Source organism: Oculina patagonica, chromosome 12, assembly GCF_052425735.1.
Source record: "Oculina patagonica isolate OP01 chromosome 12, crgOcupat, whole genome shotgun sequence".
NCBI lineage: Eukaryota > Metazoa > Cnidaria > Anthozoa > Scleractinia > Oculinidae > Oculina > Oculina patagonica.
In genome coordinates, this window is record NC_135769.1 from 9,260,179 (window position 1) to 9,332,267 (window position 72,089).

Sequence of the window (72,089 nt, forward strand, 5' to 3'; positions counted from 1 at the left end):
GCATCTCTTTTTTATACTGTTAGGTGATGATACAGCAATGCACATCTCTCTGTTGTACTGTTTGGTGATGATACAACAATGTACATCTCTTTGTTGTACTGTTGAGTGATGATACAGCAGTGCAAATCTCTTTCTTGTACTGTTGGGTGATGATACAGCAATGCACATCTCTTTGTTGTACTTTTGGGGATGATACAGCAATGTATATCTCTTTATTGTACTGTTGGGTGATGATACAGCAATGCAAATCTCATTGTTGTACTGTTGGGAGAGGATACAGCAATGCACATATCTTTGTTGTACTGTTGGGTGATGATACAGCAATGCACATATCTTTGTTGTACTGTTGGGTGATGATACAGCAATGCACATATCTTTGTTGTACTGTTGGGTGATGATACAGCAATGCACATATCTTTGTTGTACTGTTGGGTGATGATACATTAATGCGCATATCTTTGTTGTACTGTTGGGTGATGATACAGCAATGCACATCTCTTTGTTGTACTTTTGGGGATGATACAGCAATGTATATCTCTTTATTGTACTGTTGGGTGATGATACAGCAGTGCGCACATCTTTGTTGTACTGTTTGGGGATGATATAGCAATGCAAATCTCATTGTTGTACTGTTGGGAGAGGATACAGCAAGGCGCATCTCTTTGTTGTACTGTTGGGTGATGATACATTAATGCGCATATCTTTGTTGTACTGTTGGGTGATGAAACAGAAATGCGCATCTCTTTGTTGTACTGGTGGGTGATGATACAGCAATGCGCATCTCTTTGTTGTAAAGTGGGGTGATGATAAATCAATGCGCATCTCCTTGTTGTACTGTTGGGTGATAAGACATCAATGCATATCTCTTTGTTGTACTGTTGGGTGATGAGACATCAATGCGCATCTCGTTGTTGTACTGTTGGGTGATGATACATCAATGCGCATCTCTTTGTTGTACTGTTGGGTGATGATACAGCAATGCACATATCTTTGTTGTACTGTTGGGTGATGATACAGCAATGCACATATCTTTGTTGTACTGTTGGGTGATGATACATTAATGCGCATATCTTTGTTGTACTGTTGGGTGATGATACAGCAATGCACATCTCTTTGTTGTACTTTTGGGGATGATACAGCAATGTATATCTCTTTATTGTACTGTTGGGTGATGATACAGCAGTGCGCACATCTTTGTTGTACTGTTTGGGGATGATATAGCAATGCAAATCTCATTGTTGTACTGTTGGGAGAGGATACAGCAAGGCGCATCTCTTTGTTGTACTGTTGGGTGATGATACATTAATGCGCATATCTTTGTTGTACTGTTGGGTGATGAAACAGAAATGCGCATCTCTTTGTTGTACTGGTGGGTGATGATACAGCAATGCGCATCTCTTTGTTGTAAAGTGGGGTGATGATAAATCAATGCGCATCTCCTTGTTGTACTGTTGGGTGATAAGACATCAATGCATATCTCTTTGTTGTACTGTTGGGTGATGAGACATCAATGCGCATCTCGTTGTTGTACTGTTGGGTGATGATACATCAATGCGCATCTCTTTGTTGTACTGTTGGGTGATGAGACATCAATTCGCATCTCTTTGTTGTAATTTGGTGATGAGACATCAATGCGCATGTCATTGGTGTACTGTTGGGTGATGATACGGCAATGCTCGGCTCTTTGTTGTACTGTTTGGTGATAATACAGAAATGCGCATCTCTTTGTTTTACTTTGGTGATGAGACATCAATGCGCATCTCTTTGTTGTACTTTGGTAATGAGACATCAATGCGCATGTCATTGGTGTACTGTTGGGTGATGATACGGCAATGCTCGGCTCTTTGTTGTACTGTTTGGTGATAATACAGCAATGCACATCTCTTTGATGTACTGTTTGGTGATGATACAGTAATGCGCATCTCTCTGTTGTACTGTTGGATGTGTTTCATCTATTGCAATTTTTATTGATGCCCATTTTTATTGATTTTTTTGTTATTTCACTGCAATTAAATCACCTTTATTTTTTCGTTTCTTAGACTTTGGGATATTATGTTCTGTACTGTTTGGTTATCTGCTATTTGAGGAGCTACGTCGCGGTCGACAGATGTTACAAAAATTGGCCATTTTTTTTTTTTTTCAAGTTTGTTATTTGTTCTCATTTGTAATCATCCTTGCTTGTTTTTGTTTCTTTTCTCGTCCTTGTAAAAGTAGTGTCTTTTTGTTATTTATTGTTATTGTTTTGTTTGTAAAGTTTTCGTCGAATCAAAATTAATTTCATAAGTCACAAAAATATATCATGCATAGCTCTTTTAAGGTCATTCAACCGAAATAGAACCTGCACTGAGATTTTTGCCTATTTTTTTTTAATTTTGCCTAGTGAATCTTTATCTTATAGGAACTTAAATTTTGAAATAAAACCTGGTGGACCCTTGCTCGTTTAGGAGAAAAAGCACATTGTTTATACCCAATAAAGGTAAAAGGGAAGCTTCGAGCCAAGTCCCCCATACTGCCGGACCGTTTTCCAGTTTCGATAGCATTAAGCGCCAAGAAATATTTCTACCTCCCCCTCCCTGTTCATCGCAGGGTACCCCCGGGCATTATTTTGCCCATACCCATTTATACACCTGGGAGGAGAGAGGTACTACGAAAGTAAATTGTCTTGCCCAAGAGCACAACCCAGTGACCGCGGGGGAATTCGCTACGGCAGTATATTTACCTTTATCAACTTTCAGTTAATAATCAACTAAGTGTTACCCACTCTACTACAGGTTACCCTGATTGCCATTATCGTAATTGTTACCATTTTTCAATTCCTTCTAAAAAAAGCTGTCAAATTCAATGCTCTTCGTTTTGATTGTGCACTGCACTAATACGAATCAGAGTTGTTCCTCGGCGGCGAATGATATCAAAAGAAATCGAACTAAAACATGTATATTTGGCATATCTCAATTTCAAGATCTAGAAGAATGCGTAATGAATTTTCCACTATTTTATTTTAGTCAAAAAGAAACAAGTATGAAGCAAATATTTACACCAAAGCACAATTTAATGCGATATTATTAAAAGCTTCCTATTTCAAACACAGTGCATGGATGTTTGAGCTAATCTACCAATCCAAATCTCTTCTTTTTCAATCGTCGCCAGCTGTGGTCGATTCCATGTGGTAATTGTTATTAATTCAAAAGCTTCGTGGAGGTTAAAAGTTTTGATCTCTTCCGTTCTGAGCTAGGGGTGTCCATTGTTCTTATCAGCAATGTACGGCCACACAGTTCTCTGTGAATCTAAATTTGGCTGAAAAACACGAAAAAAAAGTCAAATAATTATTTTTTATTCTTAAAACATGACCGTCCAGTTCTAGCATTCTTCATCTACCTCCTGTATATTATAATAAGCATGTAATCATCCCATGATTGTGTCTTTTCATGGAAAAAATATTTGTACGTTTATGTTTTCGTGATGTTTATAAATAAATCTACTCCAAATTCTTTGAAGCGCAAATTTGTCGCCAAGTTATGTATGTGCGAAAAGTGTGTTTTTACATTTTGTTTTGTAAAATAACGATGGTTAAAGCTGCATATTTTGTGTTTGTAGATCATATCTTTTCTGTGGTGTGTTGGATCAGAATAATTTGAAATAGATGGAAAAATTCACAATTGTTTTGCTTAGTGTGAACTGTAGTCGCACGCAAACCCAAAATTTTATTTTTCTCTTGAAGACTTTGAATGATTTACTTGTGTAAAATTGTTCTTCTTTAGAACACGAAAACTAAAACGATAAAACGATTACTTGCGCTATTATTGCTAGAATTTACAAACATTTTATCACTGTGTTTTAATGTGTCTTCGGTAATAAATGAGTATTCTTGTAATTACTTTTCGCGTTCTCAAGTTTCTATTTCACCAGGCTCCGTATCAATAAAATATAGTTCAGGCGTTTGTTGGAGTAAAAAAAGGATGGCGTACACGAGAGACAAGTCTTTACATCGATCAGGGCTCAAACTTCTCCTTTTGGCGCCGGAATAATATATAAACAACCATATTTTTGTTACTTGCGCGTGTTATCCACAATATATAACCAATAACCTGTGTAAATACTCAAACGTTTTCTAGTTGCAACTTGGTGATTCTAAGTTACATTACGAGTGATGCAGAGCTCAAAATAAAGATTCATAGGTCCTTGATGGGCTCAGCGTTCTTGCGTTGTGCCATTACAGAGTGTCTGTTGATCTGGTTGCGCTAATTCTGTGAATGCTACTTCCTTTTCCTCTACAGAGCCGATTGCTTAAATTTTTAAAATCTCAGCGACGAGAAGGGCCAGTAAAATATAAAAACCCTCCATGCTTGGCTTAGTCAAAAGAAACTATAAGACAATTATTGGTTAAATACATCCATGCCTAGATAAGTCGCACTGTTTCAAGCTCTTTTCTTTTTCAAAGAATTCAATAGAAATGTCTTGCAGCGAAGAAGCGTGTTTGCTGATAAACGCAAAGGAAGAAAATACAAATGCAGCGGCAAGAGGACGGTATATTTACCCCATCAGTGAGAAAAATCAACGGGAAATTGCAGGCAGTGAAATATTAAAGATGTTCGTACGATATCAACTGCCCGCATCTAGGGTTAAATGGCAGGTACCGCCGAGTATTAAGACACACTCTGCTCACACACCATATGAGGCAAAATTCAACGTGTTGAAACGAATTGGAAAACATTCCCTCCCACAGAAACTGAACTGAAAATAAAGGGATTGAATTGTTAGACGCTTCGCTAGTTGCCGGTAGCTCTCGACCGGAGAGCTTTTCCGGCGAGGGTAGTGAAAAAAAAAACGGTCGGAGCACGAGGGATTTTCGTTTCGGTTGTCGTTTGAAGGCGTGAGCGTTCGAGGTAAGCATAGGTTTAACAATCAGTCATTTTCAGAGCAAAAACTTTATTAGTTTTTAATTGTAATGGCGAAGAGGAAGTGATTATTTGTTCTGTTTGCTGGGGCGTAGTTTGTTAATCCTTTCACGGAAATAGTATTTCATCTGATGCAGCTTAACAAATAAGTGGCTGCTTGCCCAAATTATACCTTATTTACTGACTGAAAAAATCTTTGAGGGAACTGTCTGCATTTCTAATAAGTAAACTATGTATATACCGCATGAAACACAAAACTAGAAAGAAAATGCGTTTATTGAAAGTAAAGAGTACATGATTGATTTTTGCATAAGCTGAAGTGAAACTCGTGCAAGGAAATGTGAATAAAACTTATCGTTTTCAAAAGACGTGAAATAAGCAGGTGTTACATGAAAAGATTTTAATAAGGAAACTACGAGAGTGAGGCTAAATCGCCAACAAAATCTGTACCGTTGTCTTGTTTTCCGTGCTGTTGAAATTAATTGAATTTCGTATTTGATTTTTTTTCTTAGGCAGACATTTATTACCTTTGCTGGTTCGTTTCTTTGAGCTAAAAACACGTGGTAGCCAGCTTAGAATGATTGAAAGCCTCTCGCTGCGGGACAGTTTATTTTTGCCTTCTTCTTAAGAATTGCGAAGTTGAAATGAAATGAAATCCGTAGGGGACTTCTTGTCTTATGCCTTATGTTCGAAATAAAATTCTCTTTAGGGAAAAGTACGCTATTGAATATACGCGTCCTTGTTTGTCGATAGCAAAACATTTTTATTAAAGTTACTGACAAGATGCTTGTAATCATTGTTAAACAGCGATAATTGTTTAGTGCAAATTTTGTTTTGTCGATACCGTGAAACTCTCCGCCTATTTCTTTAAGGGTGTTATCTTAAAAATATATTGCCACAGCAAAATACTAAACTTCGATTAAAAATATTTATTGAAATCGGAAGTCTGCCAAGGAAAATTAAATGAAATTATTCCTTTTACCTGTGTTTTGAAATAATGTAGCACCGAATTTTTATGAACGGGTGTGGCGCCAAGAAGCTTTTTTCTTTCAACAAGCAAAACATCAGAACCAGGCATATTCGATTCGACAAAATTTTGTCGATCACTGACTACTTTAGATTGGTCTCATTTAAAATGACTTTAAAATTGAAAACAAAATCATTTTATTACTTAGAGAGAAAGTCATTCGCGACAAATAAAGAAAATAATGAAATAACTGGTGAGTCTTTCACCAAATCCGTGATTTTTGAGAGTAGAGAAGATCTACGCACATGCAAAACACTATGTTAAAGCAATAGTAAGCACCTATTGATATTAAGATGCAAGCAGTTTTAATAACTGTCATAATTTTAGGATGGAGTTTAATTTCAACAAGATGTGCTTTGTAATATAAAAATCTAGGCAGGAGAATTGAACAAGGATACACAAGGATAGGTTTCCTTCAAAGGCAGAAAGTGTTAAACCGAGTGAAAATCTCCTTGTTAAAAGTTAAACCGGACGTAAAACTTACCATACCATGTTAATTTAGATTCGTTTGCTTAGATTTTGTCAAGAATGATTGTAGCAGGTTGACGCGACCTGTTTTATGCCATTTTTATTTAACTGTGTTACTACATTACAAATTCTATTCAATCTGTCAGTAATTTGTCTAGTCGTGATGAACGTTATTTAACTCCTTCATAATCCGCCTGTTTCGAAAAAAAGTAAAATTCTGAAATTTGTCTCAGACTTGAAGTTCTGGAATTGGATGTAGCTAACCCCAGCGTAAAACGTTTGTCGAACCCTTGAAGAATAGTAAGATTCTTATTTCGAGTTAAATCATGAATTTATGTCATCTTTTAATATTTCTTATAAAGGAAATCATCAAACGTCTAAGGAAATATTATTCTTTGGGACTCATTATTTGATAGTTACCTACAGTCGCCCGAGGGGAAAAACCTGAAGTTTCGTGTAGGATCTAACATCGTTTAATTTGAAAGTGTTTAGCTGGTAGGGGAACATTATAAAACCTTTTCAAATGAAGGAGAACGTTTAAAAAAGCTTTTGAGCAAATCGGTCACAATGTCTTCACCGCTTTGTGCGATGATTTGAACGTTTTCTATCAGAAGTGGTAACTTGATTTGTCAGCTTTACATCTTCGGTAGAAGAAAGCTTGTGCAACCTTGGTGTCTAGTCCATCTGAAGCTTTCAGAAGCAGTTCTATAGGAGAAATAAAACATAACATACATCAAATTTTGTTCCTTATAAGTTCATTTTAAACATATTTACTATTACAAGTAGGAGAAAAGCTTTCAAGTTGGTTTTGCGTTTTTCACGACTATATATCTGTAATTCACATAAATTTAAAAAAAAAAACGACAAAAAATTGAATTCCTAAGCTTTTATTTTCGCCTTTAAATTTTCGCTTCAATTCCATTTAATTTGCCGGAACTAGAGATTTTTCATTTTGTGTCAATGCTATAAGAGTTTTCCTTTAAATGTGAATTTGTTTATGTCGGAAGTTTTCAACAGGTATTGATAAATACACCACCAGCATAACTTGCTACATTTAATCACAAAGTTCACAATTTAAAATGATGATTAAAGTCGTTTCCAGTTACCATAAAATTTAGATACGCTATTTTAAGAGAATGGGTTAAGTACATTGCTAAAAAAAATCCAAAAAAAAAGTACTTGGTGAAAAGGGGTTAATGTAACCCACTGTGAGAAACCAAGAATAGTGAAGACTAAAAACATTGAGATCTGTTCTAAAGCCAAGACATGAGGTGCTTAAAACGAAAATGGGTTAAGTCAAAATTGGGAGGAAGTAGATTTGATTTGATTCAGTTTCCATCCGCATAATGGTATTTTCTATGGATCTCTTCGAAGAATTCTTAAATTATCTGTTGAAATTCTGAACTTTGAATTCTTCTATTCGAGTTGCTTGAATGGGATTTGTACCCTGCTACCATAAAACCGTTTGCACAGCACAGAGAAAGAATGCCGTATCTATACGATGAGAAATAGTAAACACAAAAACGAAAAGATATGTAATTTAAATAACCTACATGTAAGTTTCGTTTTGTAATAGCGGAACTAACGGTTGGTTGTTTGGGTTCGTATCAAAGGAAAATATCACGGTCGTGTTTACTCAGGGACTGGTGTCTCTCGGCATCGTCTGTCTAGAACACCACGGGAAATAATAGTTGTCAGTTTTTCAGCAATAGCTACAAAATTAGAGTTTTGCTGTCTGCTTTACCAGTATCGGTCAAGCATGAGAGCGACGACTTATAAATAGGAACTCAGTTCACTGATTTTTTATGTGTTTTTGTTTGTTGAAAGTAGCAAATTGTCCGGTAGAAATGTGGATTTCAGAGGCTCTAAATGTACCCGATTATCTCTGATCCTTTGAACGTGAAATTAATGTTCTTAGTCAAATGTGCTCGGGTTATTCCTCGATGCCTTTCGTTCCAATTATGTTTTGTATATTAAGTAGCTTAAGGGTTAATTTCAGGGGAGTACGTGTCTGTGTTATAAGGAAAGTCAAAACTTTCCCGCCTTTCACAAGAACTCCTGCGTTGATCATGATTAAACATCTACTAAGACTTCGATAAAATCTTAAAAAGACGCCCAAAAATGATACTTCCTTTTTTCCAAATAGTCAGCAACAGAACTATGTTTTCTTAAATTTGTGTATGTTCGCTGTTATGCTTTTAAGTATCGGGCGATTGCTACATCATGGTGATTATAAGCTTCTACAGCTCTCAGTTTTCTCATTTCTCAAAAGCGATTCATTTTCCGCTCTAAATATGAATGAAGAGGAAGATGTCTAAAATATTTCAAGGAGTACATTTTCTATATGTCAAACTATGTTGGAGTAACGTCTAATTTGTCTGAGAGATGCTTACACGAACTTAACATTGCATTGACAGCAGCAATTCCAGCAGGTTTTATTATTTGTAGAATCCTTATTTGTCAGAATTTGGTTAAATTCTACTGGGTGTTGCCGCGTCCATTTTGGAGTGAAGGAAAAACGATCGCTTGCAAAGGTATACAGACTGAAAAGTGACACTGAAAAACCATTAAACAGCAGAACTTTTTAGAGGTGAAATCATTTGGAAATTGTGATTTTATTAGTTATTTTTACACTACGCCCAAGTTGTCTACTGACTCTAAAAGGCTAAAGCAAATCGGAATCACAATTGTACCCATCAGAATTAAAACGTTTACAAACGATGGCTGTAAGAATTTGTCTTCTTTCACACGGAGAAAGGATGAAAATCTTAAGCACTTATTCAATAATGTAAAGACGAACAGCTGTACACATCCCTTGCACCAGTACTTGAGCAAATCTCAGTTTTGCTTTTATATGTAGATGTTTTGCTATACCTCTTTCTTTAAAACTTAGCCTAAAGTCCTCTTTGCCCACTGACTTAAAGCAGAGAAGCCTCAATACGAGACAAATAATTTTATTTTAAAAAAAAGGAAAAACGAACTCAATATTTTATCGCGAGTTGCGTCATTCAATGAACAAAGTACGTAAAAACAAATTTGTGATACAATCGAGAGCCGGAAACTGCGAAATATTACTGCAATTGACCTTCACAGATAAGCAACGTCGAGGCTTAACTTAAGAATTTTCAAATAAAAATTAATTTAGAGGTGTATTTAGGGAAAATAAAATAGAAGAACCCGTTGGTATCTTTACCGGCTTCAAAAGAAAACAGTTGGGGCGCCATGTTTGTCACGAAAACGCATCTGGAGGCACAAACAGAGCGAGAAACGTCTTTCGATCATTTCTTTACTTAGTGATCTTTCATTTTCGCCTCCGGGGACAAAATGAAAGGAATTTTTTTCTTACATGACTGTAGGACAAGAATTAAAAAAGGTCTTTACCATTCCGTGATCCGAAGACAAAAGGTTTACGGTATGCCGGGGCAACCGGTTCAAAACACAACGGGGCGTCACTCGCGAAAAAAGAAACAACTCACAAAACAAGCAACAGCCTACTCCAAAATGGTAAAATTTTATACCTGTATACATACCAAAAACGAGAAACCTGAAATGAAACATGATAGCTATCTTTAAATGACGCAGTAAAAAAAAATATAAAAAGAAAACTTGATACAATGACATCGCCACCTACATTCATATTTAAATTTTGAAGTGAAAATGGCGTCCTGAGATTTACTTCAATAAACAGATTATTGCCGTTTTAACCTTTAATATCGCTTTTCAGTTAGGGAAAGACTCGGCGGAGGCTTCTTTCTTCTTATGCAATTACTCTGGTGGTGTTCCTCAGCTTTTGTCCGCAGCAAACACTTTTCAACACAGTCCATTTCAAACCTGATCCTTTAATTAGAGTTTATTTTCTTCACTCTCCTTAATGGCTCTGCACTAGCCAAAATAGATCAAATGTTTTAGTATGTACAACGACTTACAGAGCTTCAAGAATGAAAAAAAAAATGACTTTTAAGGTTGAAGCACACTAGCTCAAGCTTATAACGATTTCGTGCAACTCATCCTTCAATTATCCTTCGACTTGACAATTGGCAAGAGAAAAAAATGAACAATTTCCATGAAACCAAACTATATTTTTGGCTCAGCAAGGGTTGCATGAACTAGAACCAGGGTTTGCTTTTAGTACCTCTTGTGACAATGCTACAGTAGAGTATAACAACGGTTGCATGACACTTTGCCCACCGGTGTGTTCAGTGCCTGTGGTAGAACATGGTGGTAGACATAATTATAACATCATGTTAAACTAAGGATTCCTTTACAGTGTGTTAGAAATATAAATATATCAGTGTTTCCGGCAATCTTTCAGTAAGCAAGTTCAAACTTTTTCAACCTAGTAGTTGGTAACGAAATCCAAACCACAAGTCATGGCCTGCTCGAGGGTAAACTGTGTCTAATTTGCTTTGGTAGAGTTTTGACTGTCTATAAATTCAGGATGTTTTGGCTGTGTGTGCAACTTTCATTTTGCTAGTGCCATCTAAGAGTACCGCTCAGCCGCCGGATTTATTATAATGTTAAGCATTGCACTGACCAAAACTTTCGGCTATAAAAGGTCTGAGGAAAGACTGATTTTCTATTTGGGTGAAGAAATGATGTGTGTAACAATAGACATTACACTTGTCCCATTCGTTTGAATGTAGGATTGACCTCCCTTTTCCGAATGTCAAAGGCAAACCATTTATGTCAGAGCCCTTTTTACAGTTTGTGGACTGTAAAGAAAATTTGCAGCGATGTTTTGTGGTAGCAAAGTTTGCCAATCTGGAACATGAACTGCTTGAGTGGTCAACAACACTCTTATCAAAGGAACTGAATGCAAAAATCAGTGTTCTTTGCTGAGCTTTTGTTTACTTGGTAATGTTGAAACCTATAATTATCCACTTGAAACGATCGTAAACGATTATATATCTTTAAAATGTCTTGCTCGTTCTATTCTGATATGAGATGAAAAATCCTTTTATACGAACTTCTCGCCAAGTTGTAAAAGATGATGGTTTCGAAGAAGAAATGGCTGCATGTTGAAATGGTCTACCACTGTAGACAAGTCGACGTAATTTCTCGCTTCTTGTTGCTAAATTGACTACAGACTATCTTTCTATTATTCGTAAAGTAAAGAAAAATGGCGACTTTCTTATGGAAGGTATCCTACAGCCATGCAATTACAACATTTATTGACTCGACTGGCGTTCATCAAATACCCCATATTTATGCCAGCTGAACTGACTCGGTTTTGCTTCGGGTTTGCAATGCTTGTATCATTTAATACGACTCTAAGGGAGTTCTTCCGGTGTGTTATGAACCTGTTCCACTTGGGAGACATAAAATTCTAGAGTTTTCACAATTCTCTTCCATATTGAAACCAGATGATGACTACGAGGTCCCTGATCACACGAAACCACCAGCAGGCTCAAATACAGCTTGATAAAATCAATGCCTGACAAAAGTAACCACATGGAACTATATTTTTACAAAACTTAAACTAACTTAACCGATTAGCCAACATTTTAAAAACTGTTTCTTCCTTCTACTAGTCAAGCAAAACATATTTTTAAGGTTTTGTCACGGTCGATGTGTTAAACCACAAGCTACATATGCTCTAGATGCATCCGAATGATTTCAAATAACTGATGTATCATGAAGCATGTCAAGTTTTAATCTGTTGCTGAAATAACGAAACTTTACCTTCATTTTCCAGTGGTTATTATTAAATTGGTTCCAGCTTTTGCTAATAAAACCATCTCTCACTTCTTTTTCTATTTCCTGAGCCGTACACAAGACCACGTCGCGTGATGCACACCTTATTACCTATACCTCAGTAGCGACCGTGCCACCATGACCGTTATGCGAATTTTTCGCTCGAGGGACACAACCTAAGTCATGATCGATACAGTTGTTTTCTATGATTAAACCTTTTTTTACAGAGTCTAACAGGGATCCCACAAGTTTACACCAGTTGGAAGCAAACCAGTTCTGAATTTAGTCTTATAAAGCTCAAGTCCCAGCGTGACGCGGTGTACGGCCAGCAGCGCTGGACCACATCACGCCATGTTTAGGTTGCCCTGTTTGCATCACACGAGCTTTCACGGCGTTTGAACCCCAAAAGATAAAACCTTTTTTACCTATTTCCTCTCCTTTATTGAAATATTCGTTGAAAAGGATGTCTTTGACTAGTTGAGGTTTTTTTCTTTGACCAACGACCCTTACAAGCCGGTAATACGGTTCATTGGCGTTTCCGAGTGCATTGAGCGGTATTACCGCTCAATAAGATACTGAACTATTTTAAGCCCTCCTTTAAAAAGCCTATTGTTTCGCTGAGTTTTGTCTTCGTTGAAAAAGAACTTGTAAAACCGATTGATTCCCTTTGTAGATAGATATCGCCCTAGCAATTTTGCAGTGCTTGTGGTCTTTGTCCGGAGCCGCTCTCGGCCTAGCTACATGAAAATTTTCGAATTCATTAGTTACCTTCGAAACAGCCTCTAGGCAAAAATCATGGAGATTAAAAACACTATAATAAAGAAAACCCTTTGTAGATGCCGGCTTTTCAACTGATACAAACATCCCAGCCAGAAGCCATGAGATGCGGCCACACAGGTAATTGGCTAAAAGAAACGGAGCTGTTTTGTTGGTTTTATTTTGATGTCTTCGAGAACTAAACAAATAGCCTAATCATGGCCATTTCAATCTCAATTTTCAACAGGATGGGAGTACTTGGCATCTTAAGAGTGACAAGGATTAATTAATTATATATGCCGATTGACATAGGACGAGAGAAACTTCCCCTCACGGCTCGCAAAAACCACCGTAGTTTTTGCCTTTTTGAACGGATAAGTGCTGTGTTTTAACAGTTCCCGTCTCGAGGTGACTTAAGAAGATGAGAATTTCGGTCAAATGGTGTCTGTTGCTATCTCCGTGTCTCCGTCTTATACAGAACCTAACAACAGTTTTCTTTACGTAATCAACGTTCTTCCAAGAATTTAATTACAAAAATAAATAAAACACACAATTTCCACGCTTTCCAGTGTATAATGTGCTGTTTGAATTCTGAGACAAGCACTTCGTTGCGTGGGAACAATGTTTTTGAGTTTTATATGGCGTGCTGTTGAAATGGCTGCTTAGCTACTTTGGCAGCTTTCTTGAAAACCCCAAGTGCACGGCAGTTTCAAGAAGGATTTTAATAAAAAAAGTGTTGTTTATGAAACTTTACTATTGACAAACGAACAATAACTTGCCAGAAAGAGCGAATGTTTTATTCAGATCTTCTCGGTATAAAAAGATGGCATTTTGATTTAAACTGTCTGCATGTTAACAGCAGAAGCCATTGCAGAACGGACAAACTTTGTGAATAAGGAGATCTGAAATAAACACATTGACTAAATTGACACTTAAAACAGATTCCTCCCCTTTTACTGTTTTCTCTTTAATATCCCAGATGATGTCAAATCCTAAATATGCTATTTACAGTGCCGATTTAGAACAGGAAATATTCTCACATAAATAAGAAAATACTGTAAGCTAAAACTCGTTCTATTTTTACGCGATGGATAGACCCGACTGTTTTTTGTTCCTGCCTGAGAAATCGGACTCTAATTTCCCATGGTTTAGAGTTCCGCATATGATCAATTGTCTTTAACTTTCAAATTGTCAATTCTAAGCCCAACAGCAATTTTTACCCGAATGTTCTGCGGATACTTAAAGCATGATGGACTGAAAACTTCAGTTGGCCGGCATGTTGTGTACGTCTTTTGTGTGACATTTCACCGTATCGTTCATAAACATCACAATTATGCCAACTGCGAAATACAAAATGGAATCTCCGAGGTTCAGTGTAAAATTTTTAAGCCACTGTTTCAGCATCCGCAAGTTTAAAGGCTGGTCACCTAAAAGTAATTTTCATGTCGCAAGTTTTTCACAGCGACTAGTCAACACATTGTTTGCTGGATAGATGTGACGAAAACGTCACCCGCTTGCACTTGGTTGAAACGGCTATTTAAATTGTTCTGTCTGGTCTCCATGTTAAAAGAGCGGAGTCTTTATTTCCTCGGTTGGATGTCAGTAGGATGCCAAAGGCGCTTGAGCGGCAGCAATGTTCGCGCCATTCTCCATATGATAGTGCTCGTGATTCTGTGTCGATGGTAAGCGATTGAACCACTCGGACATTGGCGGGTAAGTTGAAGCGGTGTGGAAAGCTGGCGAAGTTGTCCTCACTGAAGACACGCTTTCATCTTGAGGGCTTGACGAGCCAAGAGATTCTGAAGGCTTCGCATGAAGCTTCATGTGTTTTCGAAGGGAGCTTGGATGGGTATAGCTCTTGTTACATCCCTCGACTTTGCAGATGTACGGCTTATCGGACGTATGGACGTGCGAATGCTTCTTTCTATCGCTCGAGTTTGCGAAGCGTCGATCGCAGCCGGGATATTCGCACATAAACGGCTTTTCGCCAGTGTGCGTTCGCTTGTGAATCTTGAGGTTTTCTGACCTCGCAAAGAGCTTTCCACAGCCAGGGAACGGACATGAGAAAGGCTTTTCTCCCGTGTGTACACGAATATGGTTGATAAGCTTGTACTTGGCCTTAAAGGGCAGTCCATTACGAGGGCAATCCTTCCAGAAGCACACGTGAGAACTGCTTTCCGGTCCTCCAACGTGATCTTCAGAGAGATGAGCTACAACGTCGTGCATTCGAAAGAATTGTCTCCCACAAGGCTTTCCTTTGCTGCCCGGTTCGATCCATTCACAGACCACCACATGACTCAGAGGTTGGCGCAGGTAACTTGCAGGCATGGCTAGTCCCGGGTGCTGCATGAACTCGTAGCGCGGTGCAGCAAAAGGGTTCGCAAACTGCGAATGGTGAGCCTCGAATTTGTCGTCTCGAGGGTAATACTCGGCCATCCCTTTGGCCGAAAACCTGTAAGGACCGGCTAATGGTGCGCCAGTTTGTTGATAGTGAGAGCCGGGCGGATCATGAGCGTGAGCGACGGAATAAAACCCGTGAGGTGAACCATTGGGTCCTTCTCGATGTGGCTCTTGCAGGCTATTGTAGTGGCTTGGATGAAGCTGGTGTATTACGGATCCGGCAAACATGTTGTGCTGTCGCTGATTACTGCCTGCTCTAGCGCCAGTCGTGTCAGACGCTAGATTTATACCGCTGTTAGGTGGGCGAACAGCTGCGACGCTAGAACTTGTGAAATTGTCGGGCCCGGCGAATAGGAACTCATGGGTCGACGGACGAGCGGAGGACCGCACGCCTTGAGCTGGCGTAAAAGGATAGTGCGAACCATTTGGAACGCTGAAAGTGTCTTGCACTGTACTCATTCTTTTGTCCTTGACGGCTCTGACGGGTCACTTTCTCCACAATATAATCGCGTGAGAAACCGGACAGAAAACTTAAATGAATCAATCGGGTTGGCTCTTTGTTTAATTCACAGTTTTGTCATCCTCCCATGGAACTAAATAAGCATCTGTGTCGTGCTGAGCAAGTCGAACTGTTCGACTGGGAAGTGCACGAACATTCCGCAAAACCTCTCACACAGCGTAGCGCGGTTAAGTTGTTGAAAATGCGCGGGATTTGAACGCTGCTGTCGTTGTGATGTCCTTTGAAGTCGACTCACCGTTCATCCAAGCATCTGTACTTGCCTGTGTTCGGAGCTCAGCGTGAGATCTCGGTCTATTGTAACTGAACTACACCGGTCTTTGATTGGCATTAGCAAGTTGTTGATATTTCGTTATCCAATCATCGCGTTAACGCCCCCGGGGTGTTTTGGTTGATAAATATTTTACGATGTGTTCGTCCTATCGAATCCAATCAATTGTTATTGTTTCAATAGCAGTCGTCTTATTCGAACAATCTCATTTGCAATCTAGAGAAACAAATGGAAAAATTTTCGCATCAAACACCGACAATCGCACCAGAAAAACGGTCAACCCACACACTTTGACATTTTGTTTGCCACCTTCTCGACTCAAATAGGATTAATTTGCATTGTCAATATTTGTCCCGAGGTGCCGACATGTAATTTTCAAATATTTACTATTCGTATAAGGACGGTTTGATTAAGGGGAGGGAAGCACATGCCACCTCGAACTAAAGAATTTTAATTGCCTATTTTGACGGTTAAACGAACCAAATTCCCCCCTACAGAGCATTCATCGATCTGAAGCCTCATTGGACGTAAAGGCAACCTAAGCCATTATTAATAAAATAAATGGTAGTGTTATAGGCTTCTCTTTTCATGTCACAAACAAGTGAAACAGAATATCAACTTTTGTCAGATCCGTTTATTTGTGCTGTCAACAGGTCACGCGCGATAACGCACGCAAGTGGCCACAAGAAGTTGTCGAGAGTCGTGGGAATTATCGTTCGTTTCATCTTAATTGGATGATCATACTGTAAACGTTGTTCTTGAGTGGACTGAGTCCCATAAACCATCGACTTCTCGTTTGAGATTATAATTGAAAAGCCCCTCCTTCAACGCGATGTTATCGCCTTGAAGAGCGGAAGATGCGTAGCTCTTCCATCTCCTTGGGTTAACCACACACTTGAGCTAAATTGATAAAAGGCACTAGGTTAAGTTTGTTTGCGAATTTTCTGCGATTTGTGACATTTATTAGCGCAAATCTAAGCTACAATAGCGCTATTCTTGTATTTGACTAACTTTGACATGTCTCGGTTGACTTGCTCCTTGTTGACAGTTTGAAGACAAACAAACTTCAGCAGGACCGATCGTTAGCTTGATTCGGCTGAGTTATCGTGGAAGCGATACCATTGTGTTCGGTTTCTTTGTTGACGCCGACCCTGGCGGCGACACCTAAGTACTGTTGACAATCGTTCGCTTGTCGTTTCAAACATAACTATTTGTTACCCTAACAGAAGTTAAGTCGTGATAGTGACAGATTCGAGTGTACTTAATTAATCCGATATCATTCAAGTATTTCCCTTACACTCCACCGCGTAGTGAGATTTTGGGGTATTTTTGGCACATCGATCGCCGAAAAAAATTGTGAGACTTGTCGCGGCAAAAAAAAGCTTCTATTCATCACCTGGTCTACTCAGTCTAAATCCGTCAATAGCTGAAGTAATCAATAATTGTCGTAAATTTCCTTCATCTTCAGCTGTACAATGTTTGCCCCGACCATTCAGACTTGCCTCCGATGTACAAAACAATAGACATTACCTATTTACCGTTTCGGTGGTTCAAAACAACTCTCGCGATACGGATCTTGGGAGACCTTTCTAGAAAAACAACGCGAAATCGTTCAAGCAACGATTTGGTATATAATTAAAGTAAGCTTTTTTGGCAATGGACACACAAAATATGAAAGTTTTTTCTTTAACTGCAACAATGGGGTCAACCGTTGAAAAAATGATGACGATTTGAAGACCAAGCGTTCGACGACCCCCTGCAACTGATATTTGTTCAACTTGTGAAAACTAGCTGTTTTGATGATAGGAGGGAGGGAAAGTGGAAGGAGCACGTCAACATTAGCACCTAACGCGTCAAGACGCCTTTCGACAAAGGTCATTTTACCACTTACGTAAATCCCTTAAATCCTATGTCGAAGTGTCCAAAACAATTAGTCCCCTACGCCCCTTAAGACGATTGTAAAGCAATCTTCACGAGACAATAACAATAAGTGCCTTCTTGGGCATTGAAAGCTGTGCTATAGGTAGTAGTTAATTCATTTTATCCTCTTAACCTTCTGGACACGACAAGTGGAGTGCTTTCGTGAGTTGTTGGTACTGACTGATACCGTCGGCCAAACTTTGCGTGACAAGCAAAGAAAAACAAAAAGCTCGCCACGAACGCAAGCCAAGGTAAACTTCAACAACAGCTTATCAATCTTTCATTCGAGGCCGGCGCTAATTTCCATGTGCGATAAATATACATATCAAGTGAATCTTCGTGAGAGTAAACTGCTGTCTTATTAAGACGCATACAGCCAGTTTTTTTCCAAAATCGAAGGTCGATCAAACGCGACCACGCTATGGGGTCTTTTGCGAGAACGCTTCAAGCTGTGCGCGCTCAGATTCAATAAGTCGCGATGCAAATTTGGAAGATATTTTAATTATGCCTTACAAAAGAAACGTGGCCAACGCGAAGTTTCCTGTTAATATAAACAGAACAAGGTCAAGGATGGAATCTTTTACATTCTATTTTTTGTAAGCAAAGTCCTATGAGATAAAATTTCAAACAGTTTTTTTTTTTATCCGCAGTGCGAAAAGTTATCTCGTCAATGAAAAATAAAGATGAAAAAAAAGAATGATATCTATGATGCTTGTCGCTTTCCTTCTTCCCTTGTTTTTGTTAGCATTACCAAAATAGCCGGAATTTGGCATATTTTGCGCAATTTTTATTGGCTCTCACAATTTGCTTTGATTTATGTAAAACAAAAAGTGGAAACTCCAGTTTTATTTCTTTTCTACAGAGGTTGATTTGCAATTCTTGACGTGGAAATGAAGGGAAATGAAGAGCCAGATAGATTAGATAAAATTTTAGTTTTAAATCAGGAGAAAATATATCTGAGGAAATTAAATTCGGAATACGTCGTATTACACACAATGTGAGTATAAATATAAATTCTCGCGTTTTCGTCTTGTCTCGTGCTGTTTACACCAAACATGTCAAACAGTATTTTGATTTTAAATCAATTGTTCAAAATTTTGTTTACACTTAGAAGCTTATATCAGAAAGCTTGTTGTTCAATAGATCCAAAACCACAGTCACGGAACTTAGAATTGTGCGACTAAGATCGACAAAGGGAGAGATATTCACTCGCTGACTGTTACAAACCTATTTAACACCGTGACAACGGCTTACAGTAAATTTTAAGAGATCATAATTCAATTTCATTCTTTTAATATCGCGTGATTCATTAATTGCTTCTTTTACCTGGTTAGTTCTGCAATTTAATTCGTGCTTTTCAAGCATTTTTATAACCGTGGAAACGAAAACAACACGAGGTTGTAGATATGTAAGGCCGGCGGCCAAATACGCTGGCTGTTTTTATAAAAATAAAATTTGAAAATTTACACCTGAAGTCATATAAGTTAAGTTTGCGCGTGAACAAGAGAACCGGAATTAACTGATAATTATGGAAAACACGTCTATTTTAAACTATGCTCGATGATTACAAGCGAAGAAGACTCATCTCAGAAAAGTATCTTTCTATACGCAAATACATTAGCCGCTACACAAAGCTTTTAAGAGTTCGACACAAGAGTAACAGTTATTCCTTTGAACTTTCGCTGTCAAAGTGTGATGTACGCTGGATTTGCCAATCGAAAGCTCTAATTTGTTGACGTTCAACGCGGGTGGGGCAGTTATACAGTATTGATCTCTTATCTGGGATAATCCCATCACTTATTACATGGGAGGGCGGGCGGAAAACCTTATTTATATAACTCATATCTATTCTCAGTTTTCTTTGCAGCCATTTAAAACTAATTATTTACCTTATGATTTAAACCTCCAATTATTTCTTGGGGTTCCTTTGCGTGAGCAGAAAATTAAAAGGACAACTTCAAGTGGGTGGGATCTATTTGCCTGTATAGAAAACACCTTTGCGCTAAAAACAGGTTTTTGCTATTTCGAGCTAATGTTGAGGTATTTCATTCTTTTGCAGGCTACTTAACGTGAGATTTTAACGAATGACTACGCCAAAATGGATTCGCGAAGCATAATTCTTGCTGTAAAAGCGGTGAAGCCGCTAAATGTCATTTAATTTATTTTACTCCTCATTTATATGCACGGCTTGTAAAGCGGTTATTTAATAAAAACTTTTATATCATACAACTTTATGCTCTGTTTACTTAAATAATCTAAAAACAAAATATTTTATTATGATAACGAAGTTTTCCGGCTAAATATATAGTTCTAAATTTCTATTTCAATTAAGCGCAAGGCAATTATCGAACCTTTCAATCGCAATTTTCGTTAGTCTGCAAACTCGCTAACGACAGACGAAAGTGAAGAAAATAACCCTGTTTGAATGTTGGTTTAACCACCTGTAGAGATGGCCAAAACAAGTTCACCTTCCACAATTGAGAAATAAAATCAATAGTTATAACATCTTAATTACTTGGCTGGCTTTGATGAAAAGGCGATTAATATTTCCTTTATCTGCAGTTCGTTTGCAGAAGCATCAAGAGTCAAGCAAACGGAACATATAATCGGCGCCAAATTAAATATTTCCCGTAACTTATCTGTGCGATTGTCAGATTTGAATGCCCTTGACTCTCTGTCATATTAATGAAGCGCAGGAAGGAAGGGGAACATTTATTTTCATTAACACTGACTGCTGTGGCGAATATCATTAAACGTGTTGAAGATGCCAATTTGAAAGATTGCAATTGACAAGAGCTTTGTTTTGTAGACACAAAATTAGACTGTCGTCTGAGTTGGAAAATCAATTTCAACGTTAATAAAGGCTGATATAGGTGTTTAAATATCTTAATTAATCATGGGAGCTTCTTGAGGATAAAGCAAAATAAGATTTACCACTTGAAAATAAAAGATCTTTTTAGCCAAAAAAGAGAAATATACTAAACTGACACTACATAGATCGTTTTTAGTGAAATAGTTACTCTGCTGAATAGCAAGAGCTGTTTATGCTACGAAATGTTTTTCGTCATGAGGTTCATGTTTGGCACAAAGCGCCTATTTTAACTTTCCTTTACTATTTCCGAAACCCGTTAACTGCTTGCTCCTGTGTTCTTGATGGACAAGGTCATGTGACCACTACCTGCAATAACAGGAAGTGGTAAGCGCCTGTGGTAAGCAGAACGGACACACCTTCAACCTTAGCGTTTTTCACAGCGTCTGTCTGCGAGGAAATAATCACTTCTTTTTTTTTTCTGCTCTTCATTTATTTATTTGTTGGTGGAACATAACAAAGCATAAAACTATTTTTGACATTTTTTCTCTGTAACGTAATTATTACTTTGACGTTTCAAGGCAATTTTCCAAATCGCAAAAAAAGACAACATTTTATATGAAAACCCTAGACCGAGAGTGTTACAAGTCAGAAAGAAATGTTAGATTTATGAACATTTGATTTCTCTTAGAACTCGCAATACATTATTAGTAAAACAGGTGAGCAGAGTAGACAGACAGCACCATCAACTTGCCGCGGAGACGAAAGTAATTTTCAGAAATAACATTTAAAGATACCTTTGGTATTAAATAGAGAAAAATCTAATACCGTGCTTGGGGAAGCTGAAATGATGGCTTTTTAAGAGCACCCATCTACTTAGAAAAACTTTTACCTGCTCAAGTATCAATTTTACCTGCAAATAGGCCATCAATTGTCTAGAACTTTCGCAAATTTTTTTCCATTTTAAATCTGTGATGTAAGTTTCGAAAAATGTTCTAGTTTTGGGCTTTGGCAATTCTTTCAGCCTTTTTCGGCGGTTTCTTCACATGATAACCACTTCCGGTTCGATTCCGGTGGTTATAAAAATTATAGCACTATGTACTAGTGTGTGTAGACAGTAAGGTGGCACCCGGGGGCACTAAACATTTACCATCCGTTTGATAGAACAGTAAAGAGTATTTTCGAGAAATGCTCAGAATATTGAGGGTGACGTCATAGCCAAATGGTTCGCTAGTCATAATTTAAACCAGCACACGTTATGAATCTTATGTTGTCTACCTCATAATTTTCACACACAAAAAAAAAATCTGCATTTCTGCTCATGTATCCAATGGGCTTTTGTTTTAAGCAAGCTTTCTATAGAGTTGAATGCCAGAACGATTTTAAATTTAGAGGGGGGTTACTCGATTGCTTTGATTCTAAAATGACTGTCTGAAATAATAAATTGTGAGGTTTCTAAAGAATCTTCTATCGGAGGGGTTTGAACCGTTTTCAACCTCCTCAGGCCAAATCTCGATGGTCGTATCCATACTTGTTAATTTTCGATTAATTATTACGCCTTTAATGTTTTTCTACCTTAGAAATCAATTATTCTGACGCTTTCTTCAATTTGAAAGTAATTTTGTCCATTAGAAAATAACGTCAGACAGGTTCCAAAACTGCTCTAGGGCTCTGTTTTGAAACTTTGTTCTAAGGGTCTTCTAAGAGTGTTCTGAAAATTTAGAACAATGTGTTAATTGCTCCTCCAGTCGTTTATACCTCAAGTTATCAGATTTTTGGTCTCATCTCGACACCCTGACAGTAGATTGATATTTTAAAAAGAAATTCTAAAAGACTCTTAAAGTCAAGCTAAAGATGTTACAAATTAAAATACTTTTTTATTCTTCCCGCTATTAAATAGAAAGAATGCTTTTAGTGACTAAAGAATGTCTCAAAACAGCTTATTTAAAATTCATTTTCAAAATATCCATAATTTAATCGTGGATGAAAGCGAAACGCCCCTAGGCAAACAGTTATAAAGCTCGTGCTGAAATTAGCACGGCCAAGTCACCTTTAAATTTCTCGATTCATAAATATTAGTTACAAAAGCTTAAAAGTTCCTAATCATACGGATAAATTTGAGGATTGCGGTAGATTTTGTCTGGGCTGATGTGAGCCATCTGGTTAAGAATTTTGCCCCAGGGCACTAAAATTTAATTTCCTGTTTTTCGAACTCTATCTTTGAATCTCTCGTGCAAACAATACACACAATCTGTCAAAATCCCTCTTTTGTTTTCGATACAAGATTATAAGTAGGTTAGGGTCAATTGTGAGATTAAAATAAGCCGATACACGCTTAGTTGTGAAAACAATGTATGAATGGGATAAAGTTGGATAATTAATTACCTTGATCAAAGTTGACTTTTATTAAAACGATTTTTTTAAGGAAAGTTTACTTGCTTGACCTTGTTTAGACGTTTGGTTTCGGTTGTTTGGGTGCGAACTAACTTCGTTAGGTTTCGAACTGAAAAACGGCTACTAATATTGTTAAAATCCTTCCATCTAACTTTTATTTTTTTAAAAACACTGAATAATTATAAAGCTTTGTCTAAGCAATTGATCAAAAATACATTTTTTACACCTCCATTTATAATTATTTTTAGAGAGGTAACGGTAAGTACTCATTGAAATCTTTTTTTTTTTTTCAGATGCACTTATGCACTTTCAGTATGCGTTTGAATTAATAAAATATCTATGCTGCGGCGAGAATAGAAAATGTTTAGTTAAATGACGGAGTTTGGAAGAATAGAGGAAAGCTCTGAGGATTAAGCCTGGTTTTCACTAGCGACGCAAGCACAAGCGCAAGTACAAGCGCAATCACGCAAAGAATGACAAATTTTCATCCTTGTGCCTGCCGCAAGCACAAGCACAAATGCAATGCGCTTGTACTTTTGCTTGAGTCGAAGCCGTTTTCGCGGTGAAATAAGAGCTGTTATTCTTGAGCTTGTGCTTGCGCTTGTGCTTGCGTCGCTAGTGAAAACCAGGCTTTACTCTTGTACTGATTTGTGGTTATGAAGACCACCAGCTCGGAAACATTTGCCCAACCGCAAAATTTAAACAATATCGATCATGAAACAGATACAGCCATTTGTCATCAATTGTTGTGATGTCGGTAAAGTTACAAGAAAATTAAGGTTTTGTTTTTCCGTTCAGAACCCGAGGCAATTTTTGCTTCAAACAGGTGGCGGCAACGCATTGATTAAAAGAAATCACAACCCACGAAATAACACGTGGAAACGTCTTGTATATCTCAAACTTTCACAAAACTTTCGTTTATAAACTTTGTAAATAAAGTTTTGGGATGTTCTGCCTTTATAAAAGCTGAAGAAAAATTTGTAACGATCTGAGATTATCGACCACACTGATTTTGGTGACGCGAACGCGTGATATTGGTCACACTTAGAAACGTTTATTTTTACCATGTTTTGACTAAGTCGTTTGCGGTTTAGCGTCTGAAAAGACAATATCCTCCTTTTGTGCGGCTAACTAAAAGCGCAACTTATATCGCTTTTCATAATTTCGTCCTTTATTCTAGTTAAAGTGAGCTCGTAGAGGTTAAATCAACAAAAACCACGCTGCGATTTGACAATAAAGTTGTTAGCTTCCAATTTCACAGTAATCTGTAAAATGTTAGTGGATTGAAAACAATTTTGTTTTACATCAGTTTAGCCCAAGTTTTCTCTCCCGAACATTGGGTGAAAACAAAAGCAACTTAACCTAATGTTTGAACTTCCACAGTATGTTTTGTAGACCATCAAGCGATAATCCCTATCCATTAAAAATCAATAATTTCCTGTGTACTTAAGAAAAAAAAAATTTGAAAACAAACTGATAAGTATCACACGAGATATTGCCGATTTCTATCGTAAACATTTTGTTTTTACAACAAGTATTGATATCCCAACTTTTGAATTTTAATCACTTCCGTTTTAATATGCTCAGAAAAGAAAACAACGCATGCGTTTGTTTTAAAACACGTGGGTAAAATTAAAAAACGTATGCAACATATGTTAAATCACTGATGACATTTTGGCTAGGTATATCAGTTAAAATCGATCAAAATTTCATTTTTTGATTGGCTCGACAACATTAAATTATTATTATTAATCAATACGTTGATTATACTGCAACTTTTACTTCGTTAGGCCTGGATTATATTTTTCTGTGCCTTTTCTACCAATCAAGATTTTAAAAAAACATTAACTTATAATTGTTTTCACTGTATCTTTATATTTAGCAGTGTGAAACCCATTTGTTACTATTCATTTAGCCATATCCCGACTTTTCAATTTGGCTACAGTAAAAGAAACTCCTTTGAGCCACGTCTAATAATCCCCTCTTTTTATGTAATTGTAACAAGCCCTCCACTTTAAAATAGTTCCTTTGAAGCCTTGCATTTTGAGCTGGAACGAAGTATCCATAAAATTATAATAGCTTAAATTTGAATCTGCACACTTTTAGTTGTTTCGATGTGGCAATGTTGGTCAAATTGGGTAGCATAATAAATAATCTTAGGTTGTAGTGTCCCCGGTTAGTGGGACAAGGATGTGGCGTTATTCTATGGGCGGGAGGCTCGGGTTCGAAACAAGCCATGTTGAACTACATTATAATATAATAACAATAATAAATAACACTTAATTTAGCGCACTTATACCAAAAGTTCTTTGTCGCTTTACAATTATCAAAATTAAAAACTAAAGAGACAAATAAAAACCCTTCCGAAATAAATATGTCTTTAGAACCCGCTTAAAAGTATTTAAGTCTTCTGCCAGTCTCAGTCTCTTGTGGGAGGCGCGGGGCCTAATGGTTAGCGAGCTCGACTCGGAGTCGAGCGGCCCGGGCTCAATCCCTGGCTGGGGCGCTGCGTTGCGCTCTTGGGCAAGACACTTTTACTCTCACAGTGCCTCTCTCCACCCAGGTGTATAAATGGGTACCGGCGAATTTACTGCTGGGGGGTAACCCTGCAATGGACAAGCATCCCATCCAGGGGTAGGAACAATACTCCTTAGTCGCTTAATGCTACGGAGACCGGGATAAGCTTCGGCTGTATGGCCCACTTGGCTGGGACTTTGCCACTCTCAGATGACCGGGTAGGCCGTTCCAAAGTGTTGGCGCACAGACAGAAAAGGAACTATCTTTATACTAAGAATTGGACCAAGGAACCTTCAGAAGATCCCTATGAATAAATATGTGACGTGTTTCATGCCGTTCTGAGCGTTTTGGAATAAGTTTGCCGGGTTCATTGATTAAGGAAAACTGCATTGGTTCTTACCCGAGAACGCACGTGGCCAATTAGTACACACGCGGGGGATGTAATAGTTTTCGCATTGGCGAAGTCGTTGTAGTGTTCTTGGCTAAATCAACTCACTCTCATAGCAACTCTCTCCACCCTGGAATTGTTGGACTTAATTTAGGAAACTTGGCCAAAACATGCTGTGAGTAATAATTAAAGGAGCTACGTCACGAGAATTTCGTAGATTTTTGGTCTAAAATGTTCTGAAATTAGTTGCTAACTTAACCCATGAAAAACATTATTTTTGAACATTTAAAGGAAGATATAACCTGCGATATAATATGCGGATAGAAATCAAGCTTTGGCTAAAAATACTGATTTTTTTTTTAAGACGCCCGGAAACAACTTGAGAAGTTAAGCCTTAAGTTTTTCAAGTTGCAATCCACTTCCATCCAAGCCATCCGCAGCCAAAGATGCTCGTGAACAATTTCAGTGCTCTAACATAGCAATTTTTAATAAAAATGGACTATTATTTTTAAGTCCGCGACACAAATATACAGTTAGCTGTTCAAGAATCTGGTAAAATCCGTGAGAAGGCCCCTTTAAACCAAATCGTACCTTTCTACTACACTTCGGCTGCATATCAGACGAGTTTGGTTGAGCCAAGACTCGCAATTTGGCGAGAAGCAGTTGGTCGAGGCAAATTACCCATGCGTCGAACAAACTCGCCTTAATATCGTAAAAAATGTTGTCGTTAATCATCGTGATAGAGTACAATAATAATAAAGTATTTTTCGTTTGTCTCACGACGTAGTGTCACTTATAATGTAGATCGCGAAGTTTCGACTGCACACTGCTAGTCTTCATCAGGCGATAAGGTCGACTGGTCAGGTGTTACCTTATAAAGCACGTATGTCGCTGAAACGTGTTATTACCGTAGTGATTCGATTTAGCGCCCTCCTTCCAATAAGCGCCCCCTTCCGAATAAGCCCCTTCGAATGTGTTTTTGTCAATAAGCGCCCCTATTCCAATAAGCGCCCCCATTCTAATAAGCGCCCCATTCTTATAAGATCCTCTATTCTAATAAGCGCCCCTATTGTGGATATTAAACTGCTCCTATTGAAGTCATCAACGTCGAATAAATAAACTCACGAACATTCACCGTGCCGTAGCTGTATATAATTACTGCTTAAATGAACAATTCTTTTAAAAGTAACTGAACTTAATTTCAACTGATTTGTTACTGTTACAGTTTCTGTTTTTGTTAGTTATTTTAATATTTATTTAAGTTTTGTTTTGAACATTTGGTCGTTTCTCAATAAATTAAATAGGCGCCCTGTCCCGAATAAGCGCCCTGTCTCGAATAAGTGCCCTCCCTTGAGGGGCCAAAAATAAATAAGCGCCCCGGGCATTAAATCGAATCATTACGGTAGGTCCTTTACCGTTCCAAATTTGGCCAACAAATCCGGTGATATTAGGTCAATGACTTGATATTGCGGGAAATCAGGGCAGCCGAGGCTTCTGATTGGCAAATTACGACTTTTAGTACAGGGCATCTGTGTCTGTGAAAACGTTTCATCTATTGGAATAATGGTAGTACAATGGAATCCCGATTTCTCGAACACTCAATTTTTCGAAACTTCCGATAGCTCGAACTAAAATTGTTTTACCTTCCCTGAAGGCGAGGTGGCCAAATGGTTAGCACGACGGACTCCGTATCGAACGGTCCGGGTTCAAGTCCTGGCCGGGGTCGCTGTGTAGTGTTCTTAGGCAAGACATATAGATTACTTCATGGAAAGTGGCGGTACGGTGTTTACGCACGAGTGGTTGACGTATCAGAAATCGAACGAGTGAGCGGAGCGAACGAGTGAGATTTCTGATACAAAACAACGAGTGCGTAAACACCGTACAAAGCACTTTCCATGCTGTAATTTGTTTATTTTATAAATACAGAGATTTTTCCACGCTGAACTGTTTTTTTATTGTTATAATACCCTGGTACAAGCACACAAAATGAAAGTACGCTAATTTCCAAATGATAATAACAACAAAATGAAAATCGTTGAAAAAGACATTTCATGAGATTATTCTCGTGTCTTAAAATTTTCTAATTGATAAGAAATCGAATATCAAGAGTTTTTCACTCAACAAGTACAATAATGAAATATAGAAATAAGAACTAAGAATACGTAACCGTGCTATTGCAAGGGAGGGCTATCTTCATCCGAAGAATCTAAAATACGTTTAACACGCTTGAAGGTGTGCTTTCTTGTTGCTGAGTACGCATTAGGCGACTGACTTACTGTGTTTATAGAAATGTTAAAGTGTCCTCCATGAAACACGGCTCCGCTAAATACACTTGCTCCAGGCAATGTTGGACTGCTTGACGACTGAAAACTACAAGACAGAGTTTCAGCTTCACTCTCTGTAGCCAATCTCGATGAACTTTTGCAGAAGATTCAGTCGAGGTCGCACTCAATATCCTTACATGTTTTTTTGTTGTTGTTGGGAAATGTGGCTATAATTGTTAATGCTTTGGACATTTTTGTGGCCTGAGAGCTGCATAATGTGACTGGGAGGTATGTCGCTGTCGTTTAGTTTTTGTTCCATGCGTTTTCGAGCGCTGTGATTAGTCAGTCGTTTACTTGAAAGGCCTCCTTTTTCCGCCATGGTTTTCATCAGACTATTCAATTTGTTTTGACCCATTGCACTTGATTTAAACCACAGTTTTTTCGACGAAGGATTTTTGTGTAATTTATTCCGAGATAGAATGGCGCATCAGGTTTATTCATCGCGTCAGGTCTTTTTCGGAATAAATTTTGTAAACGGCAACTAGATCTCTTTCAGGTGGACCGTTTGGTGCTGCGAAAGCCTTCGGTTTAACAGCTCTGACATTTCGAGGTTCAGCTCCCGTTCTAGTTTTCGTTTGACGTTCAGAATACTCTAGATATTCAGTTCCGTCGGCTTCCATGTGAAGTTCCACGTCGCCCCAAGTCATCTGCCGATGTTCTTCACAGCCTCTCAAACCAAAATGCACCGAATTGAAAAGCCAGAGTGTGTTTAGCAAAGCTTCGGCAGTTGAGATTCCCAGTAAATTCTTTTCGAAAAGAATGTTTTCCTCCACATCAGTCAAAGCTTCGGCTGCGTTGGGTTTGTTCCCTTTGCCTTCTGTTTTCAGTTGTTTGCTGCGAGCTTCCAGACATTTTCTTGCTTGATCAAACACAGTGTCTTCGATAATACTCGCTGAGTACTTGCGTTCTCTTAAATACCGGTTAAAACTTGAGAACAACCCTCGAAGGCTCGATGGTTTATAGTCTTGGCCATCTTTTCTTTTCACACTAAGAATGAATTCACTAAGGTAACGGCTGAGCTCTTCTGGTTGGATGTCTTCAATTTTTCTTTGTTCGTTTTTCTCCAGCAGAAATGTAGAAAGCAGATTCACATCCCGCTGCGTTTTCGCCGGCTCGAGTGTTTTTGTTTTCCTGCTCTGTAATATATTCTTCGATGGGTTTACTTAATGGTTTAAACCTACTGCCAGAAGATTCAGCCATAGTTGTTAATGAGAACGTTTTAAACCGTCCACAAATGTACTGCGAAAGGCCAAAAACTTTCAAGCAGTGAAAAAGCTAGCGCTATCAACAAAGCTACCACGTTCGCTCCACGTTCATTGAAAATGTTGATGCGTTTTGACAGCCGCTTTCTGATTGGACGAAACGGGTTTCTCACGTGTGAGAAAGTCGTTTCGCCGTTGTCATTGGCTGCGAGAATTTCCGAACCGTGTTTTCAACAGATCAATTCTAACTGTAAATCTCAGTATGTATGAAATAAACTTTACTCTCGATCATAGTGCCTATCTCCACCCATATGTATAAATTGGTACCGGCGAAATAATGCTTGGAGGTACCCTGTGGTGGACTAGCATCCCATCCAGGAGGGAATAGAAATATTCCTAGCTGCTTAATGCTATCGAAACTAGGAAAAGCTCCGGCTGTATGGGCCACTTGGCTCGAGGCTTCCCCTACCCTTAGTCAAACACTGCCATTTTACCCCCGATTTTTCGAACCAATTTTCGTTTCCCTTGGAGCTTCGAGTAATCAGGATTTCATTGTACACCTAATCTTTTTCAAACTGGAAACGGGAATAAAGCGCCAACCTCTTTTAATGTGTAATTATCCTTGGCAAAGACTTTACATTTTATTATCTCTCTCTCTTAATTTTTTCACATTTTGTTCTTTTTGATGCAAAAGCATGCAAAAACAAATGAAAAAAAAACCCGGTCTTTCGTTCTCTACATGGCGCCATTTTCTTTGTATATTCCAAACAATCTGTGTTCATAGAATAAAAGTAACTGGCAAATAATTCGTCGTTACTTGTTGTAGTGTGATACCATTAACACAAGTTTGCACTTCACAGCGCGTAAATGCATTACAATATTGGACTGAATTATAACCCTTGACGAGGTTTGGCTTAGTAAGCGCATCGCTTTCTACAGTCCTTTTGACATGGATGATTTCAAATTTGGAGTAGCCCTTTTCGCAACTGGAACCCAGTTAAATTATGAGCTCAGTCGGTAGAGCACTGCACTGGTATCGAAAAGGTCATGGGAATTTTTCCAGGCTTTCTTTTCGCATTTGCTTAAAATGCGTACATTACAGCGATGTTCCTAACTTTTTATGCAGTAAATCTTTCACCCGCAGTTCAGAAAGTAATACTTCATATATTCATTTCCGACTAAAAATCATCCTCGGAAAAATTATTATAAAATTTTTATCTAGAACTGTACGGTAGAAGTTTTATTTCACATGTGTAACTCTAATTTAAGGTTTGTCCTTTTCCACTCTCCAATAAAGAGTAAACTTAGCTTACCAGGCCGCCTGCCTATCCCTCGCTAACATTCTAAGTTAGTTGTAAAGTTCTTAAATAGTTATTATATGAAATTAATCTAAATTAGTCTAACTACATATATGTTATTTAAGTATACCTTATTTTCTCAATTAAACGCCGGGCCCCGAATAGACGCCGGGGTCTCCAAGGTGGAGTGGTTAGTATGCCTTTCAGGCATTTATTCGATGTGTAACATGCTTCAGGTATAATGGCAAGATGCATTCATGTCACAAATAATGATTAAAAGCCCTTTCATAATACAAATTTTGCTCGAATAAAATGTACCATTCAAATAAACGCCGGATCCACGAAGCCAAGTTTGAAATAAACGCCGGGGGCGTTTAATTGAGAAAATACGGTAACTCAACACCCTATATCATAGAGAAATTACTGTAATTTTACTCTATTTTACTCTATTTCACTTTTTTAACTTTATTAGTCTCCAAGTAGTCTGTAAAAGCTAAACATTTAAAAATGGGCTTACTACTACTTCTACTTCTACTACTACCAGAATTCACTTAACGTTCTCTAAAAGATGAAAGATTTCCAATTGCCTTTTACAATTAGATCGCAGTTTTGTTTATCATTAGTTTTTCAAAAATGGATTTAATCAAATTGCTGTTTTCGTCGATATAATACATGTGCCAAAGTTTTTTTTTTATTTATCGTCAACCTTGACATTTCTGTTTCTATTTAGATGTTTTATAAATGATGGGCTGAGACGGATTTGGCCTTAAAAAGCGCACGGATTGTGGATTTTTTTTATGTATTGAGCGGACTTCGAATACCAAAGATACAGCGCATTAGCTACTGAAGAATTTTGGCCTGGGTGATTTCGAACTCTTCATGCCAGGAAGTTCGGATCGTGGATACTAAACGAAGTTCGGATCACTTTGGTTGGTTCTCTTCGGTGTGTTGCGGAATTGTCCCAAAAACAAGCAATGAAACGAAGCTTCTTAATTGGCGTGAAAACAACATCTACTGTCCGTTGAAGTGAAACTATAACTCACAAAGTTTTTAAGTCAGTGCGGATTCGGATTTGAACGAAAATAGTGGCGGAATGACGGATTTGGCCAAAAAATAGCACGGATCGGCGAATTTGCGTAACCCTATTCACCCCTTCATAAATCAAAATTTCGTTCCAGCATTAGTCATCATAAATTTATGTCATATATGCAGATCCAAGGGTATTTAAAAATATAAAACCTGAAATTTCTCCGATGATCCACCAAAACGAAATTTGTTCGAAAATTATTTTGTTATTTTTTCTTTGTTTAAAACTGATGAGACGCAACAGGTTGTTACGTTCTAGCCTTTACAGCTGCCACATAAATGGGGCTACTCGATATGTTGAAAGAAAAAAAAAAGAAAACAACAGGCCGGCAAGAATATTAAAAAAAAATAATTGCCAATCTTATAGTAAATGCGTTTTAAGGCACGAACTATGGAAAAATGAACTGCTTTAAAAGATCTTATAGCATAACAAAGATCAATTCAAACACCCATCGATTCTAACCATAACGCCTCTTTTGAATTCGCGTATTAGGTTTGAAGCGAAAACAAGCGACAGATGTTTCTTCGAAGCGAGTGAATAAATATAGTTAAAGTAATAAAACGCTTGACTCCTAATTCCTATGAAACATTCTTAAACTAACAAAAAATAAGGGACAAGCCGCTGCATAGGGGCGAGATATAATAGGCTACCAGTCAAGGCAAAAATACACCAATCACAAAGCTGGAAACTCGCTCATTCAATTGTCTATAACAAAGGATTACCAAGATTTGTGCCACGCATCTTCCATTGATGTCCTTAGAACAATTGAATTCCACGTGCCTTGAATAGAAACCTCGGGAATTTAACAGGGTTATTGAAACTGGTTCAAGGATTAGGGTATCCTCGAAAGGAAACCCTTGACAACAAGCTTTGTGGTTTAGTGATTTTTATACACCACTGTGAAGCGTCCCTACGCGTAAAATGGAGGCCACCATTTATGAGGATCAAAGCTTTTTATTAGCGAATAAAAATTCCTACGCACAAGACAATGGCAAATTATGGTTAAATTTAGCGACTGAGTGCAAAACGACGGGAAGAAGAGACGATTTCGACATTTCGGATTTGTTGAGATCTCCAGATATTGGAATTTCGTCGCCGGATCTCGAGACAATCGTGTGGAGAAACTTCCCCGATAATTGCGCGGTGAAACTACAATCACTTTCTTCACCACCGCCACTTTTTGTCCCGCAAGAAGATTATTCGACACAGCAAGTCACCGCAGAACAAGAGGTATTTGCCAGGGGATTTACTGACGCGCTGCAGCGTCTACGAGAAGAAAGGGAAGTTTGTCAACGACGCGCAAGCGAGACGCCCACGACAGACGAATCAAACAAGGTCGTCGATGATTCCAAATGCACTTTTATTTCTTATAGATTTGATTCATCTTACCGCTTACCGTCTTTTCAAGAAACGTTTTCACCTGTTAAATTTACTGGTACGATTAAAACCAAAACAGACCAAGACATAGATAGAACCTTTTGTGAACGGGAAAACGGTCATCAACTCGAAGGATCTGAGATATCAGAGTGGCTTAAAGTGGAAACGTTGGAGGAGGGATTTTCTGGGCAACAACAGTGTTCGTATAAAGAATGTCTGATTAATTCTGCCGAGGAAGATTCGGATGATTATTCTACCAATTCTCCTTCGGTTCACAGTCCTTCGTCTGATTACACGGCACAAGACTATCGCTACGGAGACTTCGAAAGCGACAGCAGACTTGCAGAAGACATGGAGTACCAAGACAACCTCCATGAGCAAGACGAGTTTGAAGTGGACGGCGCGGAGTGGAGCCATGACAGTCAAAGTACAGTTCAAGATACCCCAACGCCAAAACACTGGCTGACCGTTCATACAAAGCTTTATAACATGTCCGTGTTGAAACAAGAGGTGGACACTTTAGAGGAACAGACACAGTCAGACATTATTCCCGAGAGTATGGACGTGCAAGGATTCATTAAAACGGAAAGAAAACGTCGAAAAAATCGTTTGGCAGCGTGGAAATGCCGTCAAAAGAAGCTCATACGCGAATCAAGGCTTGAAACGACGGTCGAAGAACTGTACATGGAAAATTCTAGATTAACAGAGGAGTTGGAGAAATTAAAACGAAAAAGGCAGCAGTTGGAACAGACATTTATTAAACATGTGACAAGTGGCTGTGAAGAAGCCCACGTTCAGTACACGGAAACATTTAATGGCGACAGCTAAGACTGAAGTCTACTGCATTCCGTTTGTTGGTGAGTAGTTTAACATTGTCTCTGAATAGTTACTGTAAAAATCCACCTTTTCAAACATAAACTAGCCGAAGTTGGTCAAAACAGAGCTTTGGTGCTTTGCTTTATTAATTTGTTGACGGTTGTCTGGTTTTGTTTGTCTTATAAATAACGCGAATTATAAGGCGTCCAAACTTAAAGCATATTTACATTTAGCTAATGACTCGCCAGCTTTCTCTAAATTATTTTATTCTCTTGGAGCATTTTGTTTAACAAATGTCGGATAGGGAGCTGGTAATCTGCTGTTTCAGACGGAGACGTTATGTCACCAAAGCTGATGAAATTACGATATCTACAATCTGCGCAATAGTTTTAGATTTATAAACAACTCTACTCGGTCTACGCGGTCTGGAAAGAAACCCTTGCATTTGTTAGTAAGCTCAGAGAACATAATAATTATAAGAACAACATAAATAGGTTTTATCCCTTTGTTGACTCTAAAGAGTTTACTGAGGTTGCAAAGTTAAGTAACGATTGAGTTTTTGGAGTTGGCAGACGATTAAGTTTTGCAGATTAAGCTGACTGCATTTGAAGAGTCACTAAAGATTTACCAAGCGGTTTAGCTTAAAGGCTTTTACTGAGCAATAAGGGTCGAGAAGTGATTAAGCATCGAGGGTTAGAGAAAGCAATTATACTGATGCGGCACACAGCCTTACTTTAAGATCGTTCAACGGCTCGTAGGTAATTCGTCCTAACTTTCTCCGACCTTGACCTTGCTTGTTCTTTGTTTGGTTTGTGGTTTATAAAAAGGAGGACCATAAGTTTGGGTGTAACGTCCCAAAGTTAATTTTGAAATCTTTATAACCGAACAACAACATATTAAGGTTCTACACTGCTCGTTAGCTTTCACTTTAATATGAACGTTGACATAATTTAGTTTGAGCCACATAATTTATATCAGGAACAAGTTAACTGTCTTTTGAACTAAAGCAGTAGAAGAGTTAGCGTTCTGTCACCCAATGGGCTCAATTAAGATTTATTATATTTTTTTTATTGCTGTATATTAATTATAATTTAACTGCAAAACCCAGAATCAAATCTAACGTCAAAAATAATACTTAATTCTCCAAAGCTGTCGATTTATAATAAGTCAAGGTAAAGTCTGCGTTCGAACCCAGTGGTCCATCAAGCCGGAGCTCATACCGGTTTTCGTAGCATGGAGCGACTAGAAAAGTTTCTACTCCCCCCAGGATGGGAAGCTACTCTATCGCAGGGTTACCCCAGCATTAAAATCTCCTTTACCCATTTTTACACCTGGGAGGAGAGAGGCGCTGTGAAAGTAAAGTGTTTTGCCAAGGAACATAACGCATTGCACGGCCAGGGCTAGAACCAGGGCCAGGTTGCATAAAAATACTTAAGATTACGGGCGATTTTCTGCAACAGCTCTCTGCGTTCCGGTGAATGTTTTCAAAGCGTTTTGTTTTTTTCCAGTGCTCTTTAGTACATTTTCATTTCTCCCGATTATTTATCCTTATAGGCACGGGAGAAAACTCCTCAGAGCACAGCGAATGACTGCAGAAAATCTCATGTAATCTTAAGTATTTTTATGCAACCGGACCCTGACCACTCGATTCGTAGTCCAAAGCAATAACCATAAAGCCACCGCGCCTCCATTTTATTACTATTTAGCAAGGCTAAAAACCGAAAATTTAATCTTAGCTAACTCTATGGGTGACAAAGTGACCATCGAAGCTCGTCTTACGAATTATCATATATTTGGTGGTAGGTAGGTTGCCTTGCACCACTTTAATAATAATAATAATAATAATAATAAAAAAAAAAAAAAAAAAAATAAAAAATAATAATAATAATAATAATAATAATAATAATAATAATAATCGATATTTTAACAGGGTGACCCCTTCAGTCGCAGGACTGGTATCAACAGGGGCCCTGTGTAAAATAAAACAAAATTAAAGTAAAAGAGAGTTAAAAGCTCTATTTTCATTTCTTCTTGTTAAATGACAACTGCTCACCATTAGAGTTCTCAGTAGCTCAGTGGTTAGAGCGTCCGACTAGTGTACGGAAGGTCGTGGGTTCGAGTCCCATCTGTGAACTCAGAATTTTTTTCCGAGTTCTTTCTCTCCACACATCAATTCATTATTATTATTTCTTTGTTAATCTGCACCTCTTTTGTTCTTAGGGCTAGGGGCACGGTTTGCAATTGTGTGATTTGTCTATTGTATTGTTTGACCAATCCTGAAGAACTTTGTAAATGGTAAGCTTGTTTTCAGCACATGTCTGCTTGGACAGTGTAATGGTATTATATAAAGAATAAAAAATTGGTCATTATTAAGTAAAATTAAAAAATCAAACTTTCCTGTAGCTTAATAAAAGCTGTAACAACTTTAAAATCATATCTACTAAAATGAAGGACGTAATCCAGTTCCTACATTTTTTAAAATAACTCACTGTTATTTTAAAAACTCCGTTGATTAAAAAAGCTAATACTCATGGCTACTTTAAAAGGAAGAACTTAGCCCTTTCATTCCCAATAGCCAAAAATCATCCGTTTTCTAAACAACTGTAAAATGGTCTTTTTATAACTGTAGGGAGTAACATCCCCCCCCCCCCCCCCACCTCCCATTCTATCAAACTACATAAACTAATCTAAGTATTTCTATTGTTTCCAGGTTTTAGCCCATGGATTATAAAATAACATCACATCATGTGGTCCTTGGTTCCTTGCATTGCAGGCGAGATTATTTCTAACAGGTCGACGTGATAAAGAGACTTAAAACACTCGGTCAAGTTGTCTAATCGACGAAGAACACTGGTTTCCTCTGTCTTACTTTTAAATGCTTATCTCTTTATTCGTGTTGGCAAGCTGACGGTTCACTATGAAACCTGGTTTTACGGACAAGGAGTAAAAGGAAGGAAGAGAAGTAGAAGAAGGAAGGAAAGAAAAAATCGAAGACCAGACGTTTAAGACAAAGAATGGTGATCATCACACTTGGTGGAAAAATTGAGATCGTATCTATACGGATTTATTTCTGACCAATCAGAAAACAAAAAATGTTTTCCTATGCTATTTCATGGCCAATTATTAATGAAAAAAATACAAACCACTATAGTTTATATGGCCCATTATTCACTAGTGTTCGGTGGTCCTTAAGACCGGCTGGTTTATACATATAGAAAGGCGAACTCCCAGAAAGGTTGTCTTATAAAAAAAGCTTTGACTAATGGTACTTCATATTTCGAAATGATTTGCCTCTTTGCATCCATCATAGAGGGCATTTAACCAACCCTTAATAGGTTTTAGAATTAATACTCCTTTTTTACCCTTGTTATTCTAAATGAAATCAGTGACAGTTTGTTGGCCCGGTTGCTCGAAAGTTAAGGTATCAAAAATAGTTTGACAACCGTCGCTTTTAGTTACTTATAAAGCTGACTGGATTAAAAGATGAGGCTAATTGTGGATTAGCTAAATACTCAGTATTTTGAACAACTATAGCCCTCTCATAGCAAATGACCCAAATGTGGAATAAATTATTATACCCTTTTCTCTAAACAGTCAATGAAGTTCATTCGATAACCATTGCTCGATCATCAATCAGAACAAGAATTGCTGAATGGTTCAGCTAGCCTTCTGCGATGGGCATGAATCGTGAATTGGTTTCCATGTCAGCCTAACTGACCGCGAAATAAAACATCGTGGGCTCATTAGCTTAGTAGTTTTACTAAAAATTACTAACAATTAATGGCGCAGATTGACGAGTATATTTCGATCAATAGCCCATTGCAAACATACTTTTTTTACAACCTATTTTTTCTCTAATACGTTTTATTCTTTATTACTTTCATCAGGACTGAAAACTAATTTTATAGCGACAATTGGTAGACATAAATACCATAATAATTAATACGTTTTCATAGTGGCCTTATAAGTTTTATAGAATTAATATTTTGATAGAGATAAAGTTATTAACAGCTTAATGAGAATATTGAGCAGTTGTTGTGTAACTTAAATATTTTAGAATAAAATAATTTGTAAAGAACTAGATTTACTGGTTATTGACTTTTAGAATCTGATAAATCACTTTTCATTATAGAGCGGTTCTACACTCAATTACGAAGTTGTATGTTTACAGGCAATTAGCGAGTTGCTACATCATTTGTCTCAAATCGATGTTTTCCATTGAGCCAATCGTATGCAAGATCCTGTATCAACAAACTCGAGAGATGTTTTTGGGGCATTCAAATGTGCAAGCTACTTTGTCAGCTACCTTAGAGCGGACATGTTGTAAGCCAATACTTTATCAGCAAATTCGGAGAGATGCTTTTCGCCAATTAGCTTATCTGCAAGACGTTTTATCGCCATGAATTCCGCGCGCGGGCGAAGTCCCATACTTAAGAACATTTGATCAACCCATCGCACTGAAAAATTTCGGTTGTCAAATGATTATCCGTCCGTACATCCGTCCGTCCGTACGCCACTTGCACGAGAAAGGCAGCAAGAAAGGGACCAAGAAAATGGTATCATCTCGTAAATTCAGAGTTAGGTAAAGGGGGCAATAAAAAACTGTGGACCTCCACATTAAGGCTTGGCTAAATCTGTTTATTTCTTACCATTCGTGTAAACCCTACCACGTTGCTAATGTTTGCGTTCTACGTGCTTTTATAATGTTGCAAGTGTACTCGCACACCGGGAAGCGAGGAGTTTTCGTGCATGCTTTTCGCGCTGAAGATTTTACCTGCGGTATCATGCATTACTTAACGGTATATTTTAGGCGCAGTGGTCTAATAGTTAGCGCGCGTTCAACTCCGGAACGAGGCGTCGACTGAGCCCTAGCCGGAGTCATTGTGTCGTGTTTTCGGCAAGACATTTTATCCTTAAAGTGCCTCTCTCCACCCAGGAGCATAAATGGCTATCGGTAGTTTAGATGCTGGAGCTAACTCTGCGATGGACTAGCATCCCATCCAGAGGAAAAAGAGTTCTTGTAGTTACTCCATCTTAGGGAGAGACGTCGGCCTAGTGAGCTGATTGCAAGTTGTTATATTATAGGATTTTGCTGGCAACCTTTTATTCTCTTTTCAAGAACTATTATGCCATTGAAGTTCAGATAATAGGTGATGGTTGAATTGTGCAGTTTATTATATTTAGACACATTAAAATATAGCCGTTACAAGACCTTACAATGAAGTAAATCGAGAAGACGATAGCATTTAAGCATTACTACGAAATTCGCGGCAGGAAAAGACTTTTTGTGATTTTTTACGAGATTCGAGCACTTTTCCCGTATAGTGGGCCCCCAATGAGCGTTGTTGGTTGTTGTGATTGTTCCCAAGGGTCCGAGAGATTAGAACCCCAGGTTCTTAGGAACCAGGGCATGTGGTTGTGTTTGTTTCCAAGGATCCTAGAGAGTAGGACCCCAGTTGATTAGAAACCAGGCCAGGTGTTTTGTGGTTGTTCCTATGGGTCCTAGAGATTAGGACCCCAGTTGATTGGGAACTAGGGCACGAGGTTGTGTTTGTTCCCATGGGTCCTATAGATTAGGACCCCAGTTGCTTGGAAACCAGGTTGATTATGTTGTTGGTATAAGGACCCAAGTGAGAGGATAAGGACCTATCCGTAGCCCAGGAACTAGGGCTTCCTGAAAGGAAGGAGAGGATTCCAGCTTCTCGTTGCCATCCACTGAACTAACGTGTGATACCCTACATGATTCCTATTGGCAACTCAAGCACTTCATCCCTTCTGCCTTTTCTCCCATTGACCTTGTTGTCTCGTTTTGATTTCATGGGTTGGGAACATTAACTCTGCGAATTCTACAGTACTTTAGGCAACCTGTTTGCTCCGGGGTCACCACCTTATCGCAGTGGGATGGTTTGTGTGTCTCAGTGACCCTTAGAGCTATATCGGCTGGAGTCTTGTACTCCTGGCAGGGTCACCCATGCCGAACAGGTCGAAGGGTAGAGACCAGACGAAGTGTGACCTCCGTGGTCCTCCAGGTTGGGGGTTGGGCTGGGGGTTGATAACCCACTCTGTAAAAACAATTTATTAAGAAACGGATGACATCAAATACTACAAACATCTGTGAAGCGACGAGGGCCCATAGTAGCAGATGACGCATTGGCGAAAGGAAACCCAAAGACCGATAGCTTCGATCGTGAATCCGAAGCTCGATAAACAATTACTTAGATAGCAGAGGTTTACTACACTGATTATTGTGATGCGTATTAATCGCCATTAGCTTTTCTGCCACAAACGTAGGTTCTCCAGGTATAATAATCTTTAAAGGCCATTTTGATTCACCGAAGTCTTACACATCAAAAGTCTTTGAAATAGTACATCAATATTAGACAATAAAGAGGTCATAGTCTACAGCGGCGGTTTTTTAAACATCGTCACAAGAACGACGTGCTCCTCGCGGTTCACATTAAAAGAGAGACTGAAGAAGTCATTTTCTACACCGGCGGTTTTTTCCACTCGCCGTTTCTGAAGAACGACGCGCTCCTCGCGGGTCACATTAACAGAGAGACTGAAGAAGTCACTGTCTACACCGGCGATTTTTTCCATTCGCCGTTTCGCAAGAACGACGCGCTCCTCACGGGTCACCGCCTGGCGAAGAGAGTCTGAATGCCTTGCATTTCACGAATATCACATGGCGCGCACCCAGTGTAGAAGGTGACTTCAAAGTCTTCATTTCATTCGACGCTTTAGCGCGTTGAACAAGCTTGGTCACTGGAGGGTCAAGTGAAGTCATACCTCTTCGCTGAGGTCATTGCGCGCGACTCGAATCGCACTGTTGCCCATGCGTACACTACACGGTGTGAAGACTAACCATGTTGAGACCGACCACCCATGAGTAAGTTTACAAGTTTTTATGTGACTTTTTACCGCTTGGAATTGTGACCCTTGATTGTGGCCCGGGCTGAGAAAAAAGGCAATTATCATCAGTCTTAAAGGTAAGTCTAGGGCAACATTATTACCTAAGACAGAGGAAGTAGTATTAATTGAAGAATAAGTAGTTCTCTAACGAATCCGCTAGACTTGTCGACTGGTACTTTACATGTGTTGAGAAGACAAGCTCTTCGAATTAAATTTCAATATCTAAGCAATCTGTGATCGCTTAACTGCCTTACTGGCGGAATTTATCCTATCATTTATTTGATATTGAACAAAGTGCTGTTTGTGTGAACAAATAAACCAGTGTGAGGCATCGAAGGTCGATTCTTTCGATGATTCTAGTTTAGTCTAGACTTGGACAGGTTTTTCTACTCTTTTGATACGCTAGTAACAGAAAACAATATGAAAGATACAGCTTCTGGCATATTTACAACACAAAGAAAAATTGTTTTTAAAATAATCTCTCTCTAGAAGGAAATCTCTATTGTCTTTGGATCACGTCACATGTCAACATAGTGGCCCCTAGAACGGGTACCAAAGGTCTAACTTTAAACAGCAGCGAGGTCAAAAGGGTAAAACCAAATTAAAGAACAAGTCTCTGATTTTTAAGGTTTTGCAAAAGGAATAAAATGCAAAACTGATATCCTTTTGCAAGCCTCCAGCAAAATCAACAGTTACCTTAGGAAGGAAATTGATGTACAAATTTCCACGTTTTTAACATCGTGAAGGGAGGCCTGCATTGGAAGCGATTCTGCTGTCAAAAGTCAGGTCTCCACTTCCTAAATCCCAATAAAGTGCGATGCACACACACAAACTCTTTTTTGCTTCACAATGCTTCGCATGAGAAGTTTCTCAATTCCTATGATCAGTCAAAAAAACTGCAAGCTAAATTTCCTATTGACTAATGATTGTTTTAAAGTAGAATTCATATTTGTGGCTCAAACGATTGCGAGCAAATAAATTTGTTTACACGTACTCAAGGGCACTTGTGTTTGTCAAGTTAAGTTGCTTGTGTGCTTAAACTTTATTGCTTCGTCCTTAACGCTTGAATAATTCTCCAAATGAAATTTTGGCACCAAATTGATGAGATAAGAGAAAATTCACAACTAAAATTTATTTTTAGCTCGGAAGACACTGATAGCAGGATCATTTATCGATTTATTCAGTACTTTATTTTTTGGTAAAACGAAACGGGAGCGCTAAGAAAAAATCGAGGCGAGCGCTGTTTCTTTCAGTTTAGAAAACGGAAGAACCATCTATTAACATAATCACAAAATAACCCTAATAAAACTAGCATTTTCAACTCAAAGAAAAACTACAATTTGATATAACCAGGGTCGTAACTAGCAAAAGACAAGACGAGGCACTTGCCTTGTCTAGATTTTAACCCAAAATTAAAAAATAATAATATTTTTTGGGAAAAATAATCCACACTTTTTTCTAAAAAACCCCCTCGGAAAAAACCACAAAAAAAAAAAAAGCCATAAAAAATTTTACAATAAGTAACGTATTTATTGTTTTCAAAATGGAAGGCAGCGATTTTATTGCAATTGTAATTTTCGTTTTATCGTAAACAGTCAGAATACGTCCTATTTAGACGAGAGGAAGTGTAGAATCACGATATCGATTGAGCACCAGGTTAATAAAAACTGTAAAATGTGAACACTGTTAACTGCAGAACTAAGAAAATTCAGACTATGAATGAAACACAAACCAACTGTAATTGAACTCCACAGACTGAGCTCCAAGAGTAAAAAAAGTGGTAGTAATTTATAGCCAGACCACCATGCTGAGGAAAATTACCAGGGATACTCTTGTTGTATTTGCTGTAAGAGTATCTATTTAGGTACATAACAATGCTTTCATCGTTACCTGATAGCACATTCAGTACTGATTTTTAATTTGGACACTATGGTATCTAGAACTTAAAACCGTTAATGTTTCTGCTGTGGAAAATCGAGTATAAAGATAAGTTCTCTAATACTGTAACAAGGACCTTGACAAGTACTCGTTAACTTCTTCGTGCCTTTACAAGTCACGATACAATACAATTGATATTGTATATTACGCAAAAATGTTGTTCATGGAGAGGAGACCTCTAAGAAACCACGGTTTTTTTTGGGTCAACGAAAATGTTTTTTTGTTTATAATTTTTTAAAAAATACTATCCATTAAGTGCTTATTATCTTTTTGGGTTTTTTTTTTTTATGCATGTTAGTTGACAGAAGCGGCTCAGGCAAGCGAACTGAAGACGTATGCAGTGCTTTAAGAGCCTAGCCACACTCTCCGGCTGGAGTAGCTTCCTTCATCTTTCCTGGGAAAGATGGGTTGTCGTTTTTGGAAAGTAATTATTAAAGCGATGTGTTTATGGCGTAATACGTCGATTCCACTGTATTCATTTGCAATGGATTGGCTGGTACGCTATAAGGCAAAGTTACTTGGGATTTATTCCTTTGTTTCTTTGTATGCATGGCCAACAAAGCATAGATGGTTCTGTAGCTTGCTGATAAGGTGGTTGTGGTTTAACACTTTTATCTTATTACACATGACTAGCATTCGAAAGGTGTAGCTTTGGACTGAGCAAACCGCTGATGAATGGGTTCAGAGGTACCATTTGTAGAACGCGTTTCTTTATTGCATTATCTAAAACGAAAGGCACAGGCTTTATGCCTTTCTATGTCTGAAAATAGCAAATTAACTGGTGTTAAGTTCTAATCAACACCTGAAACAGTTGAAGCGAAAACATCAGCTACTTCCAAAGTTGTTAAACATGGTTAAACAACACAGAATCATCCACCATTTAAACGGATTACAGACAAACAGATGAATGAAAACTGCCCTGTGGACAAAAAGTGACTAGTTCCTCTGTTTTTAAAATCAAATTGAGTTATTAAAGATTTAGCTTAGAAAAGCTCTTAATTCAAATGTGTACCGAAATCGCTTTGCAAATTTCCAGATAATTTCAGCAGGTTGTTCCTTAATGAATGCTGTGTCCGAGATTGCATCGAAAGTGCTATATTAGCTATAATAAATTTAGTTCATGTTTCTAAAAAAACAACGGATTGATTTTCCCTTTGTTTGCAAAGTCAGCCGGAAGAATCGAGGAATTAAGAAAGACTTTGTTTAACTTTAAACAGCTAATTGGTCAAAAGGTAGAGGATATCCCTTGAAATTTTTTTAAAACTTTCAACAGTTTTTTCGCAATGCGCGAACGACTTTGCTGGGCCGATTTGTCAATTTAAAGCTCACATGATCATGCCGTGTCCAGGACCAAAGAACTCCCTTCGGGAGTCACATCAGTCATCTGAATTCACCTTTCTTCTATTTTGAGTTGTATTTCAACAAAAGCAATCCTGATAATAAATTCAAATGGCAAGGGGATTATTTTAAACGCCTGAAGCATTTGAAGCGAATAACGAGGCGTCTTTCCACAGTTTGTTTGCAAACAGAATTGCCAACGAATCACATACAAACAAAGAAAAGAAACCACACGGCGAACACTGAGCGACGGGTTTTTGCAGGTTCCTTTGTTTGCGACATTTGGTCGAAGAATCAAAGTATTTTTAGCATTCACGGATGATCGAATAAATAAACCGTATAAAAATAAGTTTAAATCAAGAACGTTGTTGTTTCTTGGAACCCTGGGGTCATTCGTTGAACTGGAATCAATTGAGAACGCCATTTAAACCTTTTTCCTTGAGTTATCTGCAAGTGATGCCTGAAAAGCCTTGGAACAACTCGTACGTATCGAGAAAATCGTAAGCTAAGTAAAACACTTTGTTATCATTAGAAAATCATGTGGTTTCTCGAAAGCTCAAAAGAAAACCTTTCGTGTCGCTGATTTTTAATTCGGCGCGGAAAAAGGGTCAAATTTGTTTTGATTTTTTTGTTAAATGGGTTGCGCTAGACAAAAAAAACTCTTCTATTACATTTAAAACCTCGTTTACAAAAGCATGAGCGCACATTTAACAACGTTACGATATTACCTCACAAGCGTGTTCGGTACTTCGTTGTGGAGAAAATTATTCAGACTTTTGGACAAACTGAAGTCTCGACAAAAATCTGCGTTTTAGGACAAAATTTGGCTTATTTATTTGTTAGTTTGTTTGCTTTTCACTAAAACTGAAAAACACAAACAAAGTACACGACTTACGTAAACACAAATGCAATCGTTCACATTGTTCTAAATAGATTGGACATTGATTGATGAAGTTTTTCCTTTAATTATCAGTAGGCGCTATGGAAAAAAGGTATAAAACCTCAGTGGACTGAAATCAAGTCAAAATGGCTTTCGCGGTAAAAATTTCATCAACTCTTGTTACCATGGAAAGATTGATTCTCCTCAGGCTTCTTATCAACTTTGTATTGTTCCCAATTTACCTAAGGGCATGTTTACTGAACCACATTTTCTTCCCTGATTTTAAGGAAACATAGAAAGTGCTTTTCTTGACTCAAAGCAAATGATCTGAATCTATTTCACAGCTCGTGGCGCTGATGAGGGTCACTTAAATTTAACACCTGTGTGAATTTTCCTTTCCACTGCACGGAGAGGTAGTCAACTGGAGAGCGTGTGGAATCTTAAAAAACAAACATTTCTACTTATAAAGTTATTCACGACGCAAATATATTTTTTCAGAGCAACACTCCACTAAAACGGCTAAGTAAGGACAAATCTTATTTATGTCCGAAAATCAAAACCGAAATTTTGACGCCAGAAAACAAAACTGCTAGAATTGTATCGCCGAGGCAGAGGTGACGCGTCACTGATTGATTTGAATTCAGTTTTTGAACAGCAAAGATCGATAAATAATTATATCGCCATAGCTTTGTTCCATTCCAGTGGATCAGAAGAGCATCAGTTAACAGACGCTTAACCCTGATTTCTCGGTGTAGCTTAATGCGACTAAGAATTGCTACTCCCGCGGATGGAATGCTAGTCTATCACAGAAAACGTCAAGCACTGTATGAGGTTGCCCTGGCTATAAAAGTGGAGTTCTTGGCCCAAAACCATAAGACAATGACCCCGGCCAGGGGTCGAGCCCGGATCATGGCTTAACCATTAATAAGATTATTCTCGTCATCAATGCAAAACAGGGGCAAACTATTTCACTTATTCACTTTTAGGGCCAGAGTGCATTTCCCCTCCTGACAAGCTATACATGTAACCACTGTTCCGGGGGAGTTCCACCCACAGCACATGAGGTGATGAACCTCTATGTCATCTTGCTGCTCCTTGCCATACAGGGACTGGTGCCGAGCTGTTGTGAAGGTAAGCCTGCAAAAACAATGCTTCTGCAATAGTAATCTTCGCTGAATTTCGTAAAACTTCATCATCGGTGAATAATAATAAAAAGATTAGCTAAATTTCAGGCGTAGGTGGCACAAATACAATGCAACTTGTTTTTCCTTGCAATTAAGTAACATTAAGCAAATTTTGACCACGATTACAGTAATATGTAGTAAAGTGTTCAGTTCATCTGTTTTCTCCGTTTAACGACCATTTCTTAGAAATTCTGATAAATTTTACCCATCATTTCTTCTTAAACGTGATTTAAGTTACCTGATAATGATAACAACTAACTGTTATTTAATGTTGTTTTTGTTGTTGCTGCATTGTTGTTGTTGTTGTTGTTGTTGTTGTTGTTGCTACTTCTACTACTGCTACTACTACTACTGTTGCTGCTGATGGTTTTGCTGCTCGCTGTTGCTTTAGCTGTTGCCGCTGTCTAAACTTTGTTTATGGAAATATAAAATTTCACACACTGGCCAATCTAATTATACCCATGCTAATCCTATAGGACACAGCGGCGAAGAGGTCAGTGGCGAAGGTCCATGGCACGAGGAGGACTGGAGTGGAAGCAGTGGTAAGGATCGAATCAGTAACGTTGTGACTTATTGAAGGAAATGCGACTGATTCATTTCTAATTTAAAACAAAGATCTCTTTAATTTAAGTTTGCAAAAGGCTGTTTTGGTGAATTGGTTTAGCGCGCGTTGGATATGAGATGTTAGATAGCCAACGAGGCGCGTTGCTAATGCACCGAGTTGGCCGTATAACTATCTCATATCCAACAAGCGCGAGTGGAACTGATAATTGTTTTATAAAAAAACACCCAAATAATGACATTATTTGAGCTCCCCGACTTTACTCACTGACGCTTACACCTACTATATTTGTGGCCCATGGTATATGAGCTCATATACCATGGCCTGTAAACCAATCAAAACTCAGGAATTACAAAATATCAACACTAGTTTTTAATAAGGCCTAATATATTGGGCCATTGAAAAAATCCGCATTTGGCTGACTGAACCTCTCTATTTTTCTTTTGTTTTGTAATAAGATTCAAGTACAGGTGAAGACGACCACTTCACCGAATTTGATTCTGGCTCGAGCTCAGCCAACGGAGAACGCGATGACGAAGGCCCACGAACGTTTCCGAGAGTTTCGCAAACTTACTCGAACAAAAGATTTGTCACGTCGGGTGATGGCGAAAATAAGGGAGGCTCTCAAGACGATGAGAGCTCAGATTCCAAGTCGAATGGTAGTCAAGATCATGGAAGTTCCAATGAAAACTTGGAATCAAATATGGATCTCGCAAAAAGTAAGTAGTTGATATTTAGTATTTAGTAGTTATGTCTCCAAGAAAGCAATGATTTCAGATGATGCCTTTTACAAAACAGTGTCATTTAAATAAAAACAATCCAACGTACTTGCAAGCGCTTGCTTGTGTTTTATTAATAACGCAGAATTCTTTTGGCCATTTCTTGATGTTGTTTTGCAAAGGGCAGCAAAAGATAATGATCTCGAAAAATGTACATTGCACGTGCAGAGCTATTGTACTGCTAATTAAACCTTTTGTTTGGCGACAATCTCGAAACCGTTTCCGCTGTCTTCACTGTATGCTCACTTTGCCTTGTGTGCCATACAACTCTTTTTTGCTATCCTTACAAAGCATGAGGCAAACAGGATAAACTTGCATCAAGGAACTTATTGGACTGTTGACTGAAGTGATTCAAATATCGATTGAAATAATTGGATACAAATAAATTGATTGATTGATTGATTGATTGATTGATTGATTGATTGATTGATTGATTGATTGATTGATTGATTGATAAATGCCATTTCTTGTTCTAGTTGGCGATGCAATTGATGTGATGAAGAAGTTAAAGAAAGGTACGCTAATAAATATCCAGAAAATATTTCAATATATTCTAAATTTTCGTAATTTTAATTTTTTACATTTCTAGAGGAAAAGCTTTATTGGTAGAAAATAGAAAGCATGTAAATATCCTCTTAAAATGTAAAAATATAAAAAGTTCTTGTTTGGTCTGACAAGACTCGAAAACCTTACTGCTGCTACAAAGGGATAATAAAATTCTAATCCGATTGACCTTCACGAAAAGATTAAAAACTGGGATACGAGACAAAGGCCCGAATAACGGCTGGTTGTAATTTTCAAATTGATTTATGGCCAGAACGTTCAATGTTCGTATTTATTAAAATTATAAGATGTCTGTGTGTAAGTGAAGCATTGAATGAAGAAGATCTTCAAGTGGAGTTTTCTTATAGTGAGCTTACTGGATTTGTGCATACATGAGAAATTGACCCTGGCCCAAGAAGCTACAAGAACGTGTTTCTTTGTCAACATCAAAGAAACACTTCCTTCGTGCATTGAAAATACTGCTATTCATGATCCACACAAGTAAACTACGCTGGACAGAATTAACCTGCCGTTGTGGAGAGGTGGCCGTAGGGAGAGGGGGGAGGGGGGAGGGGGTCGATAAGGGTAAAGTGTATAGATCGGTGCACAGCCGGGACGAAAAAATCCTGGCCGTTTAGAGAGCTAGCTTTTATAGAGAGCTGGTCGAGTATAATATTTTCAACTTCCATTTCTTGTCATTTCCACAGCCAAATCAGATCAGGAGTTTGCCAAAAAGCTTAGATCAGGTACGGTTGACAATTGTTTTAAAATTTCCTTACCCCACGAAAATTGTTTAGCTATCGCATTAATGCCTGCATAAGACAAGACTGGTAAAGCTTAACACAAACATAACAATATTTAACACATCTCACCTTAAGTTAATAAGCTGTAACACAGTAATTTTTCTTTTTAAACTTAGGCCCTGAAAGCCTAGGCGTTGCTTTCAAAACGTTTGAACAACTAAGTGGTCTTTGGATTTCAGTAATGCATAGAATATGGAGAGTTTGGAAGGCAAAAGGTACGTTGGCTTTCTTGCGTTCATCCAATAAGAATCGACGACAGTACTTATCTAACCAGCCGGTCAATACCTGAGTGAAAACGGGAAACGATAACACAACCAAATGACGACCACTTATTAACTTTTGTGGTTACAGTTTAGTCAATCCATATTTATCATCGTATACTGATAATGCATCACTGCTCGTGTCACAAGTGAAGACTTTACCAGACTCAGTCTTATGCAGACAATAATGCAATACGTACTGTAATTGACTAGAAGCAGAGTCTACCTTTAAAGAGCCGTTGGCATGCATACAAGCCTTCTGGCAGTTTAGATATCTTTCTTCAGAAAATTTAACTCTTTCAAAAATTATACTATTACAAAGAACAACAATAGCTAGAGTCTGAGTAACTGAGTAAAACCCAATGAAAGCTACTGAGCCGTGTTATGCGCTTTTGGTAATTATGTTTTGTTGACTGTACTTCATGAAGTACAGTAGTATGTCCCCCATGTGACGGACACATCAAACGAACAGTTGGAGCCGGCGAAAGTGGTTTAGGGAGTTGACTTACTGCTTAGTAGCTTTCCTTTAAAAGCACACACTAGGGTTCCTTCCTAAGACAGTTTTCATTATGTATCCTACAGGGGGGGGGGGGGGGGGGGGGTTTTTGGGGGGGGTTCTAATTGTAGAAAAAAAAAGGGGAAAGAAAAAAAATTTTTTATATTGCGGGGGGGGGGTGTTTTTTTTAAAAATATTGAATTTGTTTTAATATTAAAAAAAAAAAAAAAAAACGGTTGTACACAAATGTTTCAATGACTTATTATATTTAACCATATCTTTCTCACGCAGGGGCAAAAGTGGTGATGCACTCGATAGTTAATGATTTGTTGAATAAAACTGGAAGAGCGATCAAACATAAAGTAGGAAAAATGCTCAGCAAGAAAACAGGTTTGCTTATGACCACTTTTCTTGAATTCACAATTCTAACTTTAGTTGATTTAGAAGGAGCGACTGAGTTCCAGACCAAATAAAAAGAAATGTATGAAGTGGGACCACACGTTACTGACCAAATAGTTAACACGACCAAATTTCTTTAATTTTGGCCTGACGAAAATCTTGCAATTGGTCATTAGAAGCCCTGGACCAGATTTTGATGGAGGAGGTTAACTAGAATAGATTGAAAAGGACTAAAAACACTAAAACGTGACAGATTTGCGTCAAAAGTTTGAAAGGGGCATTCTAATGCACCTTTGATACTTGAAAGCTGCTGCCTTTCGCCTTTTTGTTGTTGTTTTAGAACAAAGAACCTAAATTCATATGAAACGCTCTAAACAAAGTTATTTAATATATATAACTTAGTTTTAAAGCGTTCAAAAGCAAACGCATTTCAGCAATACACATTCTCATCAAAATTCTGTGTAATGATGGAACCCACCCAGTGCGTTTTCGAGTCCCCAGAGAGGCTGCTGAGCAAATCGATGTATCAAGTGGCTTATATAACGTTCTGCTCGTGCAACTGTTTTTGAGTGGCTATTTACGATTATAGTATGTAGTAAAACGTGAACCGAGTTAAATGAACTTTTTTAATTATGTTTATGTTTATTTTTCATGTTGTAGTTGTGGATCTCAATGGCAGTGGCTCCGCAACTTTGAAGGACGACGGTTCAACAGAACCCGAACAAAGTCACCACCTAGCCACAATTCATAATCAAACAGGTAAACTTTCCGGGGAAAAGACCAAAGGTTGTCCTGAAAACTGTCTGTGAAAATTATTTGTTTATTATTAAGTCCGCGCCACTTTTCAGCTTCTATTAGTTAATGGTAATTGTGAGTTGTAATTATTATGTTTATTAATACATGTCTGATAATGGGATTGTTGTTGTTGTTGCTGTTGTTGTTGTTGTATATACCCGTTACGCTCTTTGTTGTTGTATATACCATAACGACTCGTTGAAATCGCAGCAACATGGTATTAAAAAAAACAGTTTAGAATTATAGATATAGTTTTAAGAGAGCACTTCAAATTCACTTCAGTTTTATCGCAATGTATATTTTCAGCTCTACCAGTCGAGCGAGTGAGTATCGATTTTATCAAAAATTCCTCCAAGGAAGCAAGTACATCCACGTCTACAAAAAGTAAGTTAAAAAGTAATACTCATAATTGAAATACAGTACAGTTTCTATCTAAATGTATTCCCCTTAAATTCGCCCTCAATTCTGTATAAGGGTCCACCCCGGTTTTCCGTAGACTATAAGCCACCCTAGATGTAAGCCTTTTTCCACGTATCCCAACCCAATCTTTAGGTACTACAAATGTGTACAGGAAACTGACGCGTTTTCTTGTTCCTGTTATAAAAATTGCTTAAGATCGTAACTACACTCAAACCATTGTTATGTTTTAGGTAAAGTTTTGCAAGTCGTTACGTTGTCTGTAAAACTAGTACATAGAAACTTATCTTTGATATATTGAGCATGGAAACTAAGTAGAAAAGCCCTAAAAAAGAAACTCATTTGACCTCGTTTAGAACGTTTCGTCCCTTTTCCACCCCTTTTTGTTAGAAAACTAGTCCACAACCTGTAAATTTGTTGTAGTAGTCAAGGCTCATAAGCGTGCGCTTCAACCATCCATTGGTCCACCCCACTCCCCTCAGATTAGAAACCTTCTTCAAAATCTGTAAATATGTGCACACTCCAATAGTTTCTAACGCATCAACCAAGCAATAGCCAACCGCGCTTTTAACGCACAGCTACTTAAAAACCCGATTTTTCTGTTTTCAGCCGTAAAAGAACCCGTTAAGAAGGTCAAGGTCTCGTTTTTCAGCACAAGCGCGAACGATTTAAAAGCGGTTCAGAAGTCTGCGATTCAGGGGCAGCCAAACGAAGTTACTGAAAATGACAATGGCACTTTAGTTGCACAGGATACGTCAGCGGAAAAAGGAAGAAATAACATAACTGAAAAGGGTGAAAAAACTACTAGAGGTGTTCATACAAGTTCGATGGTTGCGCCGAACATTAAGTCTATTGCCTCACCGGCGAAGGAAAGTGAACATTTCCAAAACACCAATCATACTCTGGGGTTTGAAGAAAACAAGAAAAACGCTCACAACGTTTCTATGGGTGACGTTGGAAAGAGTGTACAAAGAAATATATCTCGTGATGTTACTGAAATGACACAACAGGTCACACAACACATTGATAACAGTAACGATGATAGAGAGAAGAATAACGCTACAGAAAAGCACCGTGACCAGAAAGTACGTGAAAAGGTCAGTAATAGTGACACAAAGTCACAAAGTGAAGTCACCCATGCACAGCAAGAGACAGTGAAAGAAACTCCTGCGGAACTTGGTAAAAAAACAACAAAACAATTTGATGAAAGTGATAAAAAGTCAAATGTTAACAGTGAAGGTGAAAACAAAAAAAGCAGCTTGACTAAGATTAAGAATGACACTCAAGGAAAGATATCTCAAAGTACAAATGAGGCAGTTAACAAAACTGGAAAAACTAGAGTGTTGGAAACCTTGAAAATAAACTTCTTGAAAAAGAACCGGACTTCGTATTTTGATCATAATAACAGTACGGTTGCTCAAATCAATGATTTGGAAACGCGACGAATTGTAGAATTATCTGCTTTGCACAATGAATCGAATTCTAAAAGTGATTCAGGGAAAGCTGGTGGATTTATCCAAATCAAGTCCAGTAGCTAGCGGAAGCAACAAGACAGGATCAAGTGTGTTAAACAAAAAGATTTCAAACTTGAAAAAATCTGATGGCAAAACAAATAGTACAGAAAGCCAACGAGGCAATCCAAGACGATAGAAAACTATCAAGTAACAAAGGAATTGAAAAAGATACTAAAACTCAAGCAACCACCTTAGCGAAGTCTGAGAAGATAATTGTAAACTTAAATGGACAACAGGAAACATCGAAAGAGACCAAGAGGAATATTTCCGTAAATGACACGCGTGTTGCACCAAACGTGAATGATCAAGAAGTGAAGGAAGACACACACAATAGTACTCAAAAAGGGGAATCATCTGCAAGTGCGTTGGAAAGGAAATCCCACACTACGAAAACAGATTTAGATGCCAATTCTGCTCATATCAAGATGAAAAGCACAGTTGTTCATAACGAAGGAACACTACATGAATACTTCTTCCACTAAAACTAACAGTAAAGAAGATGGATCTAAGAGTTTAGTGACTGCTACAAACGTTCAACGCGACCAAAAACATTTGGAACCGTTGACTAATGGTTCTGTTAAAACATCGAATATAAAAAGTGGTGCTCTCGATTCCTTCAAAGGAAACGAAACGATTGACAACAGTTAATCCCCAGGTTACAAAGAACGATAAAAGCTCGTCTGAAATAGACTCTAAAAGCTCACTAAATCAAGATGGTAGTTCTAAAGATAGTAAAATTCCAAGCGTTGGACATGAAGGAAAGCAGAATGCTCTTGATAAAAATGCTACGCAACCAGTGGACACAAAGACAGGATAAGATAGACAATAAATGCAAACTGAGGGAGGTTCAAATAGTTCAAGGAAGTCTTTGGACGATGTTAGAGATCTCTCGAAAAATAAAAAGCAGGAGAGCGTGGAAATTTCAACAGCAAATACGTCACATGAGAGTATTGCAAAAACCTCGCAAAAGTTGGAACGTTCAGATCCTCCTCAAGGAGCTTCAAGTAATGTTGAAGAAAAAAGAGTCAAACATGTCAAAGATGATGTAAAATCTCTCAATATACAGAAAGGTATGTCTGTCCTGTTTTCTTTAAGTCGTCTTCTATCAGTATACCCAAAATATGTCACTACAAATCCACGGCTTTATCGTTCGTTTTGCAAGCTATCTGGCGGTAAAATGAGTATATGTTTCGCCAGCGTACATACTTCAAAACCCTTCAAACAAACGAAAATTCCTACTTGTAGTGGGTAGAAAAAGTTGATTTACTTTTTTCGACTTTTTTGCTTGTTTACAAGCAAAAGGAAGGGGAATAGCGGTTAAGTGGGGTAATCTGGAACCGGAAGGAATTACATTCTTGTTAACTCTAAAGGGACTGTTTTAATTTCTCAAGGGAATACTTTCCGCTGTGGGTGATCAAAGCGCGTGACTTGTGAAGTGTCACTCTATAGTTGTGCTTCAGCACTTCCGTTCTTGTAGAAAAACGTGACTTGTCGAATTTACAAACGTTATATACCAATTAAAAACGTGAGTAGCCCAAATTTACGTGACATAACCAATTAAGAATGTAAGGGGTTCAGCAATCGAAGGCAACGAAGTTTGAAACGATTAACAACGCAAATTTTTACTGGTACAAGTCTTTCACACACTAAAACGTTGCTAATAGTTAACCAAAGGAAACTCATTTCGTGACAAATGATTATTTCTGCTGAGTTGCACAATTTAGAATTACAACATCATTAAATGTGTTAAGTGATATTTACAAGTGTTTTTGTAGCCAGTTGTGAAATTACTTCCGGTGGAAGCAGTAAACGCTAAACGTTTTAGCTTCTGTTCAGAAGTTAATGCATCGTCATTAAAAAAACAGCGACTGTTTTACTGGAAATGTAGTCGTTAGAAATGGCATGTGTAGCCGTAAGGAAAAGAATAACGCGAGGAGAAGCGGCTTTTGGTAATATCCAAACGACAATTTACTTCTCAATGTGGGGTTAAGATTTCGTGACGAGACAAAAGGTAACTCTGTCGTGCGTTACCTTTATCGGGAACCCTGCTTTAAGCCGAGTAGAAATCTTTCTAACTCGAAAGGAAACAACTATTTCGATTAAAAGGCAAACGTCAAAGTTTACCATTTTTAACCAAGCCAAAGTATATGAGTCGCAAAGCACCCAGCCGTCACGACTGACAAATACAGCATTTCTTCCGCAAAAATAAAAAAAATGCTTCAACTGAAAGACGTTTGAATTCTTCCATGATATGTTCGAACAACAATGCCCAGGATAAACCTTCTACTCATACTAACTTCACGCAAAAAAGTCGATATCTCGAAGAGATCTTTGATTCAGTGTACCGCAACTGTATGCTGGAAGCTTCGATTGGATATTTTTTCAACCCACTTTGAGACAGTCTTTTTCAGGTGTTCGATGTTTTTAATTTAAAGTAGCTGTTTCTCAATAGTTTTGTAGACTCCAATGAACAGGGTAATTTTGTTATTTTTTTGTTTTTGTTTTACTTTGTTCCAGTTGCAGATCAGTCTAAAACAGAAAGGCAGACTTCACAAGAAAAGAACAGTGCTGAGATCCAAACTTACCTAAAGATTATCAAGCCGAGAGACAATGCTGCTACTTCCTCATCGATCCATAATTCTACGTCAATCAAGCTTGTGCATCCGATTACAAAAGGTTCTGAAAATTCCCTTAAAATTTCTCGTGAAAACTCTCTTAAAGCCAAAAAAAAAAATCAAAGAGTTTACCCTGTAGAACCAGTTGGGAGTGACAAAGATAAGTCTGAAAATGCCAAGATTGAAAAAGAGGCCAGCAAAAGTAGCGAGAAAAATGATCGAGAAGATGGTAGAGATGATCCAGGAAGTGGCGTGACGCATGATTCAACAAATAACGTGACACAAGATCCGAAGAGTGAGGTGTCTGGTGAAACAGGAAGTGGCGTGACACACGCTCCAGAAACTAGTGTGACACAAATTCCAGGAAGTGATGCAACACATTCTTCATCAAACGTGTCATCCGAACCCGCTATCAATACTACAAATCACCATTCAAAGCATGTTTCTGATCAAGTGTCTAACTCTCCCCAGCGTGTGTCTGATAGTCCACACAAACAATCTAGTCAACAGAAAATAACGTCTACAAAATCAACAAAGAAGCTAAGAGAGACTCTTTTGGATAATGCAAAAAGCTCAAGTACTCCACATACGAATGGTGCCAAGGACGGTAATTTTGCTTTTCTGTTTGTCTTCAAACATGTATGTTTGTAGCTAAACATACATGACAAATATCTGGCGCACGTGGAAGTACCTGTCAAGCTTCCTGATTGGTTTAAAACAAGTCCAAACTATTTTAGGGGGTTTCCTTTTTACAAGTATTTATATTGATACTGCTATTACTGTCTTTTCTTTGTTAGGGGTGAGTCAAGGAATTTTCGAAATGGGGCAGATCTAAATTTGCACACTACAGAAACCATTTTACAGCTTATAACTTCAGCTTTAATCCAACTTTCCTATTAATATTTTTTTAAAAAATATTAATAGGTATTGCTGTCATCATCGGCGTGCCATATCAAATTCAATACGTGCATTAACACTATCCTTGAAGGGAAGATAGTTGAAACGAGGGACTCCTTGGCCACTTGTTTCAGGCTTAAACAGGGCTTCTACAATATTGTGCGATGTTACGGTTTCGCATCAGATTGACCTCAAATCGCAAGTTTTTGCATAATTCATCATAAATCGCATAATTCGTACAAAATCGCACAATTTGAGCAAAGAAAAAGGAAATACTCGCTTTCACTAAGTTTTTAAGACAATTGTGACGTTGTTTCAAAGTGGTTTACCTTCAAAAAAACCTTGGAAAACCCCTGATGTGGTTAATTCCAAACGAACATTACTTCGAGCGGGCAACTTCCTTTTGCAGTTTCAACTTAGTCATAACAACATTCACACAAATGAATTTGCTGTCTTTCTTTGCTTTCTTGTATTGTACTGAAGTTTACAAGGCAAAATGGCTCAATTCAGAATGTTTAAATCCTTCCATGAAATAAAAAAAATTGAAGATTGTTCGATCGTTCGGCACCGTACGTTAGCACGTGCGCCTTCATTAATTCAGGCAGCGGTATCTTGGCGCACTTCATATATTATGTCACCAAAAGTCTCCAACGTTTTACGTTGTCATGTAGTGTACACGGAAAGCCATTTGACATTGGAATTAACGCAAATGAGGTGAAAAGAATCTATTTCATTCTAATACAGATATTTATCCTTCCTTTATGCTCTTCTTTTTTTATTTTTGAAATGCACAAAATGGATTTTCATCTCCTGAAACCTTGTAAAACAAGCTTAAAATCGCTCAGATAAAATCGCATAATTTGCCGCATATTCTGCCCTAAAAATGCCGCATAATTTCTGCTTTTTTGCCGCACCCTAACAGAAGGCCTGCTTTAAGGCAAAAGGGTCTCGGGACGAAATAAAGTTTTTACTTTCTCTCTCTGTTCTATTGTGTTGTCTAATAAATGTTCTTTTAATTTATATCTAGTGCATTTCAAACATGTTACCCAGGCCTCGCGAAGAACTAAGGAAGAGGAGCGGCCACAAAGCAACAGGGCAAAGAAAGGTCATCATTTGGCAAGCCATGGTATACATTTTTTCAAAGTGTTATTTTGACACGTTTTCTATTTTCAAACAGGTTTTTGCTTAGCTCAACTACAGAAAACGGTTCTTTCAACTTGTATCTACTTATTTATACCAGCCTTCCTAACTAGGTGCAAATCTTATGTCAATAAATTGTCTTGCTTTGGAAATACAGAATTGTAATGGTAAGACTAAGCATCTTCCTCTATTCCCACACAAAACGAATATTTTTATTTAACAATCTAAAAAGTCTTCCAAGCGAACGCTTTATACGCCACTTTAATCACGTCAACAATAAGAATACGGACCTTGCATGCAGGATCTAACTGATAGCTGTAAAAACTGTTTTCTATGAACTTATTAATATTATAATTTCTATATTTAATTGCTGGCAGCTTTTATGCCTACCGTTATGCCTCTGTTAAGTCCCCTTTCTTTTTAAAAGCCACTCCTGCCCCAAGCTTCCCTTTTTTCAAGAGGTTTGTTAGGCCTCTACCCCTCTCTTTTCTATTTTAAAACCCTCAGATAACCGGAATGTAAAACGGCGCACAGAGATTTTTGTTCTTTTCGGATTTCGCTTTAGTTGATTACCAACGTGATCTAACGACTTGTTCTGCTTTATATTTTAAACAAAACACTCGAGCTCCTTTTTTTTCAATTCCAGAAATTTCAAAAAGCGATGACCAACCACAGCCAATTAAAATGCAAAGCAATTCGTCACGGACTGAACCAAATCCGGCAAACCCGACAAAAGAGGACATAAAGCCTTCAAAGCCTCAACAAGGTATTACTTGAATTTTTAAATAACAATCTTTACGCTTTCTATACAATTATTTTGTTATGATTGTTTGCCTGTAACATATATCCATTTATACCAGATCTCAAGCGGAATGCTTGTTTTACATTTAGTTGTTCTCTTACTTTGCGTACAGCTTGTGCATTTTGTTTTGCGAAAATGGTCAAAAATATGTGAATTTTAGTTTTTTTGCGCATAACTTGCCCATTTCATTTTGTTGGTTTCTTACTTTTCGCACGTCTCTTTTTTGACCATTTTTTTTTTTTTTTCACGTTAGCCCAACATTTGCTTTGATGGTTTTAATACTTTCGTTGCGCGGAGTTTGTTTAGCTTATTTTTAATTTGCGCACAACCTCTGTGCATTCGGTCTTGTTGATTTTTTTACTTTCCACACAACTTGTGAATTTCATTTTTAGTTTTTGTTTCACTTTGCTCACAACTTGTGCATTTCATTTTGTTGACTTTTTACTTTGCACACAACTTGTGTATTTCATTTTTTTTCACTTTGCACACAACTTGTGCATTTCATTTTTTATTTCCCCCTTTGCGTACAATTTGTGCATTTTATTTTTTGTTTTTCACTTTGCACACAACTTGTACAGTACTTGTTCATTTCATGTTGTTGATATTCTCTTTGAGCACAACTTGTGCTTTTCATTTTTTTATTTTTCACTTTGCAGACAACTTTTGCATTTAATTTTTTATCTTTTATTTTGCGCACAATTTTTTACTTTTCACGTAATTTTGTGCAAGACCTGTGCATTTTTTACTTTTAACTTTGCACACAACCTGTGCATTCTTTTTTAATTTTCATTTTGTGCACAACTTGTGCAATTTTATTTTTCACTTTGCACACAACTTGTGCATTCTTTTTCACTTTTCACTTTGCGCAAGACTTGTTCATTTTTTACTTTTCACTTTGCACACAACTTGTACATTTCATGTTGTTGATATTCTCTTTGCGCACAACTTCTGTTTTTCTTTTTTCTTTTTATTTTTAAGTTTGCTCACAACTTGTGCATTTCATTTTCTATTTTTCTATAAACAAAACTTGTGCATTTCATTTTTTTATTTTTCAATTTAAACAAAACTTGTGTATTTCATTTTTTTATTTTTCACTTTGCACAAAACTTGTGCATTTCATTTTTTAATTTTCACTTTGTGCACAACTTGTGCATTTTATTCTTTAGGTTTCACTTTGCATACAACTTGTACATTTCATGTTGTTGATATTCTCTTTGTGTACAACTTGTGTTTTTCATTTATTTATTTTTTAGTTTGCGCACAAATTGTGCATTTCATTTTCTATTTTTCTATAAACAAAACTTCTGTATTTCATTTTTTTATTTTTCAATTTAAACAAAACTTGTGCATTTCATTTTTGTTTTCACTTTGCACAAAACTTGTGCATTTCATTTTTGTTTTCAATTTGCGAACAACTTGTGCATTTCATATAATTGGTATTTTTATTTTGCGCACAACTTGTGCATTTTATTTTTTTAATTTTTTTCACTTTGCGCACAACTTGTACATTTCATTTTGTTAGTTTTTCATTTTGCGCTCATATTGCGCATTCATTTTTTTATTTCTCACTTTGTTTTTTTATGTTTTTGTTTGTTTGATTGTCTATTTTATTGTTGGGAAAAGCTGGCATTATTTTATCAAGCAATTTAATTTTGCTTATTTACTTCACTGACAAATTCTTACTGGATGATATTTCATTTGTGACGTGAACTGACAGCAAATCATTTTTACACTGACAGTTGATGTATTGACGTCTCGTACTCCTCCGACTTCACTCCTGACGACGTCCAACGACGATAACACATACAGCATTAAACAGATTGTGCAAGGTACTTACTTTTCTCCTGGGAGTGGGTGGGGGGGGGTGCGCTGGATAGTGTCCGTTTTGAGACGTAGTTCCAGGTCTTCGATGGGGTTCCAATTTAGACTTGATAGTCTGAGATGGGGTCTCTGAATGGAAAAAAAAATAAATCAAGTTCAGTATTATCTTTCTGCCGCAAACGATAACGCTGTTAGGAACTTATAAGAGATCTGATTAGCAACAATATGAAATAATAACAAACAATAGTGCAAAGCTAATCATACTACGTGAAAAAAAGTAGGCTTTGCGATACACCAGCACGACTATAACCGATTGAGCAGGATTGTACGCAGTTGCAATCCTGCTATATCATTTCTAGTCGTGGTGGTGTATCGCAAAGCCTACTTTTTTCACGTAGTATGATCAGACTTGCACTATTGTTTGTTATTATTAGCAAATTTAAGCATTCTAGTCAGAGACGGGGTTGGGGTTCTTGGAACGCAGAGGGCAATTTTGTTTTTTACGCCCAGTTTAGACACTGAGTATTTTTTTTGGAATTTTATCAAAAAGGAAAATGTTCGGCATAATGTGCCCCGTGGTGGAATCGACCTGAAGACCGAGTGTGATAACCACTAGACCACCGGGAGCTGGCTCCCAGATTTCGTAAATTTTAACTATATATCGTGTTTCCCTTACAAATATAGATAGCTAACCGTAAACAGGCTAACCAAAGTGCATAGTATGCTAATCGAAGTGAATAGTAGGCTAAAAAAGTGCATAGTAGGCAAACCGGAGTGTATAGCAGGCTAACCGGTACTAATTACCAGTCGACGACGGTAAGTGGCGGCTATCTTGAAGTGGGCGTAAAAAAATTGCCCGCAGAGGAGCACCCTCGACCAAACTTTTCCAAGTACCCCATCCCCGCGACTTTTTCTCTGTAAACCAGGGTGCAGCTCGTTTTTCTGACCGAATCCATTTCTAAGGCCCCATCTACATTGATTCAATTTGGTTGATTCACTGATTTTCGTTGATGTTTTTGGCGTTTATCGTTTACACGTATAGATAGGTCGAAAGTATGAGTGAGTTTAAAGTACCAAAATAATGATAGGACCACTTGTACAAACAGCAGCGAAGTGAAGCCCGATCTTGGTTTAGATCAGGGTCAGCAATAAAGAGTGAAACAATAAACTAAATGCAAGGCTGATCGGACAGCTAAAAAGGCTAATTAAATTTTATTGCCCAATATTTCGGTTAGGCAAAAGTGAGTTTAAACCTGTTTAGCAGGTTTTAAATATGTAACTCGTTCCTATGGACCTTCCTGAATTTGTATGTTCTAAGAAAATTAGCATCCTCTTTGCTGCTGGAACGGCATGTATCAACCTGTGTGGTTCAATGTGCAGCCCTAGGAAATTAATTCAAGAACAATATTATCATAAATTAAGTTAATGCTCTACTTTCCAGCTTCTAGTACTAGTACTGCATGGCGTAACACTGCATTCGCAATTGTACCCTTATTCAATCTGTACCTCACTTGCAAAGGAGCAAAATGTTTTGATGACACGAACCAAAAATCAAATTTTTTACATATTGCCTGTCGCGGCATTTGATGAACGGCAACACATGGGCCAGCTAACAAAATTTCGACGCTGTAAAGAGTTGAACATTGGGTTTTTGTCTGTGTTTATAAATTTGAGAATTACTGCGTTAATTCTGTAATATTGAAATGTACCTTTTCTTCATGTTGCAAGCAATCTATTTTCCTCAAGTCGAACACTAGAGCGCACGGCAACGTTTTCGAATCTTTGCTTTAGTTGCCTCCAGTCGTCCGAGTTGATCACAAGTCGCCGCTAGTTATACTTCGCTTATACAAACAAAGTGTCTTTTTCACTGTTTGGCTTCCTCTTGAATACTGCCTTTATGAATCAAAGCTAAAGAACCGAACGTTAAAACCAGCGTTGTGAAGTTACGTTTTGCCGTCAGAGCAAACAATATTCAAATCAAAGTCGCGAAAACAAATTCCTGAAAGCACGAACACGATATGCAAATATAGAGCACAAAAATATTTCGCGCGAAATGCAACAAATAGCCGTTTTGTTCTTTTTTTGTTTGATTTTTCACAAAATTAGGAACAACTGGTCCCGTCCACACTGACCCGGGTAAATTTGAAAACGCAACTTTTTTACCTGGATAGGCCAACCGTCCACAATAAAACGGCGTTTTTGGTCACCGAAAACGGTACTTTTTAAAACACTCTTCAAAGTGGGTATCGTTTTCAAATTTACCCGGGTTAATGTGGACGGAAAACATTTTATCTGGCGTTTTCAAATTTACCCGGGTCAGTGTGGACGGGGCCTAAACCTAGCCCTGATTTTATTTTGACATGAATATTGGTCCTGTTTTGTGCTAGATTTTTAAGTATTATTTTGCAACCGGCGTTTAATTTGTCCCCGGACTTTTTTAATGGGAAAAAAATAAAATTCGGAACGGGGGAGGGGGAGGTCACGGGCCGCCTGCGTGTTTCCAGTGGCCTGGGAGTTAAGTATTCGAGTTATTCAACTGATTCTTGTATATCTTTGTATATCAGGGCCGAAAGGATCAAGCTATGTTTATGGTAATCACGATGAAGAAAAAGTACGCAACTTGGAGAAAAAAGTTTCTAAGCTGGAAAGTGAGGTTACCGTGCTGGAAACAGCGATGGCAGACTTGGCCAAAAGGCTTCTGGTTGTGGAGCAGAAATCAGGTCTGAATAAAAAAAAGTAATAAATCTTAAAACATAATGAAATTGTATGCCAAGCATGCAACATTTAGGACCTGTTTATATGGAAAAAATGGTCGCTTGGAAAAGGGTTACCCCCTACATCGAACTATCTTTTGACTTACGGGGCATTAACATGAGAAACGTTGTCCCAGCTGACCACTCAGCCAAAACTTAGCCATTACGGTCTCGCGCAAGTTGCCACCAATTTTCTCTGGTAAGTGAGGCAAACATATCTAAAATGTTATAAAATATAAGGAAAAAAGCTTGTCTTGCTCTTCAGCGTCATCCTGCTCTTAAAGCTATTGACCCTTCATCCAGGGTCCGCTTGCCACCGAGACAACTTTGTATTACTTATTTGAACAGTTTACTGCTTTTTATTAAGAAATGTATAAAAAGTTCTCTCGCCTGGGGTGGCTTGGTATGAAGGGTAACCCTCTAACCAGTAACTAGGGACAACGTTTCTTTATAAAAGCAGACCGTGAAATGAGGAGCAGTTGTTAACGGAAGCCCACTATTGGTAGTCGCGTCTATCAAGCAGCATCCTTGAATGGGCACGCTATTTTTACTACGACCTGCGTGACGGGTTATCCCTGTCTCCAGGCCCTCTCCAAATTCTCAGTATTATGGTTTTATAACCCAGCTTGCGTTTAGGTTTTTTCTTATATTTGAAATGTATTGCTTCGCGAGTTTTACAGAAAATGAATATCTGTCCGAAGTTCGTCAAAAACACTCCGCTGTGCATCGTATTTTCAGCTCCTGTCCTCTGTGTTTAAAATGTACTCTGGCGTTTGATATATTTCTTTATATCTTCTGAAGTCAAACCAGGGAAGTTGACGTGACGACATTGTCTAATCTGTCCTTGTCTTGAATACTTTAGAAGTCCCCAAACCACCACCAACAGCAGGCATGTTCCCGCCTCCTACAAAGGAACCCGAGCCTCATGATCAACGTCCAGTCCACAGCCATCAACAAACCACTGTGTATGTAGCAAAAGGTCTGGACACGACTCCACAGACTCCTGTGCCTCAGTACGGTCCGGACAAGATTGTCATACCAATTTCCTCTCTCTACCCTGGACGAGCAAGGCGTGTAAGCACACCTTCCGACTCAATACATGAAGCAGTTGATCATCAAGAGACCAATGGTGGGTTTGCAAAACAGTTCGACGTCCGTTCCCTTTCTTTTCATATAGTGTTACATGCGCATTAATACAAGTTAGCCTCAGATTTTCAGTTGCTATGTTCTTATCACCTATATTAGGGGCCATGACCAGGAGAGTGATATATATTAATTGTTTGTGGGCCCTTTGTTTTCCTGGTAACTGAATTGAGCTTGATTCAAAACCTCTTTTACAATGACCTGTTCACACTTTACATCGATGTCAAAATTGAGGGTAATTTGTGGTTTATCTTAGTAATGTAATGTAGTTATTGTTTTCTTCGATCGTGTTCTTATTTAAACGTAATTGGGGTGCGAAAACTCCCCCCAGATCAATTCTAAATGAAGCTCGCAGACTAAGAATAGGAAATGTGAACTTCATTTTATGTGCCTCTGACTGTGCATGTACACCCTAAATTGTAGTAATAGTGTAAGAAGAAGTTCGATGCTGATCAATGTAATTGTTTTCAGTTGACAGTCATCCTGACGAAGACCAGGAGAAGCCTCAAGATAGCACCCACGTGTCCATGCTTGGCGGAGCTCATTCTGCCCCCTCCTCCGAGGCCCATGCTGTAGTGCGACCCATAGTGAACATTATTGTACCTAACAACAGGGCAGACTTGTTATCCGAAGGAGGTTAGTATAAAGAGTAAATTATAGACAAAGGACCTTTGGTTTGGTTTTAGGGCTATTCAGGTAAAAACCAACAAATCTACTTATTATTGGCTCAGCCATACGCTGCCTTCCCAGCGGAACATTAACGAATTGTATTTTTCCTTTTTCAAAACGAGTGGCAGTGTACAACCTTTCGTATGGAAATGATTTCATTTGCAAGTTCATTGTCTTGCAAATCAAACTCGTTTTCATCTAAAAGGTTGTGCCCACAAGAACTAACCAGAAAACCAATAAACCGGAAGTCTTGATAATTCTATTTTTTATATGCATAAAACATCATCGACATTTGACAATAACATTTAAACTTGACACTGAATGTTGTCACACGAACCTCGAAATGTTATTGTTAATTTTTCTCTGCAATGTCTTAAATTGTCTTACTCAGATTCATTTTTTTTTGACTGGATTAGATATCTAAAATATGTAATAAACTAGCCTCCCTATTAGAGTGTGTTTAGTTGAAAATTTGTATATGTTTAATGCCACAACCCGCGTCACGATCGCCGTAAAGATTTTGAAGGTCTAATTAATTAAGTTCAATCAGCGTGTTACTTTGGAAAGACTAAAAGCTTTATTTCTTTGAATGACATATTTACCTCGTTTGCTTTGTAGCGCTCTGTATACCAAGATGTCAAAATGGCGGAAGGTGCTTGGACAGAAACGTTTGCAGATGTCCGACCTTTTTTACGGGCGACCACTGCGAGCGGTTCTCTCTCAGAGACCTCCTGGAAAACCCGTCTCCTCGTGAAAGGCCCTACAGAAAGCTCCAAAGAATAGTGGTCTCGGAACCACCAGACCGACAGGTTCTAGATGGAACCCTTAACTTGGACCCAGGGTCCCCTGCACTTCAATACAGAGACCTTAACCAGGATCTTGAGCCTGGTAAAGAGTATGTTGCCAAGCAACAACCAGTCGAGGTTGCGTCACCTAGCAACAGTGCAGAAGTCGACAGTGGTGCCAGGAGAAGGCAATTGATTCTCGAAATCTAATGAATATTCCTTTAGAATACAAATTTAACATGATTGCATCAATCCATAGTTTAGAGTTTCCAAGAAAAATGTCACAGGTTTTTCTTTTGGCTGACATTTGGGTGGAAAGCCTCAAATGCAATTCGTCCTATAGACGAAATACATTTTAATTATACTTTTCTTAATATTGTAAATGACCACTGAAACAATTGAAGGTAGGAACGATTAAGTTTAAATGACCAGACTGTACGTAGGGCACATTTAGCTTATAATTTTTAGTATTTCTGTGAAATTTCAATGGTCTTTTTCCGTGAACCTGTTCTGCCTTGTTTCGCTTTTCATTTTCCGAATGCTTTATAGTGTAACTGTTACGGTAATCTTAAGGTTATAAGTCTAATTTATGTTCATAAAGCTATGAAACTGATGTTTTTGCACTGGCCTTTAATATGTATGCATCAGATGAATTTCAGATAGGTTTCTTATGACTGGCGTAAACCTGACAGACCTGAACCAGTTTAGAACCAGTTAAGTCACAGAGTCAAAGTGCGAGGGCGGAAAAAAGTTTTGGTTTAGCACGTGATTGGCCAATAAGTCGACGTTTTGGCTCTGACTGGCTTAAACAAGTTCCTTCGCATCTTTTAACTAATTATAAATCACTGCCCTACAAGAGTAGAAAGCAAAAAATGATGCGTGAAAACAGTTCGTAAACACGAGTCGTTTAGGATTATCAATCTGCTTGTAGGCAATACCATTTGGCAAACTCTCGAACACAATTTTAGTAACTATTTCAAGGTATTGATATTACTGACAAATAGAGTACATAAATGTATCTACTAGTATATTTATAGCAAGTGTTCCCGATTTTTCATTACACATAGGTTGACCGACCTACTTTATTAATATGATAAAAGTAATGATAATTTTTGGTGAAGTTAATATTATTGTAATGAAGAACGGAGAAAAGATAACAAAACATGTATATAACTTATAGCTTTTCCAGTGAGTGAACCAGGGCGTTTTTGGTACAGTAGTGTGGTATAACCTTATTGGGGAACCTATTTTTGTATTATCACTTTGAAACGATTTGTAATAAAAAGAAGTTTGTTCGTTTTTGATTTCTTTCAATCCATCTCGTAACCTGTGTGTTATCAGCTGGGAACCCTATAAATAACGCTGAGAAGGCGGTAGCAATTACTATCCCGTTTTTTTACGTTAAAAAAACACTTTTAACTTAGAAAAATAGTTTCTAAAAATAGCTGTTGTGAAAACAAGTACAAAGTATTTTATTAAATTGAAGCTGATTTTTAAAAAAAGGGAAACAGAAAACGCTTTTTACAAATTTTCTTTTCAAAATGGATAGTTCCGTTAAAAAAAATGCTATCACTGCTATTTGGATTTTAAGATTGTGACGAACTAAAGGGCTTGTGACGCTCAAAATTTTATAGGGGTACCTTTGCCTTTGTGAGGGGGAAGGTGCAGAATAGGGAGGAGGGAGAAATGGCCAAAAAAACTAGGGAGGAGGGAGAAATTGGCACAAAAAGTAGGGAGGAGGGAGATGTACTCTCCTGTCCCTCCTCCCTCCTTTGTCACTGTATTGAATAGGTGCTTCTACAAATCTACAGAAATAAGGTATAAGCACAAGCATAATCGCAAGCTTAACCACAAGGATGTTCACACTTGCGATAAGTAAGAGGGCATACCCAAGCGCAGTGCTTTAGTACTTCTGATGAACATTGCATCATGGGAGTCAACAGCTGAATCTTGTGCTAATGTTTGTGCTATTCTCACTGCATACATAATTAGAGCATCACGGAATTTGATTTAAACCTTTCAAAATACAGCGTGCGTTCATGCCTCGAGCATGCATGATGCTATGTGGCCTTTTGGCTTAAATTCCTGGTTTTTGCCTCGATAACTGTCATTTTTGCCGGCTTTCCGGTGGAGGAAGATTTTGTCGCCCCACCCTCCCTCCCTGGTGCCGATTGACGGTGCTACCCTTGTTGCCCGCTGTATACCCTAGATGCCACAGTAGTCGCGGGTAATGGGGTATGCAGTGAAGATAAATTACTTATTTCACCTCTGTACACACTAGCGTTTTCTTGTAGCTTATACTTGTGCTTATCTCACAGGTGTGAGCCAGGATTTAATCTACAGATAAGTAGGAACGTTATAATAGCGTTCAGACCAGATGATATTCCTCGTGTAAACAGTGCGTGCCATGAATTTATCCGACATGTCTGCGATTCGATTGAATTATGTTATTGTCAACTCTAATCACGGTCATTCCTCATAAAACTTGTGAATAAAACTAGCTTTCAATGGGAATGAAAAAAAAAATCAGTTATTTTCGTTTTTAGCGGTTTCGGTTTGGCAGTCACAAAACGCGTTATCAACATAAACTTGCGAGTAAAATGTGATTATTATAATTCGCCGCCCAGGATGGGATCTGTTGAGTGTAGTATAGAGGGGTCGTTAGTATACAAATTAAAGTAAATCAAACCATTATTTGCTTTCACTTAGCTCCACCGCCGGTGAAGTTCTTTCTAGAACAATTGTCTGAATGCTTCAATGTCATTGGTCGGTTTTAATAGGAAAGATCGCCATCTATTGTTCGCAATAATCGTTTTTTAATTTGTTAACTTTGTTTCAAGTATCCCGGTTCAAGTACGTATACAGATCGCACTATATTTTCCAGAAAGCGGAAGCCACGACTTAAAATAAGAACGGCATAAATTAAAAATCTGTTAAATATATAAGATTTAAAATACAGACACACGTCCTGTAATACACGTATTTGCTTAATTTGCTCAGGATTTTTTTTTTTTAATTTAGATCGACCCCGACACTTATATAAGATTATTTTTACGCTGGCATACCTATCTCAGAAATGTGCCGCGTAATATTATAGATATATTTTCCATCTGAAGGCAGATGAAAATCCTTATTGTAACACGGTCAACAACAAAGATGTTTTCCTTCAAAGCAGAGGAAAACACCGGAAAGCAAGCTTTGTTTGTAAAGAAATACCTATTCTCTCTACTCCAGGAAATGCGTCATTTGCTTAACAGAGGAAAAAGATGCTGAATTTCATCTGCATGCAACTTGTACCTGGAAAATCTTCCTGCCACATTCAATCTCGCAAAAAATATCATTCAAGCATATTACTGCTACGACCAAAGAAGTCGAAAATTGCTGGAAATTTACAGCAGTGGTTTTTGACGAGAAGCAAACATTTTTCAGCTCGCTGTTCATTCACGGAAGACTTTAATCCCGTCTTGCAGTGCAAAACCATTGAGGTAATTTGCCGACAAATATCAACATAACGATTTAATTGTCGTTCGTGAACGTAAACAAAACAATTTTTAAAATTATATTTGCTTATTAAGCCTGCCTAAAATTTAAATCTTGTACTGAGTTAGAGTTGGTAGCTGAAATTAACAAATTAACGAGTATTTATAAGGATATACATAAAATTAGTTTATGTGAAAAAAATGTCGCTGTACAAATTATTCCTGCTCGTACTTATAGTTGGTCACTAAAATAAAATAACAAAATTGTACATTCTTTTTAAATTAGTTCTGAAATATTTACCATCTTCGTTAAGGCTTGGGTGGTTATTTTTGAGAACCAAGAATAACTGAAGAGCTAAACACAGGATTAAACATATCAGTATCCGTTAAAGTTTTTATAAAACGTTCTCTTCAAGGAAACGATTTCTGTCCGATTTGTTTTCAATTTTGTGGTTGTAAGGAGGAGTTTTCGGCAAGAGCCATGTGCCGTACCAGAAACAATTAGAGATCAAAGAAATGCTCGGCGTTCGCTTATCATTGAGTAGGCATAAAACAGTGTAAACAGATATTTGTTTTGAAGACTTCCATTACTATGAACAGCTGACTAATCAGACTATAGTCTCTGTAGGCAAACATGCACCTGCACTCGATTAGTCGGCCCCGCGCCCAGCATTTGTTGGAACTAACACGAATTTTGAGACTAAAAGCGTCATCTAAACATATATTGCCTGCTTTGTTCTGTACGTACGTTATACGCTATCTTGTATTTTAAGCACGCTTCTGTGGTGCAGGTTTCCCTTTAGTAGCGGGAGCGAATGAGAGGCGGCTGTATTTGCAGGCTAGTTTCCCTTTCGTAAACGGCTCGATGCCATTAAAGCATGTCACCACTCAAAATAAAATCGAACCCATGCAGAACCCTCTGGCATGCTGACATCTCTCTCACCACTACACTACCACGTTGATTAGTCAAAGCCCCGAAAAATGAAAAAAGGCGCCTTTCTTCCTTAATATAGCAGGGAAGCCAGGAAGGATTGATTGCTATAATTCCGATTAATTGGAATTTAGAGCACGGTACAATAACAGTGTCGAAAATACGCCGCAAATTTTCCAGTAAAACATGTACAGTAGCGCCTTTTAATACGTTATTTCATTTATTTGCGTCTTTCCTTTTCATCACAAGTCTTATTATTTTCAACGGGTGCTTTGCTCAGGTCAGAAAAATGGTTTATAAGGTTCCATACTTTTACCAAAGCTCTTAACGAACCCTGAAATTGTATCATTTGATATTTCACAGCTATCATGGTGGTGAACAACTCAACCATTCGACTGACAAAGATCATCGCGAATGTCATACTGGCTGGGATGAAAGAATACGCTTTCACCGATTTAACGCAGTTTTTGGTGGAAGTGACGGTGATGGCAAACGTATTGGGAATTTTTACGACGATAGGTCTGCTTATCTATATCAAGGTCACGTGTCCGTACCTTGTGTATGGTGACGGTACCAGGCCTCGCACATTCCACAGTGCTCGTTACCAGATCGTCCCGTACAAACCCAAGGCTAATAAACACAGTCGTTCTGAGCTCGAGTAAACTGTACAGCGGTTTTGCTCTTTCAAATCGTTGCAACCTGGAAGTGAAATGTGAAAGTAATATCAGATAAGAATTATAATACTGTAAATAAGTTTGTCAATGTTGTTTATCTAATATTTCTGTAAATAAAACCTGCCTCCTTTTTAACACTAGCTACACAAAACCTGAAAATGCACATTTGTTTGTTTATTTGTTTACTTTATACATGAAGGCAATTACTTCTTGCACTGCAACATGTGATCGTTGTTATCATCGTCAGTCAAGGCAGTTGTCGACTGCATCTCCCGGGGGGAGTACTTTTTCAGGTTGGAGGTATGTAAAAAGGTAGGGACTTCACGAGCTGAAGTATAGAAAAGGGCAGGAAAAGCTGTCGTTTCCAAAATATCTTGAACAAACGCGCCTTACGGCTGATTGATTGAAGTATTTTGAGGGGTGAGTCGAGTAAAAACATGAAAAAAGAGATCTAGTACTAATCATGCATTCTACTACTGCAGGTATTTTAAAGGGGTACCATAAATCAACTTTGTTTTACGAGGGCACGAACAGTCTTCGACGACAAACCTGTGGCCCTCGGATCCCGATCGAATTGGAATTAGAAGGTTGGTTTTGTGGAGGGAGGAAACCGGAGAACCGGAGAAAACCCGGAGCAAGGACGAGAACCAACAACACTCAACCCACATATGGTACCGGCCGGAACGAACCCGGACCACATTGGTGGGAGGCGAGCGCTCTCACCACTGCGCCACTCGCTCCCCCACCATATTCTATGGAAGGTATTTAAAAGGGTTAGTGTTTGGACTTACATAACAGACAGTACAGCAAAGCGGATTCTACGTTAAAAAGTACACTTTTTTCGCGACATGCCCTAAATACCTTTTCATCTCTTCGCTTGCCTCCTTCTCCACTTCCACCCAAAGAAACAAAATGGGGAGAAAAGTGTCCGGACCCCACTCTTTCTTATCAGAAGGGTGGCGCGGGCGGGTACCTTGGCCAAGGATAGGCCGGGATGAGACAAATGATGAACAATCCCTCATTTCAGTTCCGCCCGGCCCCATCACATGACAGTGATTCGTGGAGCCACCTCTTACAATGTCGTGTATGAAAAAAAATCACACAGATGATTTTCAAGATGAGAGAGTCTCCCTGTATGACTCCACGAGCAAAAATGTGCAGCGCGACTAATGATCACTAATTTCTATCCAACCTTTTTCTCTTTCGAAATCTTAAACGTAAACCTTTTTTTTTTCGCTTTCGGGAGATCAAAACGAATAAAAGGAATACTGAAAAACTAGACTTAAGGAGTAAAAAACCGGTGCGATATGTGCTCTTTTTTCGCGCGTTATTTGTACTCTACTGCCTTCACCACCCGTGACCACAATTGGAACCTTTCACAGCGTGACTTGGCTCATCACGCA

The 72,089-nt window shown here is 38.1% G+C and overlaps 3 protein-coding genes and 1 long non-coding RNA gene across 4 annotated transcripts; 2 read left to right on the forward strand and 2 right to left on the reverse strand.

Annotated features, from left to right (window-relative positions):
- Positions 1–6,474: 6,474 nt before the first annotated feature.
- Positions 6,475–12,356, reverse strand: LOC144633347 (uncharacterized). Its single transcript, XR_013567044.1, has 2 exons — positions 12,073–12,356; positions 6,475–7,095 (listed from the first exon to the last, which is right to left on the reverse strand). It is a non-coding gene; the product is annotated as an uncharacterized LOC144633347 (long non-coding RNA).
- A 1,259-nt stretch (positions 12,357–13,615) lies between these two features.
- LOC144633279 (zinc finger protein ZIC 3-like) lies at positions 13,616–16,320 on the reverse strand. Its single transcript, XM_078492127.1, has one exon. It carries the CDS (start codon positions 15,697–15,699, stop codon positions 14,440–14,442), a length of 1,260 nt encoding a protein of 419 aa, XP_078348253.1. The 5' UTR covers positions 15,700–16,320; the 3' UTR covers positions 13,616–14,439.
- Positions 16,321–32,737: 16,417 nt separating this feature from the next.
- LOC144632581 (uncharacterized) lies at positions 32,738–35,893 on the forward strand. Its single transcript, XM_078491257.1, has one exon. The coding sequence runs from the start codon at positions 32,889–32,891 to the stop codon at positions 34,170–34,172; it is 1,284 nt and encodes a 427-aa protein (XP_078347383.1). The 5' UTR covers positions 32,738–32,888; the 3' UTR covers positions 34,173–35,893.
- A 5,138-nt stretch (positions 35,894–41,031) lies between these two features.
- Positions 41,032–66,903, forward strand: LOC144632085 (uncharacterized). The gene is made up of 21 exons (XM_078490688.1): positions 41,032–41,146; positions 46,212–46,356; positions 46,886–46,951; positions 47,430–47,690; positions 48,227–48,265; positions 49,001–49,039; positions 49,213–49,311; positions 50,144–50,242; positions 50,912–51,010; positions 51,353–51,430; positions 52,073–52,993; positions 53,053–53,457; positions 53,808–54,047; positions 55,495–56,199; positions 57,517–57,615; positions 58,276–58,395; positions 60,171–60,260; positions 62,817–62,972; positions 63,868–64,134; positions 64,620–64,784; positions 65,436–66,903. The coding sequence occupies exons 2-21, from the start codon at positions 46,293–46,295 to the stop codon at positions 65,810–65,812; spliced, it is 4,389 nt and encodes a 1,462-aa protein (XP_078346814.1). The 5' UTR covers positions 41,032–41,146; positions 46,212–46,292; the 3' UTR covers positions 65,813–66,903.
- Positions 66,904–72,089: the final 5,186 nt, after the last annotated feature.

Coding starts and splice junctions, on each gene's coding strand:
- LOC144633279 (XM_078492127.1), bottom strand. CDS start 15,699: ATGAGTACAGTGCAAGACACTTTCAGCGTTCCAAATGGTTCGCACTAT.
- LOC144632581 (XM_078491257.1), top strand. CDS start 32,889: ATGGAGGCCACCATTTATGAGGATCAAAGCTTTTTATTAGCGAATAAA.
- LOC144632085 (XM_078490688.1), top strand. CDS start 46,293: ATGAACCTCTATGTCATCTTGCTGCTCCTTGCCATACAGGGACTGGTG. Junction 47,691..48,226: donor AAATATGGATCTCGCAAAAA/GTAAGTAGTTGA, acceptor TTCTTGTTCTAG/TTGGCGATGCAATTGATGTG. Junction 58,396..60,170: donor GCCTTCAAAGCCTCAACAAG/GTATTACTTGAA, acceptor TTACACTGACAG/TTGATGTATTGACGTCTCGT.